This window comes from Labeo rohita, chromosome 25, assembly GCF_022985175.1.
Source record: "Labeo rohita strain BAU-BD-2019 chromosome 25, IGBB_LRoh.1.0, whole genome shotgun sequence".
NCBI classification, from domain to species: Eukaryota; Metazoa; Chordata; class Actinopteri; order Cypriniformes; family Cyprinidae; genus Labeo; species Labeo rohita.
This window is the reverse complement of record NC_066893.1, coordinates 9,554,714-9,626,802: the sequence shown is the minus strand read 5'-3', so window position 1 is coordinate 9,626,802 and position 72,089 is coordinate 9,554,714. Positions and strand designations below refer to the sequence as shown.

Genomic DNA, 72,089 nt, shown 5'->3' with positions numbered 1-72,089 from the left:
AATATTTTGAGAATAAAGTCAAAATTATGAGAATTAATTCGTAGCAGTTACGAGATTAAATTTATAATATTTTGCAAGTATATTCTATCTTAGGATAGAAGCACCGGGAGATATTCCAAAGTCTCAGCTTTCAAATTCTGTCAGTTTTATAGTGAACTACAAACAATATGTCTATTACAATAATGTGTTTTTCACGCTCTTTAATGTGGCGTGACAGATCGCTGTATTGGCCTCAGTTTAAGCGGCATGCGAATCGAACATCTTTCCGATTACAATAATCAGACGTTAGTTTAATCAAATTAGGCTGTACTGCTTTTTTTTATGCCTTCTGATGTTCTTTTTATTTTTATCTTGCTATAAACTTGAAATAAAGAGGAAAAACACATTTACAATTTATATTTCATGATCAAATTGACAGAATTTGAAAGCTGAGCTGTGTTACATTAAAAGCAACAAAGCACACAATTATTGCGATTACTGGCGCGCTGCAAATAATGAATGGAAGACGTTAAATATTATGTCCAATCATTAACCGTATTATACCGTGAATAAAACAGCTTGTGAATAGTCACTTAACGTTATATAGCTACCTCAGAAAATACAACAATATAACTTATGTAAATGAGTTGGAGCCCACTTCAGCCTTTAGGACGTTTTATTGTCGTTTTTAATTAAATACATGTGAGGAATGAAAGGTTGGATGCCACAGATTTTTTTTGCGGAGTGGGTGGTGGAATTTTCACAAAGAACACAGTATAATTTAATGAATTGGTTCACATGAATACAGTGACCTGTCACGCCACTTTAAAGAGCTTGAAAAACACATTGTAAGACACATTGTTTGTATTTCGCTATAAAACTGATTTATATTAAAAGTACCAAAAGCACAAAGCTCACTGCTATTGGGGAGCTGGCACACTACAAATAACAAATGCAATCGAAGACATGAAATCTTATTTCCAAGCATACTGTCCCCGCGAGTATGACACATGGTATGATTTCTGCTAATAATCCCCCATAGGCTATATTTGTAGTATATTAAAAATGGTTAAATAAAAGAGCTACGGCGCCCCCCAAAGGAATGTCGATTAGGTGAGTGAGCTGATGTTAAGATAAAAAGTTGTTCCTGTTCAGTTTGTTAATAAATATCATATTCTTGATATTAAGTCCTTAAAATGGACTCTTCCTCATCTCAGAAAGATTATGCGGCAGCTTGAATGCAACAGTATTCAGATAAATTCTGGCGGCCTTCTCCCTGTGCTCCCAATCCGGGCCATTTGCATGCGCAATATTATAACTTTAATTTCTACGATTTAAATACTTTATTCTTGAAACATTTCGACATTACACAAACTGTTGCACCACACCCCCGACTACGTTCCCCATCTTCCATTGTGCTGATCACATGCATCCAATCAGACACTGTATATAAGCCTTGGACTTCCCCTTGCCATTTGCCGAGTATTGCATTGTGTTGTATTTACATACGTACAAAGCCTTGCCATAGTTACCTGTGTTCTAGTCTAGTTCTCTGAGTTTTGAATTCTCGCCTTGATAATCTCGTTTTGTCTGTTTCGCTGCCTTCCCTTTGGAACTCTAGCCTGTTTTAACAGAATACCCCTTTAGCCTAGCCCCCTGGATTATGTTTGCCATTCATCGACCCTTGCCTGCTCCACAAACTACTCTTGTGTCTTGCTCCTCATATACCTGTTTGCCGATGTCTGACCCTGCCTGTTTTTGACCATGTCTTTGTCTAACGCCAATAAAGCTTTGCATTTGGATCCACCTGCTTCATGTCTCCCACACCACGTTAAAGTGGTATTTCAACTTTATTCTTGAAACATTTCTACTTTATTCTCGAAACATTTCGACATTATTCTCATACCATTTCAACATTATTCTCATAACATTTAGACTTTATTCTTGCAACATTTTGACTTTATTCTCAAAACATTTCGACTTTGTTCTCGAAATATTCAGACTTTATTTTTCGCAATATTTTGACTTTATTCTCAAAACATTTAGACTTTATTCTCGAAACATGTCAACTTAATTCTCGAAACATTTCGACTTTATTCTCGAAACGTCAACTTAATTCTCATAATTTTGACTTTATTCTCGTAATTTTCGACTTATTCTCAAAACATTTCGACTTTATTCTCATAACATTTTGACTTTATTCTTGAAACATTTTGACTTTATTCTCAAAACATTTCAACTTTATTCTCCATAACATTACAACTTAATTCTTGCAATATTTCGACTTTATTCTCGAAACATTTCGACTTTATTCTTGAAACATTTCGACTTTATTCTCGAAACATTTTGACTTTATTGTCGAAACATTTCGACTTTATTCTCAAAGCATTTCGACTTTATTCTCGAAAACATTTCGACAATATTCTCATAACCATGGGCGACATTTGACTCTTAAGTCGGGGGGGCTTTAAGTTAAAGAATAATATAAAGAGGTTGCCAACGTTTACTAAACTGTGGACGAGCTTTTGACTCTTGCTGCTGGATTGACGGCCTTTCATTTTTAACAAGAAATGTGAAATTTCCGTTTCTTTTTCCTGTGTCACAAATTTATCCGTTTTGATTCGTTGATACTAAAGGTGAAACACGTGAGGAAAAAATTAACGGTCAGTTGTGGGACTATTCTGTCTGTGGTAGTTTGACAAGGGTCGGTTCCAGAATTAAATCACTGAGGATGCTCTCACATATATTTTTGTCCCGTCCATTGCTTTGGTTTTCACTGTGTCAGTCACTGCTATTTCGAGAACGAATCCAGCATAAATATGCAGATCTCATCCTGAAACACTGTACCGCGTAAAACGAACGTTTCATACAAATTCTGAATGGATTCTAGCCTAGCAAGTGCTCCCTTCCCTTTATTATCACTTAAAAGTGTCACTCATCTCAGTTCTTCGTGATCCCACAAAGTTCTGTTATAATCAATAAAGCTCTCTAAACTACACAATGAATCTCTTATTTACATCACGTTTGCGCTTAGTTAGTCATGAGATAGCGTGCAAAACTGCACTTGAAAAAAAACAACAATCCGGTGCTTTCAGAGGTGAGTGAATTCTGTGAATTCTGTGTTTTTGATTGGCCATTGCGTTCAAGAAATCAGCAGATATGTCTATGATTGGCTACACTGCTCAACGCTGCAAAACCATATTGCATAGTTTACCCGGTATTCATTGGCTTTTGCTTTCATTTGAAGGTATTTAGCACCGCCTAGTATTTCCGTACAACCGGGCCTGGGCATAGCTAACCGCTCCAATTGGAGTGTGGCTGACAACGGGGATGGCTAACCATCTAGGGGGGCAACTCGACTTTATTCTTGAAACATTTCGACATTATTCTCATAATTTCAACTTTATTCTCAAAATATTTTGACTTGTTCTCGTAATATTTCGACTTTATTGTTTATTCTTTATTCTCGAAATATTATGACCTTAATCTTGTAATCGTAGTTTGTTTTTATTTTTTAATGTGGCAATAAAACACTGTCGTAATTTACATAGGGAGGCATTCAATTATACATATTTTTAAAGGAATAGTTCACCCAAAAATCTAAATTTGCTGAAACTTAACTCACCTAACTATGAACTTCATAGGGTTTTACAGTGAAACAGTCTATTTAATGTCATTTTGTGTGTGTGTTTTTGTCTTTTCACAGCACTGTGTCTTGAGGCTCCTGTACCAAGTATAAATCATGATGATGTTATTCTGCGGTCCAAAGCGGTACAGCATGCATCTGCAGCTTTACCTGCCGCTCTGTTGCTAGCAGTAGTGCTAGCACTAGTTGTGTTTGCTCTGGTACAGGCGAGGGCCAAAAAAAGGTTATGCTGGAGACGGAGCTACGAACGACTAAGTGGGGTGGCTAGAGAACAGCCCAGTCCCCGGCCCATGCCACACGGAGTGCCAGAACCAGAGGACAGCGGAGATGAGGTGGATGTGGTCTACACCAGTCGAGATGGATCTGTGTATCGACGCTATGGCTTCATCCATGAGCCAGACACAGAGGAGGAGGAGGAGCAGGATGATGAGGATGCTAATGAGAACACACACCTCAGCAGAGCCTAAAATATGGTCACTAATGTGTCAAATTCTACTAATTTTTTATACGCACACTTCCGTGGTCACAACTCACTGGATTGGAAGATGGTAAAGATTAACGATAAATCGATACATGCTAGCATATGTGCTGTCTTGATACACTTATTCGTATATTTTGTGTATGTTTCAGAATATTGCTGCCAGTGTCTATGTAGATTACTGTTATGTTATTGTAATATAACTCTTTCTATAATGTAATGTAATGTTTGTTAATGTTATTAATGACAGTTACTATAAAGTGGTACCAAACATTTTTTGGGGGGGTGATTAAAAGGTGACAGATAGTTTATTCATATTTTCTTAATAAAGAATATTCAATCAATTTCAGAAAAGCCCTTTTTTGTCTCGTTATTAACTGTTTTGCTGATCAGTAAGTCTTCAAGACGCAGTCATAAAAATGTCCCAATTCTGTCTTTATGTTTAACAAAAGTTCTAGATCAATGTTTGAAACGTATTAGAAAACCCATAAAAGATTAACGTTATTTAAAAAAATCCCCATTGTTGTATACATATTTTGGACTATGGGGGGGTGCTATTATTTTGATAACGTAAACTGGTTTCACTCTGTGAGCTACTGGTGCTACTGGTGAAATACTGATATGATGCCACATTGTGCAGCTTTTGGTTGTAATTTTCAGTTGAAGGCCAACAAAAGAAGCAATGTAAGTCTTTAATGCTTTTCTAGCAATAAGATGAGGAGAAAAGAATAGGAAGATGCCTATGGACGAATAAAACTTCCTAAAGATCTGTCTTTCTCTCCACTTTAGCCCTGATGCCTTTGAGGCTTTTAGTAAACCACAGCTACTGAAAGAGCCTATAAACGGCAGAGACAAGAACCGTTAGATGCCATCCTGGCAGGATGTAAACATGCAGACTCTTGTCATGACGCCACAGCCATTGAATGAGTTTCTCAGTGTGAATTTCACTCGATATCTGGGGGGCGTTTAGAAAATCAATGATACGACATTTGGTTTAAGTGCATCGTATCAGTATTTTATTTTGTGTGTTGCAGTAAAAATAGGAAAACATTTCTGGGTTTTTCTCCATATAATGGACTGATATGATGCCCTAAGTTTGAACTTCCAAAATGCAGTTTAAATGCGGCTTCAAACGATCTCAAATGCTGTTGTAAACTATCCCAGCCGAGGAAGAAGGGTCTTATCTAGCAAAACAATCAGTTATTTTCATTAAAAAAATACAATTTAAATACTCTTTTTTTTTCAGATTTATTTTTGGTGTTTTTATGCCTTTATTTAGATAGGACAGTGTAGGTAAGACAGGAAGCAAAGTGGGAGAGAGAGAAGGGGGTGGGATCGGGAAAGGTCCACGAGCCAGGATTCAAACTCGGGACACCCACAGCGCAATGGTGCTATATGTCGGCGCGTTGACCACGAGGCTATTTCCGCCAACAATTTAAATACTTTTTAATCTCAAACGCTTGTCTTGTCTTGCTCTCCCTGAACTCTGTGTATTCTAGCTCAAGACAGTTAGGGTATGAAAAAAAATATATATTTTGAAGAATGTGGGGAACCAAACAGTTGCTGGTCCACCAACCAGCTTTCAGCTTTGGGTGAACTATAGCTTTAAGATAATTGCCCACTAATAATTTTTACTAGTAACAATGTTAATTCCACATATTTATTAAATTTTTTTCCCAGATAGAAATGAGATTGACATATCCATAAATAAATGGCAGATATCTTTAAATTAAGAAGATTTAATTAAGAAGTTTTGACTAGTCAAAAAAAAAAACAGATTCAAAATATATAATTGTACTTACAGGCAACACAGTACTATCATGTATCTAAAAATTTATTTTGAATTTGAATCATCAATAGTCTTACTGTGGTTTAAGCAGCTTTCAGAATATGGTTACTTTGAATCTCACTTTGTATCACAGGTTTCATTTTGCAAAATATAAATATATTGATGAGATCCTGGCTTCCTTTGCCACAGCAAACATGTTTTCTATACAGTTACAAGAGCTAAAGAAGAACTATTTTTTAAAAAAGTTAAGGATCAATTGGCTAACTAAATGGAACACTGATCACAATAATGGTGATATGTCAATTGATATTTCCGAAAAGAAAAGAAAAGAAAAAACATTAACTTTTGTACATACAAAAAAATTAAGTTAAACATTGCTAATGAGTGACAGTGGTAATGCTGTCTGTAAACAATATTCACTTGTCAGCACACATTACTAGTGTTGTGGTGAATAATTAATCTGTGCAAGTTAATCCACAGAAATACATTTTGTCTTTGTCTCCAACCTTTGTCTTCATCAAATAAAATTTGCTTACGTAAATTAAGTTTTATTTTATAAAGTGCACTTAAAAACAACATATAAGATAACATACAATGAGCTTTAAGACACCATTAAATATCTGACAAATAAAATTAGTGCAATACATAAGGGATAAGTGTGGACACAGCTTACGTTTAACACCTGTCTTTTAGGAATACTCCACCCAAAATTCTATAATCATTTATTTACGCACATGCTATTATAAAAAAAGATAAACAAAATTAAAATAAATAAAACGATCACTGTGATTCCAAAATGTATGGGATCTCCATATGACCCAGTTGATAAATCAGTCTTCTTAAGCTTCCTGCCAAGTATTACAAGTGTTTTCTTGATGTACACTTCAGCACATTGTGATGAAAATATGATGCAAATATGTTGTGAAATTTGCGCAAGAAGTGACGGTCCTCTGTGCTTCCGTGTCACTTCTGGAGTGACTTATCTTTACTTGACATCTGGTACATACAACATTAACACTGTAAACTTTACAGCAGCAAACACAATCCATTCATCCCTAATAGCTCAATAAAACTGAATTTCTGTGAGAACTGTGATCTTCCTTTTTAACCTGCGAAAGTATTCATTATTAGTTTTAAGTTTGAAATTAGGGGTGTAGATCATTGAAAACTATTTGGGCTCAATACAGGCTCTTAAGTTCTTGCTTCACTGTGTCCTTGGTGGGAAAATAACTGGGTAAATAGGCTTTAAAAACCATTTAAGTTAAAGCAGCGGTTTTCAAACCGGTCCTGGAAGCACCCCTGCCCTGCACATTTTGTATGTCTCCCTTATCAGACACACTCAATTCATGTTGTGCAGTTTCTACTAACGAGCTGATGAGTTCAATCAGGTGTGTTAGATGAGAGAGACATGCAAAATGTGCAGGGCAGGGGTGCTCCTAGGACTAGTTTGAAAACCACTGAGTTATTGAATATTAAACCCATGAGACAACAGAAAGACAAGCCAATACACTTCCTAAAAGTGACCATCGAAAATGTATGTTTTAAGAACGGTTTTGTTGTACCAATAAACTTTATTTATTTTAATTAAATGATATTACCTACTGATAGTGATGTTGGCTAATCGCACCCTCCAGGTAGGTGATACAACATTGCGGTTATGCATTAACAATCAACCACTTTTGCAAGTCAACCCTTCCCTTTCTGCTCTTGCCACGAGAGAGGCTTACCTTACTGGAACAGGTTTCTTCACTTGGCAGTAGTTTCATGAAAGTTAGAATCTTAAAGAACTAACATGAGACTTCTCAGAACTCTGCAAATAATTTCCATCCTTTCTGTGAACATAACTTTGTTCATCCTTCTGATGAATCATCCAAGACGAAGGACAAATTGTCCTCACAAGGAAGAGCTGGTCTTGAATTACTCACTAAAGCAGGATGTTGGAGAACTACAAGCTTGTTCTGCTATTATCCAAGAAGACATGGATGGAGTGGAGAAGGATGTTTTCAGGAAACTCCTGGCGTCTAAAAAAAGAAAAGCTCTGCTATCAGAGTCATTCTATTTCAATGCAACCAAGGATTGTCCATCCTACATCGAAGACAGAGGATTTCTGATGGTTTCTCTCAGTAAAGAGGAGAAAGATTTTCCCATTGCTTACTCCATGGTGATCCATGAGAAGATCGAGATGTTTGAAAGGCTCTTGAGAGCCATTTACACTCCTCACAATGTGTACTGTGTACATGTGGACCAGAAGTCTCCCGAGATCTTTAAAGAAGCAGTAAGAGCCATCACATCCTGCCTGACCAACGTGTTTGTGGCCAGCAAACTGGAGAGTGTGATCTATGCCTCCTGGTCTCGGGTTCAAGCGGACATCAACTGCATGAAGGATCTGCTCAAGACACCTGTTCAGTGGAAGTATCTGCTTAACACCTGTGGCACTGATTTCCCAATTAAAACCAATGCAGAAATGGTCCAGTCTCTAAAATGGCTGAACGGAAAGAACAGTTTGGAGTCTGAGACCGTAGCGGCCAAAAATTGGCGTTGGCAGTATCATTACAATGTTACGGACGTTGTGACTTGGACAGGCATCAAAAAGTCACCTCCACCAATAAAGACCCCCATGTTCTCAGGAAATGCCTACTTTGTGGTTTCAAGAGAGTTTGTGGAGCACATCTTTAAAAGCAAAGAGATTCAAAACTTCATGGAATGGGAGAAAGACACGTACAGTCCAGATGAGCACATGTGGGCTACATTACAGCGGATGCCTTCAATACCAGGATCCAATCCTCCAAACATCAAATATGAGCAATCGGACATGAACGCAATTGCTCGGCTGGTAAAGTGGAGCGACCATGAAGGAGATCTAAAGAATGGGGCTCCCTACTCACCATGCACTGGGACGCACAGACGGGCAGTGTGTGTCTATGGAGCTGGGGACTTAAAATGGATCGTGCAGCAACACCATCTTTTGGCAAACAAGTTTGACCCAGAAGTAGACGATGTAGCAATCAAATGCATGGAAGCCTTTTTAAGGTACAAAGCTATTTATGGTCGATCATTACTAACAGTTCAGAAATCGGACATTGTTTTATGATGTTTTTAATAATAGGTTCTAATAATAGGTATGTGTATATTTTTTAAAATATTATAGGAATTTTGATTTGGATATGACTGTACAGTAAATGTAATAGAAAGTGTAATATAAACATTTATGTATCCTAGTATGGTCATAATATTAATAGGATGGTGAAAACTCTTAAATATTTCTTAAAATTTAAATTAAATGTGTAATTTGTTTTTTGTACACTTCGGAGAAGCTCTCTTTGTTAGGGTTCCTAGTTCCTAAACATTTATGTTGAATATAAATTTAAGGCATAATGATCAACCAATAACTACTTGCATGATCAGTGTGTGATATTGTGCTCTTAACATGAAAAAAAAAAAACATTCATGTAAATACACAATGTATCTATAAAAATAAAAAAAACATAATATAATTTCAGTTTATCAGTGTGTGTGGTTAAAAGTGTGCTCACAAAAACAAAACAAAACAAAAAAAACATTCAAGATTATTTTATTTTATTTACGTTTTAGAAATATTATTCACATCTTGTGTTTCCAGTCAAGTATTTTTATGTAAATCTTTGGAAATTGCATAGAAAATGAAAAATTGTGAGATAAAGTCACATTTGCTTTTTTATTATTCTATGGAAACGGACTTCCAAACCTTTCTTTCTTCAATGGGGAAAATTTAATTTATTCTCCATTTATTTACCGAAAGATTAGAAAATTCTTGTATATATCCCTTGATATACTGATTCTGAGGGGTTTTTTGTTTGTTTGTTTGTTTTGTTTTTTTAATCTTTCCAGTGTTTCTCCTAGGTTTACAGCTTTGTAATAACGAAAACGTTTATTTCAGTGAAAAAAGAAATCCCCAAATTCTCAATTTCAACATTTTAAACAATAGGGCCCTACAATCTTTTTCTTTTTTTCCCAGAAATTCTTGTGTGTTTTAATGTTTCTGATAATCAAATAAAGGCATTCAACTTTTTTTTTAATCAAATGAAAATTAAACCCTTTAATTTTTTTTTTTTTTTTTTTTTTTTTTTTTTTTTTTTGCCAAACCAGCAGGGTTTACTTTTAAAATCAATACATGGACGAAAAAAGTGTCAATATTCAGTTTAAAAAGTTTTAATAATAATAATTGTAGCATTTTTTTTTACAATTAAGTGGTTAATCTTATAGTAATATTTATTTTTATCATTTAATTGTTTCTTTAAATTTGACAGAAATAGGAATATATAAAGACCTACATTTTACTGTACACAAGTAATACAAGACTTATATATTTCTGTTACACGATAAACTGTACTTTTATTTTGACGGGTTTGCTGTTTAGTTTCTGTTTGTATATAGTATGATATGAAGGTAGTTTTCTCAAATGAAAGAGAAGGTCCTGGCTGCAGCCTGCAGAACGGGGTGGAGCTGCATGTGGGGCAGGGCTACAAGTGTCGCCCCGCCCACAAATGATATCATTGGTTAATGACGCCAACGCCCTCAGCAGGATTTTATTTCCACTCGTTTGTCGCTGCGTTGGTGAGTAGTTGAGCTACGAGTTTTGTCTTATTTGATTAGTTGTAATGTTTGATTACAACATTGCGTTCATTATGTCACTAATGAGCGATTGTATAAGGAGATGTGAAGTAGTTAAAATAAGACTGCCCTTGTGTGTGTGTGTGTGTGTGTGTACTTGTTTTTGCTACATAGTGGGGACCAAATGTCCCCACAAGGATAGTAAAACCTGAAATTTTTGACATTGTTAAAAAATTATTAAAAATAGTAAATGATGTTTATCTGAAAGTGTAACGATGCAAACATGTTTTCTGTGAGGGTTAGGTTTAGGGTTAGGGTTGGGTTCGGGGATAGACAATATCGTTTAGTCAGTATAAAATCTATCTATAGAAGTCTATGGAAAGTCCCCACAATTCACAAAAACAAACGTGTGTGTGTGTGCGTGTGTATTATTACATGTTAAATGTATGTGGTGACAACTATGCTCGTATTTACATGCCATTAGCCAATGAAAGCATTTGTGGGCCATTCTGCAGGCTGCAGCCGGGTATACTTGAAATGAAACGGTAAAATTCACATAATTTGACTCTCACAGCAAGATTAAGTTTACGTGTTCATGTCGTCATATAGTGAGACGCAGACAGCAGTGGACTCCGTGCCGGATCCGTTTTTAAACCGGCAAATCCGCATAACAGTCACATCCATTTCAGTGCTGTAACACGGACTGATCCCGAGCCCGGTTTCAGTGGGCGGGAACAACAGTGGCAGAGCGGATCCGGGCCGCATCCGTGAAAACGAGCGCGCCGATTTCTTTTTTTTTTTTTTTCCCTTGAGTACCCCAAAAACTTCATCAAGGTAAGTCACACGGTGTGATCAAACTGTTCTATTCATAAATTAATTTATTTTATTCCTGTAAATTTAGCATCATTACTCCAGTCTTCAGTGAGACATGATCCCTCTGAAATCATTCTAACCATAGATATGTATAGCATATACATGACTATATTATGTTAATTTACTGCTGGATTGTTATTGGTGCTCAGTTATCAATAATGGTTTAAAAAAAAAACTGTTTTTGCTGCCTGATATATACTGGAAACATTGTTTTAGGATTCTTTGATGAATAGAAAGTTTAAAAGAACATGCTTTATTTGAAATTTTTTGCAAAATTTTAAATGTTTTCACTTTTATCAATTTAATGCCTATTGCTAAATAAAAACAGTAATTGCTATTAAATAACACACACCAAACATTTGAATGGTTGTATATCATGGTTCCTGCATATATTAGGAGTACAACTGTTATTTAACAGTGATAATATTCAAAAATGCATCTTGAACAGCAAACCAGCATATTAGAATGATTTCTGAAGGATCACGTGACACTGAAGACTGGAGTAATGATGCTGACAATTTAGCATTGATCAAAGCAAGTATATTAAAAAAACATTATTTTAAATTTGAATACTTCACAATATTACATTTTTTTTCTCTATTTTTGATCAAATTTGCTAGCTTGAAGAGCATAAAATACTTATTTCAAAAACATTAAAAATAGTAATGTGTCCAAACTTTTGACCAGCCCAGTTCCCTTGAATAAGCAGGCAGAATGCTTTCAGGTGCATCCTGAATGATAAAAACAGAGAAGGGCACTGAGGAAGCAGATATGTATTACATTATATTATTTGGTATGGTTTTTTATTTATAAAATCTTTGCTAAAAGATGCTTTTATTTCTGTTAATGATATGTTCCATGTTAATTTAGTTAATGAATTGAGAAATTGTGTAGCAATACTATATAACAATCTGTTTCAATTTCAGGTTCCACCCAGTAGCCGAGGCTGTCAAATAGTAAGGCGAGTCCCTATTTTTGTTGTAATTTTTTATTTTTTTTTTATTTTTTCCAGCATTCAGAGTTTGAGTTATTCACTAATTAATCACTAATAAATAATGTGCACTAATTAATCTGGCTCTTAAAGGATTACTCGGCTTCCAGAATGAAAATTTCCTGATAATGTACTCACCCCCATTTCATCCAAGGTGTTCATGGCTTTCTTTTTTCAGTTGAAAAGAAATTAAGTTTTTTGAAGAAAATATTCCAGGATTTTTCTCCACACAGTAGATTTCAATGGGGATAAACGGTTTGAAGGTTAAAATTGCAGTTTCAGTGCAGCTTCAAAGGGCTCTTTCACTATCTAGTGAAACAATCGGTTAATTTCTATAAAAAAACAACAACAAAAAAACAAACTTAAATGGTTGTCTTGTCTAGCTATACGCATGTTATACTGTACACTCCGGTTCAATATAGTTAGGGATATGTCGAAAAACTCTCATCTAATTTTCCCCTCAAACTTCAAAATCATCCTACATCGCTGCAGAAATACCAACCCAGTGTTTACGAAGTGAACGTGCAAAGAAGGTCAAACGCCCTTTACAAAAAAAGGTAAAACAATGATGTTGGACGATTTTGAAGCTGGAGGAGAAAATGAGACCCTAACTGTTTTGAACCACAGAGTATGCATAGAGTACACATTGAAACTGCATTTTTAACCTTCAATCCATGAATCCCCATTGAAGTCCACTATATGGAGAAAATTCCTGGAATATTTTCCTCAAAAACTTAATTTCTTTTTGACTGAAGAAAGAAAGATATGAATATCTTTGATGACATGGGGGTGAGTAAATTATCAGGAAATTTTTATTCTGGAAGTGGAGCAATCCTTTAATGCATCGTGTTTCCTTCTGGAGCATCAGTGAGTGTTTGAACCTTTTGTAATTGTTGCATATGAGTCCCTCAGTTGACCTCAGGGTGAAAAGTGGGATCTCAAAATCATACAGTCATTGTTGGAAAGGGTTAAGATACACAAAAATGCTTTAAAAAAAAAAAAAAAAAAAAAAAACAACAAGGAATTTGTGGGACCTGAAGGATTTTTCCAAAGAACAGCAGGCAACAATCAAACACAGCTGTGGATCATTCAGGTAACAACACAGTATTAAGAATCAAGGGGATGTAAACTTTTTTGAACAGTGTCATTTTCGCTTGTGGACTATATGTAAACTTCTTTTATGTGAGATGGCAATAACATTTTTTTTCCACATTTAATCTTTTTTTACAGACAACGAAAAGGAGGGAACTGTGTTTAAGCTGTGGAGTCAGACGTTGGGCTCGCATTTACCTCAAGAACGACACTGCACAAGACTATTACAACTAGAACCAACTCAAGCACATGATGGTGACACACATTTACAGTATAAGAACCTTCCCTGTGGTGTAAAATTTCCCTGTGGTAATTATTCAGATTCATCTCATTCCCATTGTGTAGCACTGTTTTAAGCTTAGTGAATATTACATATTACAATAGTACAGTAAGCACTAGAAGTAGAGACATGTACTACTTCGGGTAATGTTTTAAATAAACTTTCATTTTGCTTTTTGTGCAAAAATGATCAAAATGAAAGAAAAGATGGACAGTGGCACGTCTTTTGTCAGTTGTTTTAATATGAATACACTGCAAAAAATTATTTTCTTAGTATTTTGTCTTGTTTTCCAGTATAAATATTTAAACATTCTTGAATCAAGATGAATTTACTTGACAAGTAAAATCACTTAAGATATTAAGTCTTGTTTTTAAAAAAAAAAAAATAAATAAATAAATAAAAAATCTAATTTTGTAAAACAAGTAAAAATATCTGCCAATGGGGTAAGAAAAATAATCTTAATTCAAAGGCTAAATGATTTTTCTTGCCCCATTGGCAGATATTTTTCTTGTTGTAAGCAAAAAACGAACAAAATTTTGATAACATTTTTTAGAAAACAAAACACAATATCTTAAGTTGTTTTACTTGTAAAGTAAATCCATCTTGATTCAAGAATTTGTAGATATATACTAGAAGACAACGCAGAAATACTAAGTAAGAAAATCATTTTTTGTAGTGTATTGTTTTAATAAAGTGTTCAGTATAGTAAATGTCTATACATCTATACAAAAAAAGTGGCTAATTATGTATTATGTAAGACGCTTGTAGTCATTGCTTTAATGGAATTTCTGCTTAAATACAGTCTACTTAAATTATCTACTTATATGATTTGTATTATCCAGAAACTGTACAAATACAATGGCATATGGACATTACTCTGATACAGTCATCTTCAATTATATTTTTAGTTGTAACAGAGAAACATGTATTTTGAAAAGCACTATACAAATAAACTAATTGTATTTGAATTCTAGATGTGTATACAACTTGTGTGTGTGTGTGTGTGTGTGTGTGTGTGTGTGTATGTAGGTCTATTTATATATACAAAATGAGCTGGCTCAAATCCAGCATGGTACTGGTCCAAATCCGGCATGTTACTGGCCCATATCCGGCATGGTACTGAACCAGATCCGACATGGTACCTCCCCCAAATTGGCATGTTACTGGCCCAGATCCGGCATGGTACTGAACCAGATCTGACATGGTACCGTCCCAAATCCGGCATGTTACTGGCCCAGATCTGGTATGGTACTCAACCAGATCCGACATGGTATTGGCCCAGATCCGGCTTGGTACTGGCCCAGATCTGGCTTGGTACTGGATCAGATCTGGCCCACATTTGGGCCAAATCACCATAAAGTAATTCGCATCTGGCCCGGTTCTGGTCCAGATGCGGAAAACGGATCCATGCCACTATCGGCCCGTTGTGCTAAAGGACACCGGCCCAAGTCTGTTGCATGGATCTGGCCCAAAACTCTGGCCCAAACTCTGGGCCTGATGATTTTTGCTGTCTGGGAGAGACCGAAAAACAGCAAGCGTCACAAAACCGTGTCTCTGTCATTCATACATACAGAGTCAAACGGAACATGCAGGACTCATATTTAAACCGTCTTTGCCTTTCAGTATTCACATTGACTAGTGCACATCGCAATCCGAATTAAGTGACAGACCAACGTTTGATTTATTTATCCAAAAATCGACGAATACCGTGGCATTCCGCGCTATAGAGTAAATTCCGGTTTTATGAATGGACTCGCAATCCCGAGAACTTATACTCACTTCTGCTGTAAGTGAAGCTGGATCACAAATAATTCGTGTGAACATACACGGATATATGTAGATCGGGAGGCGCATTCCCTTCACAAGCAAACATAATCCACTGCATCGTCAGCGGCTCAGATATGACGACCACTATGTTCATTATTACATCCAACAAAACAACACCTCAATCGCTCAATCTGAGATATTCTTGTCTAACTTACATCCCTGCTCCGGCATCGAAACAATGGCGGTTACTGGACTGTGACAGCTGGTCTGAGGTAAGATGCTCATGTCAGTCAACTATCGTGGGAGTGGACTCTGTCTGTGTGACGGCACACCGACAGGCATCTGAGAACGGCTCGATTTGAAAAAGGGAATATTATTCTTACACTGCATGGATTTTAATCATTATAGGGTAGATGTGTACATACACTGCCAACATAAATTAATGTTCAAACAACATGAAAAAGTGAACTTTGCATCCAATGAACCCTTTAAGTGTCACATGATTCTTCAGAAATCATTCTAATATGTTGATTTGTGGCTCAAGAAATCTTACTCTTTATATATTTATTCATACATATATACTCATACATATATTCTCATTAATGTTGGAGACAGTTGTGCTGCTTATTTATTTTTTTTGAATGGAAATTTTTTTTTTATGATTTTCTGACAATTAGAAAGTCAAAGAAACAGCATTTATTTGAAACTGAAATCCTTATCTTTACATTATAAATGATTTTAGTGTCACTTTGATAAATGTAATGCATGCTTGCACATTACAATAAGGTTCCATTTGTTAACATTAGTTAACTTCATTAGTAAACAAACCAACAATAAAAAACGTTTAAAGCATGTTTTAATCTTAATGTTGATTCCAACATTCAAAAGTTGTATCTATTAATGTTAATTAATGGACCTGAACTAACAAACTAACAATGAACAGTTGCATTAGCATTAACTAATGTTAACAAATATTAATAAAAAACTGTAACAATGTATTGCCCATTGTTAGTTAATGTGTTAAATATAGTTAACAAATGTAACCTTACTGTGTTACCAAACGGATTAATTTATTTCAATCAATCAATCAATCAAATCAATAAATGTTACTGAGCCCAAACTTTTGAATGTTAATTCGTGTCACATTTTCTAAAAAAAAAAGTAGCACTTACTGTTCATGTCTGTCTTGGATAAAGTACTACAAATATCACAACACTAATTAGACTAAAAAAAGACACGTTGCATGAAAAAGAGGCCACCTGCATGAAGGAGTGCCTAGCAGACACATTTAAAGATTCCAGATGGTGGCGCTGTCAGCCCTGTCACAGCTCCTGTTTGACCTGCCATGATCAGACTGTGACTGATCCAGTTTACGGGAAGTGCCCGGTGATCAGCTGCCCAGAAGGCCAATATGTTGATGGCGAGAAAGAACACCTGTCATTTAACGTAAGAAGAATAAAGAAGGATAAATTCACCCTCTGTTGCAAACTTGCATTTTTGTTTGCTAAACTGCTGTCTTCCGCTGGACATCTTGTAGTAAAACACTTTAAAAACTAATTATGCCCTGTAATTTAGCAGGGAATTTCAAAATGTTTTACACATTTACGAAAATTTGGTGGGCTGAAAGGTTAACCTTTTACTAAAAATATTGACTGGAAGTTTTTAACATTTTATTTTACCATACCAAATTTTAAACGAGTATGATTTAATTTTATATATAATGCTACATTCTGGAAATCATCTGTCATTCGCTTTTGACATTTTTATTGTTTTATAGCAGTTGAACACAATAACCATGTCTTTTTTTCTTACTCTGAAAGGGTAAAGTCACATTTGCCATTACTGAGATAGCTCCTGCCTGGAATTTTACGGTCACAAGGCTCAGAATTGCATCATATGTGCTACTGTTAACTTATCAGTTAGTTTTTCTTTCTCTCCCACCTGATAAAACTGTCAAAGTTCCTTTGTAATGAGTTCCTGCTTCAAAAGAACTCGCTAAATAAATAATTGCCTACTTAATCTTCGCACCTCTGTTTGCTTTCTCTGCAACTCTATCTATCTAAACTTGAAATTTATCAATATGGACCTGAGCGGTGGCTATGATTAAATCTTACATTAGGTCTCAGCTTGTGCACGTAAGTTTTCCTGAACTTGCTTGCAGCATAGTAAATCTTGAGAATTGTATAATGACAGCATGTTGTTCATTTCGATTATTTTCCTGACCGACAACTGGAGCTTATTAATGAATCTTTACTTCCTCTAATGGAAACTTTATATAATAAACTTTATATAATTTTATGATTTTTCACACCACACTTATAATAATAATTATAATAATAATAAAAGTAATAATATTACAATAAACAGTGGTTGAGGCTGACCCAAATTGAGGTTAATTAACAACACACTCTTGTTCTAAATGGAACAGCCATTATTAGCCTCTACAGTCTAAGTATAAATTGACTAATGCCAATGTGTTAGTCGGAGGTCTTAAAGGGGTCATTGGATGCTAAGTTCACTTTTACATGCTGTTTCAATATTAATGTGTGTTGGTAGTGTATGTACAAATCTACCCTATAATGCTAAAAATCCATGCAGTGGTTTTTAATTAATCTGTAAAAATAATACTCCCTTTTTCAAATTGAGCCATTCTCAGATGCCTGTTGTTGTGGTGTCACACCCACAGAGGCCACTCCCATGATAGCTGATTGACATGAGCGTCTTACCTCAGATCAGCTGTAACAGTCCGCCCTCTTTGTTTCAATGCTGGAGCAGGGATGTAAGTTAGATAAGAATATCTCTGATTGAGCAATTGAGGTGTTGTATTGTTGGATGTAGTAATGAACGTAGTGGTCGTCATTTACTCCCGACATCTGAGCTGCTGAAGATGCAAGGGAATGCGCCTCCCGATCTACATATATTCGTCTATTTTCGCGCAAATCATTCGTGATCCAGCTTCACTTACAGCAGAAGTGAGTATAGGGTTTTTTTTATGAATCTTTGCGATCGACTTTCCTAATAATGTGCTAGTTAGCAGGTTTAGTGGCTAAACGCAGCTAAATGCGGCTAAAGTAAACAGGCTCATCACTCCACAGAAAGAAGAGAGGGGCGGGGCGAGCAGAGCTCATTTGCATTTAAAGCAGCCTCAACCAGAATGAGATGATTTTAACAGAGCTGATTTTGGCAAGGTAAAAAGGGTGTTGTTTTACACTACCATTGAGAATTTTTAACCAAAGTTTGGGGGACTTTTCATTAAGACCCTAAAGAGTCATATCAACTTGTGGAAAATGGGCATCCGATGACCCCTTTAAACATCATTTTAGTCCGTTACTAACCTGAATGTAGATTTGCAATGTTATGGACATAACATAACTAGAGTCAGTAATCTCAGAGTAAGTCAGAATAACTTCAAATGTAACAATTTATTATCAGTCAGGTAAATATGTATTATGCCAATTACATAGCCAATTTAGAGATATCAATTTTTTTGTTTTCTTTGTATCTTTCTATCTGCATTTTGTTTTCTTCTTATCTTTGTTTTATTAAATCCAACTGATTGTGCAGATGCCTCACGTGCACTGTAACTTGTTGTGCAGTAAAGTGCACGATGCAGGAGAATTCAACTAACACCATGTCTACACTGGGCACGACACGCAGCTAAAGTCTGTCTACAATGGACTTTAATTCGAAAATCAGATAAAAATCAGATGAAAATCATTTGAACTTTGTGTCATTATATCATAAATAGAACAAGGAATCAGTTTACTGTTGGGGATTTGCTGTGTCGAGCTGCGTCACATCCAGTATATACAGTGTCACTAATTATAATGGGTTCTATAGTATTTTGTCGTGCCGTGCCACTTGCATTCAGTGTAGACACAGTGTAACAGTCTTTAATAATAAATCCAAAGGGAGTATACAGGAGAAACCACAACACAACAACTAAAACATCACAAACATTACCAAAACCCTTAACACAGGGAAACCCAGGGCTTAAATAACCAGGTGTAATGAGGGAGAAACAGGTGGGAACTAATCAATTAACTAGAAAAACTAAAAACTAGGTCAGCTGAAAGAAAAAATGGAACAGAAAACCATATACATGTCAGAACTCCCTGAAGGCATATCCTTACACAGTAGAAAAGTCCAACACATGAGGGAAAGAGAAAGGGCAGGGGCTTTGGAGGTGGATGGAGCAACTGGGGTGGAGCTGAAAATGGGAGGAGTCCGGGTTATGCAAGGAGCAGGAGAAGCCAGGTGGTAACACAGAGCACAGCCAGGGCAGAGGGCCATGGTGGAGTCGAAGGAGGGAGAAGCCATGGTGTAGAAGGCCTAGACAACACCATGGGATGTGTGACGGAAACAGAGCTACTGGAGGAGGAGACCCAGGTGGAGCAGAGCAGACATGGAGTCAGGGTGACACTCCAGGCCTGGAAGGCCATGGTGGAGCTGATGGCTCATGCAACAGAGGCAGAGATGGGGATCCGGAAAACTGTGGCAGAGAAAGAGCGACTGAGGAGAACGGAGGAGACAAAAGAAGGAGTGGAGAAAGGTCGACTGACCAAGGTGGAGCCGGAGGGACGAGGGAACCTGGTGGAGCTAGTGGGAAGACAGGCCACAATGGAGACGAGGGAGCAAGGAGAGGGGCCAATGAGTCTGAGGGCCGAAGTGGAGACAGGGGATATTCACGCCAAGGCAGAGCTGGAGACTGGAAGACCCGAGACGAGACTAAGTGAGACCCAGATGGCGCTGACTGAGGCTGAGCTGAGGAGCTGGCAGGAACCTGGGCAGACAAGGCTGAGGAACTGGCTGGCTCTAGGAGAGGAGATGGGAGAACGAGGCTGGGAGGAAACACACTGGAGAACATGTGCTGGGCTGAACCAGTGGAGACTTAGGATACGTAGGAGAGTTAGAAGACATAGGAAACGTAGGAGACTAAGGAGAGCTGGATGGAACCAGCAGAGATTCAGGGCAGGGCAGAACCAGTGGAGAGTCAGGAGATGTAGGAGAGCTGGACGAAACCAACAGAGATGTGTAGTTAAGAAATATTTAAACATTAAATCAGAGGTCAGTTGCAGGTCACCATCAGTGGATGGGACGGTGATGTTCTCCGTTAGGAGACGCGCCTTTGACCAGATAGTGAGTTTGGCACGGTGTGATCCTCCAGGGAATGGTCTTCCTGCTCCAGGCAGAGAAGCTGGACAGCTGGCAGGTCCATGGCAGGGGAAAGAAAAAGGGAAAAACAGAAAAGCGCACAACGCAGAACTTATGTCAGTGCATTTCTTTTGAATACTTCTACTGTTAAGAAAATAATAACGTTGTGATTTTTAATTATTATTTATTTTAATTATTAGTTATGCAAGTTGTACTTAAAGTACAAACATGTTTGTGTTCTAGACAGTCCTGAAAGAATTTACAGTGGCCATGAAGAGGCTGACAGGTTAGAGCTGGGTTTCTGTATGCCCTGTGATCATGTGGCCACCTGTCTCCCTGTCTGAGCTGTGCACCAGGCTACCTTCATCTGCTCTCTCCTCTCTCTCATTGTCACAAATCTGGTCAGTGTTCTGCGGACCGCTCACCACCAGATGTCGCTCTCGCTCCATTATTACACACAGACTGTTGCACTACACCCCGGACCACATCTCCCATTACCCACCACGCTGATTGCACCAGACACCTGTGGCCAATCAGCAGCCCTATTTAAGCCCCGGACTTTCACTCGATAAGCACCGAGTATTGTGGAGTGTTTATGTGGAGAACTGTATCAGTCGTGTTTAGCGCTCTCCTAGTGCTAGCACTGTTTCCTAGTTTCCTAAGTTTCCTAGTTTCTGTATTTCTTGTGTTCCTTAGTTTCCTGAGTTCCTGGTTTCCTGAGTTCCTGGTTTCCTGAGTTTCGTATTCTCACCTGGCCATCTCGTTTCGTCTGTCTCGCCGCCTGCCTTTCTGGACTCTAGCTTGTTGTAAGGATTACTCTTCGGGCTCACGTCATGGATTATGTTCGCCGTTGATCGACCAACGACAGCTCTGACTTTACTTGACTCCGGAATGACAGCTCTGACTTGACTTGACTCAGGAACGACAGCTCTGACTTGGCTTGACTCAGGAACGACAGCTCTGACTTGGCTTGACTCAGGAACGACAGCTCTGACTTGGCTTGATTCAGGAACGACAGCTCTGACTTGGCTTGACTCAGGAAACACAGCTCTAACTTGACTTGACTTGTGGTGACCAACTGTGACTTGACTTGGCTCGCGATGATCAACTGTGACTTGACTGAACCTGTGAAGATCAGCTGTGGCTGGACTCGACTCATGAAGACCAGCTGTTACGTGACTTGTCTTAGCAGGAACAGCAGTTGTAATGTGATTTGAGTCAAAAACCGCATCTGAAAGGGCAGCCTTGATGGGTGCAAACTCAGGAGCAGAAGACGTTATGTGAACAGGTTGTGGCTTGGCTGAGATGGCTTGAGCATGCTGTGGCTTGGCTGATGTGACGAGAGCGGGCTGTGGCTTGGCTGACGTGACGTTAGCGGGTGCTAGCTCAGCAGGCGTGGCGGCCATCTTGACGACAGGTTCTGGCATGGCGGCCATCTTGGCAACAGGCTCTGGCGTGGTGGCCATCTTGTGCAGTTGCTCTGGGCTTTCGGGTGAGACCTTGCTTGACCTTGAAGGAACGATGGTCGTGACTTTGCTTGACTCAGGAAACATGGCTTTAGCTTGACTTGACACTGGAACAGCAGCTGTAGCTTGACTTGACACTGGAACAGCAGCAGTAGCTTGACTTGACACTGGAACAGCAGCTGTAGCTTGACTTGACTCTGGACTTTCACTCGATAAGCACAGAGTATTGTGGAGTGTTTATGTGGAGAACTGTATCAGTTGCGTTTAGCGCTCTCCTAGTGCTAGCACTGTTTCCTAGTTTCCTAAGTTTCCTAGTTTCTGTATTTCCTGTGTTCCCTAGTTTCCTGAGTTCCTAGTTTCCTGAGTTCCTAGTGTCCTGAGTTCCTAGTATCCTGAGTTCCTGGTTTCCTGAGTTCCTGGTTTCCTGAGTTTCGTATTCTCGCCTGGCCATCTCGTTTCGTCTGTCTCGCCGCCTGCCTTTCTGGACTCTAGCTTGTTGTAAGGATTACTCTTCTGGCTCTCGTTATGGATTATGTTCCATGTACTTGTCTCGTCCCTTGAACAAAGCTTGCATATGGATCCCCTCGCCTCTCGTCTCCCTCTCCACATGACAGAATACTCGGTCTACACAGGATCCAGCAGCTTTCATCACGGACAATACACAGGTATGGACACAACAAGAATTCTATTCAAATTAAAACAAGGACAACTATCTCTAGAGCAATACATCTGTGAATTTTTGGCTATGGCGAACCATTCCAATCTCCCGGACTGTATAGTAATTGAAATCTTCTGTGATGGCATAAATCAGCCATTAAGGGGGAGGCTGAGACGCGAGGGTCCGCGCTCTTTGATAGCTGCTTTTATGGACTTTGCACTATTGTGTGTGGGCTCCTCGTTTACTGTGGGTGTCACGGATGAGGAGCGCAACATCGCGGTGATGCCAGCTGCGCAACCCGCTCGTCAAATGGCGGCCGTGCCGGTGCGTGCTCACAAAATGGCGGCGACAGCGGCGCCCATGCACAAGATGGCGGGCGCGCCGGTGCGCGCTCACAAAATGGCGGCGACGGAGGAGCCCGTTCACAAAATGGCGGCGAAAACAGAGCTTCGTCAAGTCACAGCTGCTATACCAGAGCCATATAAAGTTCCAGCTGCGTTTCCTGAGTCAAGTTTCCAAGTCAAGTCAAGTTGCAGCTGCGTTTCCTGGGTCAAGTCAAGTTTCCGAGTCAAGCCAAGTTGCAGCTGTGTTTCCTGAGTCAAGTCAAGTTTCCAAGTCAAGTCAAGTTGCAGCTGCGTTTCCTGAGTCAAGTCAAGTTTCTGAGTCAAGTCAAGTTTCCGAGTCCTGTCAAGTTGCAGCTGCGTTTCCTGAGTCAAGCCAAGTTTCCGAGTCCTGTCAAGTTGCAGCTGCGTTTCCTGAGTCAAGTCAAGTTTCCGAGTCGAGTCAAGCTACAGCTGCTGTTCCAGTGTCAAGTCAAGCTACAGCTGCTGTTCCAGTGTCAAGTCAAGCTACAGCTGCTGTTCCAGTGTCAAGTCAAGCTACGGCTGCTGTTCCAGTGTCAAGTCAAGCTACAGCTGCTGTTCCAGTGTCAAGTCAAGCTAAAGCCATGTTTCCTGAGTCAAGCAAAGTCACGACCGTTCACAAAATGGCGACGAAAACAGAGCTTCGTCACGTCACAGCTGCTATACCAGAGCCATATAAAGTTGCAGCTGCGTTTCCTGAGTCAAGTTTCCAAGTCAAGTCAAGTTGCAGCTGCGTTTCCTGGGTCAAGTCAAGTTTCCGAGTCAAGCCAAGTTGCAGCTGCGTTTCCTGAGTCAAGTCAAGTTTCTGAGTCAAGTCAAGTTTCCGGGTCCTGTCAAGTTGCAGCTGCGTTTCCTGAGTCAAGCCAAGTTTCCGAGTCCTGTCAAGTTGCAGCTGCGTTTCCTGAGTCAAGTCAAGTTTCCGAGTCGAGTCAAGCTACAGGTGCTGTTCCAGTGTCAAGTCAAGCTACAGCTGCTGTTCCAGTGTCAAGTCAAGCTACAGCTGCTGTTCCAGTGTCAAGTCAAGCTAAAGCCATGTTTCCTGAGTCAAGCAAAGTCACGACCATCGTTCCTTCAAGGTCAAGCAAGGTCTCAGCCGAGAGCCCAGAGCAACTGCACAAGATGGCCGCCACGCCAGAGCCTGTCACCAAGATGGCCACCACGCCAGAACCTGTCGCCAAGATGGCCGCCACGCCTGCCGAGCTAGCACCCGCTAACGTCACGTCAGCCAAGCTACAGCCCGCTCACGTCACATCAGCCAAGCCACAGCATGCTCAAGCCATCTCAGCCAAGCCACAACCTGTTCACATAATGTCTTCTGCTCCTGAGTTTGCACCCATCAAGGCTGCCCTTTCAGATGCGGTTTTTGACTCAAATCACATTACAACTGCTGTTCCTGCTAAGACAAGTCACGTCACAGCTGGTCTTCATGAGTCGAGTCCAGCCACAGCTGATCTTCACAGGTTCAGTCAAGTCACAGTTGATCATCGCGAGCCAAATCAAGTCACAGTTGGTCACCACAAGTCAAGTCAAGTTAGAGCTGTGTTTCCTGAGTCAAGCCAAGTCAGAGCTGTTGTTCCTGTTCCTGTTGTTGACTTGACACTGGAACAGCAGCAGTAGCTTGACTTGACACTGGAACAGCAGCTGTAGCTTGACTTGACTCTGGACTTTCACTCGATAAGCACAGAGTATTGTGGAGTGTTTATGTGGAGAACTGTATCAGTTGCGTTTAGCGCTCTCCTAGTGCTAGCACTGTTTCCTAGTTTCCTAAGTTTCCTAGTTTCTGTATTTCCTGTGTTCCCTAGTTTCCTGAGTTCCTAGTTTCCTGAGTTCCTAGTGTCCTGAGTTCCTAGTATCCTGAGTTCCTGGTTTCCTGAGTTCCTGGTTTCCTGAGTTTCGTATTCTCGCCTGGCCATCTCGTTTTGTCTGTCTCGCCGCCTGCCTTTCTGGACTCTAGCTTGTTGTAAGGATTACTCTTCTGGCTCTCGTTATGGATTATGTTCCATGTACTTGTCTCGTCCCTTGAACAAAGCTTGCATATGGATCCCCTCGCCTCTCGTCTCCCTCTCCACATGACAGAATACTCGGCCTACACAGGATCCAGCAGCTTTCATCACGGACAATACACAGGTATGGACACAACAAGAATTCTATTCAAATTAAAACAAGGACAACTATCTCTAGAGCAATACATCTGTGAATTTTTGGCTATGGCGAACCATTCCAATCTCCCGGACTGTATAGTAATTGAAATCTTCTGTGATGGCATAAATCAGCCATTAAGGGGAGGCTGAGACGCGAGGGTCCGCGCTCTTTGATAGCTGCTTTTATGGACTTTGCACTATTGTGTGTGGGCTCCTCGTTTACTGTGGGTGTCACGGATGAGGAGCGCAACATCGCGGTGATGCCAGCTGCGCAACCCGCTCGTCAAATGGCGGCCGTGCCGGTGCGTGCTCACAAAATGGCGGCGACAGCGGCGCCCATGCACAAGATGGCGGGCGCGCCGGTGCGCGCTCACAAAATGGCGGCGACGGAGGAGCCCGTTCACAAAATGGCGGCGAAAACAGAGCTTCGTCAAGTCACAGCTGCTATACCAGAGCCATATAAAGTTCCAGCTGCGTTTCCTGAGTCAAGTTTCCAAGTCAAGTCAAGTTGCAGCTGCGTTTCCTGGGTCAAGTCAAGTTTCCGAGTCAAGCCAAGTTGCAGCTGTGTTTCCTGAGTCAAGTCAAGTTTCCAAGTCAAGTCAAGTTGCAGCTGCGTTTCCTGAGTCAAGTCAAGTTTCCGAGTCCTGTCAAGTTGCAGCTGTGTTTCCTGAGTCAAGTCAAGTTTCTGAGTCAAGCCAAGTTTCCGAGTCCTGTCAAGTTGCAGCTGCGTTTCCTGAGTCAAGTCAAGTTTCCGAGTCCTGTCAAGCTGCAGCTGCTGTTCCAGTGTCAAGTTTCAAGCTACAGCTGCTGTTCCAGTGTCAAGTCAAGCTACAGCTGCTGTTCCAGTGTCAAGTCAAGTCAAGTCAGAGCTGTCGTTCCTGAGTCAAGCCAAGTCAGAGCTGTCGTTCCTGAGTCAAGCCAAGTCAGAGCTGTCGTTCCTGAGTCAAGTCAAGTCAGAGCTGTCGTTCCGGAGTCAAGTAAAGTCAGAGCTGTCGTTGGTCGATCAACGGCAAACATAATCCATGACGTGAGCCCGAAGAGTAATCCTTACAACAAGCTAGAGTCCAGAAAGGCAGGCGGCGAGACAGACGAAACGAGATGGCCAGGCGAGAATACGAAACTCAGGAAACCAGGAACTCAGGAAACTAGGGAACACAGGAAATACAGAAACTAGGAAACTTAGGAAACTAGGAAACAGTGCTAGTCTTAGGAGAGCGCTAAACGCGACTGATACAGTTCTCCACATAAACACTCCACAATACTCGGTGCTTATCGAGTGAAAGTCCGGGGCTTAAATAGGGCTGCTGATTGGCCACAGGTGTCTGGCGCAATCAGCGTGGTGGGTACTGGGAGATGTAGTCCGGGGTGTAGTGCAACAGTCTGTGTGTAATAATGGAGCGAGAGCGACATCTGGTGGTGAGCGGTCCGCAGAACACCGACCAGATTCGTGACACTCATAAATGTATGAGGACAGCAAACGTTATACCATCTTATCTGAACTGACAGAAGGTCTACTGTGGCACAAGTCACCGAAAATTTTGGTTATGGGAGGAATGTGTCAGAACAAAACGTACATTGCACCCTACGGCATGTGAGGCAATATAGCTCCAAAAAAGTCAGAATAACTATAATAACTCCTGCCCCATTTGAAAGCACATAAAATGGGCATGTGAGCAGAACTGCACCTTAGTGGGGAGAGAGGTTGTCTGATCCAATGATTCCATTTGTCATCTTTATCAAGTGGACAGCTGTGCATATATGCTCTGTTTACATGGGTAACTAATGGCACCAGGATGCACCGTGGAAACACGACAGCTGGTGGAGGGAGTTTGATGCTCTTTATCGAGTTCAGCTGGGAAACCTTGGGTTTGGTCATTCAAAGTTCAAGGTGTTGCCCTGGCCTCCAAATTCCCCAGATGTCAGTCCGATCAGCATGAATAGGATGTGCTGGACAAATGCATACATGTAAATGTAAAATGCAGGGCCTCAATGTCTGAATTGCACTCTGATGACAAAAAGGTTTGTGTTTACGATAAACAACCTCCTAACAAATTACCCAAATTTCATAATACAGGATTCCTTAATCAGAGCAGTGCCAGTGTGTGGCTTCCGACATACTGAGCTGTAGTGCTCAAATGGGAAATTCAGGTTTGATTCTGGCCTGTTTCAGACTCATTTCCCAGTAATTTCTCTTCACATGCATTTCTTTCACTTTGTGTGCTTTCTTCAGGTACTACAGCTCAAGGGAATGCTGCGAGAAGTTCCTGTGAGCAGTACTCAGGCCCAGGGCCAGACGCCTGCAGGGTGTGCACACCTCCTTTGATGGACCTGCAGGGCACCAGGCAGTGTGTGGATCAATGTCCGCTGCACTTTTATGAGAGCAGGCACAGCTGCAGACATTGCCACACCAGCTGCAAGTCCTGCTCAGGTGCTTCTCTAATCATTTTCACACATTTTGAGCTTCCATCATACCAGCATGTCTTCATTCTTATCATTTTGGCCTGTGGCCCATGTTTGATCACAAAGTGTTACTGCAAACAAATAGATATGGTTCTGTTTGCTGATTGGTCTATATAACATTTCAGTGTGCCAAAATGCATGCTATAAATCAAGGGTGTCAAACTCAGTTCCTGGAGAGCCACAATCCTGCAGAGTTTAGCAGGAGTAGTTTGCTCAGAGTCTGTAGATTAATGGATCACTATATAAGCCAGAATTTTAATAGGCTAATAGGTTAAAAGATAACTACAGATCTGGTAACCAGATAAGAGGCAACCAGATAATAAGGTAATCAGCTTAAAGCAACCAGAATTTTTAAAAAATAGTGTAGGACGTGATACGCAGTGCTTTTTTGTTACTTTAAAAACATCTTTACTTATTTTTTTGAGATAATAAAAACGAGGCTTAAATATCAGAGGATTCTGAAAATGATCTCCATCCTATTAGTGTCCCTCTTCTTATATCCTTATAAGGAAAAGCTGGACTTGAATCACTTACTAAAGCAAGACATTGAAGAACTACAAGCTTGTTCTGCTATTTTCCATGGAGAGATGGATGGAGTGGACAAGGACGTTTTCAGGAAGTTTCTGGCCTCTAAAAAAAGAACATCTCTGCTATCAGAGTTATTCTACCTCAACGCAACTATGGATTGTCCATCCTACATCCAAGACAGAGGGTTTCTGAGAGTTTCTCTCAGTAAAGAGGAGAAAGATTTTCCCATTGCTTACTCCATGGTGATCCATGAGAAGATTGAGATGTTTGAAAGGCTCCTGAGAGCCATTTACGCTCCTCACAATGTGTACTGTGTTCATGTGGACCAGAAGTCTCCTGAGATCTTTAAAGAAGCAGTAGGGGCCATCACGTCCTGCCTGACCAACGTGTTTGTGGCCAGCAAGCTGGAGAGTGTGATCTATGCCTCCTGGTCTCGGGTTCAAGTGGACATTAACTGCATGCAGGATCTGCTAAAGTCACCTGTTCAGTGGAGGTATCTGCTCAGCACCTGTGGCACTGATTTCCCAATCAAAACCAATGCAGAAATGGTCCAGTCTCTAAAATGCCTAAATGTAAAGAAGAGTTTGGAGTCTGAGATTGTAGAAGCCAAAAACTGGCGTTGGCAGTATCATCACAATGTTATGAATGCTGTGACTCGGACAGACATCAAAAAGTCACCTCCACCAATAAAGACTCCCATGTTCTCAGGAAATGCTTACTTTGTGGTTTCAAGAGAGTTTGTGGAGCACATCTTTAAAAGCAAAGAGATTCAAAACTTCATGGAATGGGAGAAAGACACGTACAGTCCAGACTAACACATGTGGGCTACATTACAGCGGATGCCTTCAGTACCAGGATCCAATCCTCCAAACATCAAATATGAGAAATCAGACATGAACGCTATTGCTCGGTTGGTGAAGTGGAGCTACCATGAAGGAGATCTAAAGAATGGGGCTCCCTTTCAAAAAAAGGGACAAAGCAAAACAAACCAAAAAAAAAACAAAAAAAAAAACCTTATCCTACTTAGTTTTTTGTCTTGTTTTTAGTCAGAATATCTAAAAATGTATACAATATTATAAAAAATACAAAAATACTAAGTAAGATAAGCTTTTTTTAATCTTTTCTTTTCTTTTTTTTTTTTTTTAAACTTTTGTAACAATGTAGGCTATTGCCCATTGTTAGTGTGTGGACACACTCCACACTCTAAAAAGTGTTGGGTTAAAAAATAACCCAACCTTAACCCAGCCGCTGGGTAACTATGGGACAAAACACGCATTGGGTTGTTTTGACCCAAGTGCTGGGTTTAACCATTTGACCCAGAATGCTGGGTTGTTTATTTCACCCAACCAGTGGGTCAGGTTAACTGTGTTGCTGGGTTAAACATAACCTAAACCTAAACATTGGGTTATTTGTTGTCTTATTGCCTTGCTACCTTTATATTTACCAATAATAATAAATAATCACAAAAGAATGTAAAATTATTATTGCTTTTCTGTAATACAGTTAGAAAAACACAAAAAAAATGCAACTGTAAATATTAATTTAATGAGTTTTATTTCTTTTTAAAACAATTTTCAAGTGGGTGCAGCTGTCACACATTTTATCCAACCATTACAGACACATAAAACAACAATTTTAGTAGATCAGTTACTTTAAAACACAAAACTGTGTAAACTAGGCACTGTAGATTCCCATTCTTTGTCAACACTGTAGCAGCAGAACACTCAAAAATTAATTACTGCCACATGAAAATTGTTCCAAACATTGTGCTATTAAAACTAAGCCAAACAAAGTGTTCACCAGACAATACATATGACAATTTAAAACATGTTACAAGTGGCCAGAAAAAACTGTTGGCCTTAAAAAATTCGCACATGAAGACTTATGTCCATCAATATAATATACTGCAAGCCGGAGAAATTCCCTGGCAACGAGTACGCTTCAGTGGCATGGCCCGTAACAATTGTGAAGGTCTGGGATGTCGTTGTCTCGTCCCCAAGACACAAATCCACCATGCTGGTCCCCACCTGTTAATTATACGAGTCACTTAGTCACTTACACTTAGTCTTGAAGACACTTAGGCCTGAAAAAATGCTCATTTTAGAAGAAAATTTCAAACTGCACATTTTTAGTCTTTTACATCTGAACACTTCATACAGTGGTGGCCAAAATGATTGGAACACTAGTATTTTCACCAGCTAAAAATGGTTTTAAGTCAGTGATTTCTATTTTTTGCTGTAGTGTGTCACTGGGAAACATCAGTTTGCATTTCCAAAAATTCATTACATGTATATATATATATAGAGAGAGAGAGAGAGAGAGAGAGAGAAAGTAAAACAAAACGTACAGGTTGTATGTCAATGAATGACTTCCAGAATTCTGTGGTTGTGGTTCTGTGGACCCTTCCTCCAGAATGGGCAGGACTTTGAAAGCACTCTCCCCTTTAGCATCTAAAAAATAAGAATAATACAGTGCAAACTGTGAAACTTATCTCAAAATCAAAACAACACATTGAAATTTCTTCATTCCTTTAAATAATGAAATTATAATAACAATAATAATAAAAAAAAAAAAATTATAATGGTATTAATGCAAATGAATCCTCACCCCTATTCAACTACTGCAGGTTAAGTTTAGGTATGGGGTGGGATTCAGGGATGTAGAATATGCTCATGCAGAATAAGGCATCAGTATGTGCTTTATAAGTACTAATTAACAGCCAATACACAAACTAATAAGCAACTAGTTAAGTCTATTGTATTTACCAGTTGATGTGTCAAATCAGTAGCATAGCCAGAAAAGAGACTCTAGGTGTGCATCAGATAAAAAGTGTGTGTGCCACATTTATCGTCAGATTGACGTGCAAAAACATCCGACTGGTATTACTAACATTACAGATTACATATTAAAATGAAAAGAGATGCGGTTGTAGCCTATTTTTCTTGCGTGGCATGCGTCCCTACAACTCCCCCCTCACTGACAGAATTTCATGTGAAATGTTCACGTCAGTAGCGTAGCCCGAAAAGAGACTCTGGGTGTGCATCAGAAAAACAGGGTGTGCCACATTTATCATCAGATTGATGTGCAAAAACATCCGACTGGTATTACTAACATTACAGATTACATATTAAAATAACCAGAGATGTGGTTGTGGCCTATTTTTCTTGCATGGCATGCGTCGCTACAACTCCCCCCTGACTGACAGAATTTCATGTGAAATGTTCACGTCAGTAGCGTAGCCCGAAAAGAGACTCTGGGTGTGCATCAGAAAAACAGGGTGTGCCACATTTATCATCAGATTGATGTGCAAAAACATCCGACTGGTATTACTAACATTACAGATTACATATTAAAATAACCAGAGATGTGGTTGTGGCCTATTTTTCTTGCATGGCATGCGTCCCTACAACTCCCCCCTGACTGACAGAATTTCATGTGAAATGTTCACGTCAGTAGCGTAGCCCGAAAAGAGACTCTGGGTGTGCATCAGAAAAACAGGGTGTGCCACATTTATCATCAGATTGATGTGCAAAAACATCTGACTGGTATTACTAACATTACAGATTACATATTAAAATGACCAGAGATGCGGTTGTAGCCTATTTTTCTTGCACGGCATGCGTCCCTACATCTCCCCCCTCACTGACAGAATTTCATGTGAAATGGTCAAATACAGTTGAATTTTGTTTCTATAGATTGACATATTATAAGAAATACCTTACCTGAAGTCATGTCACCCAGCTCTTAATGCACCTTTCCATCTTGCTGGGCATAGGCAACAATTTGGTCTGCAACTGTAGCCCAGTCTTCAAAAAGTCTGCCTCTGGATGTAGCTTCCTGAAGTCTTGTGAAATCTGATAAAATTTGGAAAAACCAAATGTGGTTAAATAAGTTAAAGCTTTTAAATGTTAAATTGATTGTTTGATTTTATTGCCATACTAGTAACTATGGTTATTTTAATGAAAAGATCAAATTCTAAAACAAATCATGGGAGAATCATGGGAAACAAGATGGCGCCGGTGTATTTGGCATGCCGTCTGCTGCTCTTTTGGTTGCTTGTTTGGCTGTTTGGTCTACCTCTGTCCCTGAATTGTTGCTCGCTTCTAACTTACGACCGTCAAGCACTTTTGGATATCCGCAACTTGGTTGCAGATACTATTACGAACTTCAACACAGATGTGGACTGCTCTTTTGATAACTCACATGAGTCGCTTCGAATGGATATTCCGGATTGTGTTCGCCGCTGGCCCCTCAACATCTCGCGGAGAAAGCGGAGGAGGAAACGAGGCAACCGTGGAGGTTATATTGTAAAACTGAAAGTTTTGAAGCTCAGCTCCTTTACTTAGACTGGAATGGTCCTGTCTGTTTAGGGGTAATCTACCGCCCTCCTCACTCCATTAAGGATTTTATACAGCAATTTACTGAATTTATCGGCAATATTGCCACAACTTGCGATCGTTTTGTGTTGGTAGGCAATTTTAATATTCATGTCTGTTGTCCGTCTAACCCTCTCTCACGTCATTTCCTCAATCTTATTGATGCTTTTAATTTAACTCAGTGGATCAACAGCTCTACTCATATCCAGGGTCATACGTTGGATCTTGTACTCACTTATGGACTTGATGTGACGGATATTGTGCTCTCAGACTTTCTGCTCTCTGATCATAAGCCTATATTATTTTCACTGTCTTTTCCTGATCTTTCTCATCTTTTTAATGCATCTGTTACTCTGTCTCGGTTCTATTCTCCACAGTTTAGCTCAAATTTCAACTTGTGCTTTACTGAATTTTGCTCAGAGTTGCACTTGGATTATCGGACCATTATCGGACTTGGATGCTGATCAACATCTTAGCCTCTTGAATTCTGCCTGGCTTAAGGTAGCTAATGCTACTGCTCCCCTGAAACCTCATAAGCAGAAACCTAAATCTGAACTATGGCAAAACTCGGAGACCCATCTCTTAAGACCAATCTGTAGAAAGGCAGAATGAAAATGGAAAAAGGACAGGTTGCATATTTCCTTTCTATTATTTAAAGATTCTCTTACTTCTTACCAGTCTGCTGCTAAGTCTGCAAAAGCTGCATATTTCTCCAATTTTATTGAAACTAATCACTCTAAACCTAAGGTTTTGTTTTCAATTATTCAGTCTGTTGTAAATCCTTTTGTTAACACTTTGCCTGTTGCTTCTGATGTTGTCTGTGAAGGCTTCTTGAGATACTTTAGTGACAAAATTACTACCCTAAGACTTGGCATTTGCCCAACTTTAACAGTAAATGACTCACCTATTATGCCTGCTGTCTCTACTTTTTGGGAGGTTTTTGAACCTATCAGTTTCCAGGTTTTGAAGGAGGTGATTGACAAACTTAAACCCTCTTCTTGCTCGAATGATATTATCCATCCAAGATTCCTAAGATTAATTCTGGATTCGACTGGGCCAGGCTTGGTGTCTTTCATTAATAAGTGTCTCCTAACGGGCTGTGTTCCGGCCAATCTTAAAGTGGCTACTGTCACTCCCTTGCTCAAGAAGCCTTCACTGGATCCTTCTGTCCTAAATAATTTTCGGCCAATCTCTGTCTTACCTTTCGTTTCCAAGGTTTTGGAGAAAATTGTGCTGGATCAACTTCAATGTTTTGTGACTAATAAGGGTATTCATGAGGTTTTTCAATTTGGTTTTAAGTCTGCAGAGTCCACCCTTTTGAGAGTGTTAAATGATATTTATGTCTCCACTGACTCCGGAGATTCTGTGATTCTTCTTCTCCTGGATCTATCGGCTGCCTTTGATACTGTTGACCACTCTATACTATTATCTAGATTAGAGTCCTGGGTGGGTCTAAAAGCTAATGTTCTGAAATGGTTTCAGTCATATTTGTCTGATAGAAAGTTTTTAGTAAAGATGGGTAATTTCACTTCTTCCCCGGCACCTCTGACCTGTGGCCTTCCACAAGGCTCTATTTTAGCTCCATCTCTGTTCTCTCTCTATATGTTACCTCTGGGCTCTATTTTACGGAAACATGGTGTATCTTTTCATTTCTATGCAGATGATACTCAAATCACTACTGCTATCACTAATCTTTTGCAGTGTCTAGAGGAGGTTAAATCATGGCTAGCTCAAAACTTTCTCTTCCTAAATGAAGACAAGACCGAGGTAATTGTTTTTGCACAGGAAAAATGGCGGAGTAGTTTTTCCAGAGTTAAATTTTTTTTCCTCAAAAATAGTTGTTTTTGCTCTATTTTGAGTGTACAGAGTAAAATTTATCCGTAGAGTGGGAGCAAAATTACAGAGTAACTGTGACTCCTCCCCAATTTACTCTCATCCCTTCGTTGATCCGCCATTACTGTTAATCACGGCCATCGACTGCTGCTGCTTTGGGTTTAGAAGACGGCACGCTTCTGCTGGATGGTAAAGTAAGTAAAGTTTCAAAGTCTTACTGTTTATTTTAATTATATTCGCCTTTGCTCTGAGCTCGGATCGTTTTGCCATGCGTTTTGAATGTTTAAGAGATCGCTTGCCTTCTCCTGTCAGCTTGAAAACTAGTTAATGTTAGGCAAAGTTTGAAATCAAATAGCTAACATATATATTTTGAACATTTATTTTGAACGTTAATTGAAATTAACTAACGTTAGCTGCCTATCAATGTTTCTCCACTAAACTATCGATAGACTCGAGTTCACCACATGTACTTGACTCGGAAAAGAGTTAAATTAACGTTAGCCTTAACTGGATTGTTGAAGGCCATTTTGATGTGGATTAGTCCTATTTAGACAGTAAGTTAACTGTTTCTCATGAGAACGAAAGGTATTTTTAACATTTACGAGGGCTAGTCTGTGATTTTATTGCAGAATGTCAGTGTTTCAATTCAAAATACAATTCGATTGAATCCTTTTTGACCACTGCGGAACACGTACAATAACTTTTGCACTTCATTGTAGTTTGCAAGCATTTTAATATGTAAACTTTAATTACGGAAATAATGGGAAGAATTTATAAGAACAATATTTCATAAACGCTCCACTTCAGTGACGGAGAAAGAGGGGAAAAACGTTGGAAATGGGACATAAAACAGTGCAATGTTAATACTAGCCTACAATTAGGCCATATACATTAAAGATATAAACCAAGCAATTATTACAAATTAAAAACATATTAGTGAACAAAGATAACTCATGTTGTGTAGTGCACTAATGAATGTTTTTTCATCATCTGACTGAGTGTTATTGCCTTGTGTTTAACTTTGTAACTTTGTCTTTTTGGTTTCTTCAGGATGTAAACCAACAACATTGTCAGAATGAAGTTCAAAGAAATATATTTTTTTCTTCAAAACCTTTTACATTTCAAATGTTTTGGGAACGTGGTAAGAGAAACTTTAACATTTTTAATATCTTTAATACTTTTCATTAATAATGGTGAAATGGTGAAAATCGTGGTAGCACATTTGACAAATGAACATGGGTAGGCTGTTTATACTGTACTTTGTTAATTGATGTTTATGATGTTATAGGTTTTGGTTGTAATTGGTTTATGTTTGTGTGTGTGTAGAAAAAGCCCTTCCTGTAGTTTAAAGGAAGAATCTGCGAAGAGAATCATCTCCCTATTCCTATGCTTGGTTGACCCCAGGAGCAAGTTTCGTTATGTAAGTAGCTGTTGCAAATATTTTCAATTTATTTTCCAACACTTCTACCCTGATATTTTCGCAAGGGCCTAGTACAGGAGTTGCAGATTTACAGTTAGAAATTGTCTTCATTTAGGACTCTGAATAAAAAAAAATAATGTATAAGTTTATGACTTCATTTCAATACTTGTAGAGGTTTCAGCTCAGTTCATCCACACATCTGTAGTCATCAAGACTTGGTTGTGATGAAAAACTAAAAACCTAAAATAAATTTTTATTTTGTTTCTGTATCTCCAGGTTGGAACAGCAAATTGTCTTCCATTTTGATGCTGGTTCACCTTTTGCCACCCTCTCAAGTCACCGCCACGTAAGACCGGGAAAGATCTCAGCTAGGCAAACGTGATCGTCTTGTGAAATTCATCAAGGTGAAGCTACTAATGAAGCATATCAAATGACACTAGTTGATAATATTGTAATACTGTATGATTTGAACGTGCTTATTTCTCAGAAAGGCTCTTAAAGGGATAGTTCACCCCAAAATGAAAATTCTGTCATTTATTACTCACCCTCATGTTGTTTCAAACCTGTAAAACCTTTGTTTTCATCTTCGAACACAAATGAAGATAATTTTGAAAAAATTTGAGAGATCTTTGAGCTTCATAGACAGCAAGAGTCCTACCACGATCAAGGCCAGCAACTTAGCAAGGACATTGTTAAAATAATCCATGTGACATCAGTGTTTCTACAATAATTTACAATGCTACGAGAATACTTTTTGTGCGCAAAGAAAAATAATATAATTATTCAACAATTCTTCTCTTTCAAGTCACCATCCTCCGCCATAATCGAGAGTACCCTGATGCATACGTGTGATGCTGCTGACACAGGAACACACATGTGCTGCGTTTGTTTACAAAGCATGCGCATGCATCATGATACTGTCTTTAATGGTGGAGGACAGTGACTTGGGGGAGAAGAACTGTTGAATAAAGTAGTTATTTTGGTTTTATTGTGCACAAAAAGTATTCTTGTAGCTTTATAAAATTATGGTAGAATCAGTGTCACATGGACTATTTTAACAATGTTCTTACTACATTTCTGGGCCTTGAATGTGGCAGTACCCTTGCTGTATATGCAGGGTCAGAAAGCTCTTAGATTTCTTGAAAAATATCTTAATTTGTGTTGCGAAGATGAACAAAGGTCTTACAGGTTTGGAACAACATGAGAGTAATTAATTAATAACAGAATTTTCATTTTTGGGAGAAATCTTTTTAATCACCTGTCCTCTAAATTATTGTTTTTGTGCTGCTATTTTCTACTTCACATATTTAGTAACAATCTGTTGGAATTATGTAAAACATAAACTTTGGTGGAAGACAGACATCTTTATTCATTTGTTTCTTTATTCATGCTGTATATTGACTAACTTTTAAGTCACATTGGCAATAATGTGTTTTCATTCTTTTACAGACTGTTACCAGTATCCAAGGGCAGTTGGATGGCTTTTGAGAGAGTCTCCAGCTGTATCTACTTGTTGTTGGGCTGATGAGAAGTAGGGTCCAGTCTTGTTTTATTGTAATTGTCCAATATGCTCTACTCTGTAAGACCTGTCCATTGTGTATAGCTTTCTGCAAAACACTGTCTATGATATAGATGCAGAAACCACCAAATGATCATGATCACAAGTGTAATATTGTAAATGTAAGTGTATTATTTAAATAGGAGATTGAAAAAATAAAATTGTGAGACATGAGTATACAGTTTGTTGTAGACTCTTTTTTTTTTTTCAGATTGAAAAGCAAGTTTTTCATTTCTATTTTTAGGGGTTTTTGAGGATAGAATATGAATGATGTAATTTAAAAGATTAACTCTGGATAGAGTTATTTAGTCTTTAAAGTTCACTCATAATTGATAAAAAACAACTCTGGAAGAGATGTAAATTTTGGCAGAGTAAATTTGACTTTCTTCTGAACAGAGTTAAAAAGTAGCAGAGTAAATTTCTTGTACCTCTGAACTGAGTAAAATAGTACAAGAGTTAATTTCAAAAAACACTAAATAGAGTCAAATGTAACAGGAGAGAGTAAAATATTAACACCAAATTGAGCAAAATTAACTCTGGAAAAACAACTCTATCAAAAGAGTAACTTTTACTCTTTTCAGAGAGGGACCAAATGTTATCTGGCACAGAGTAAAATTTTCTTCAATTTGAGTAAATTTTACTCGGGCAAATTTACTGTGTGGTCCTAATGAGAACTCTCAGAGTTTTAGCCCTGACCTGGACAGTTTATCTGTCTTTAGTTCATCGCAGGTGCGCAACCTTGGTGTCCTCATTGACCAGCACTTAAAATTTGATAAACATATCGCCGCCGTTATTGGATCCAGCTTCTATCAGCTTCGACTACTTGCTAAAGTGAAACACTTTCTCACCCCCAAAACTTTAGAAATGGCTGTTCATGCATTCGTTACATCTCGTCTAGATTACTGCAATTCTTTATATTGCGGTATTTCCAAATCTCAAATTGCTCGCCTACAGCTTGTACAAAATGCTGCAGCAAGACTTCTTCGTAAATGTCGTAAACATGAACACATCACTCCGATTTTGAAAGATCTACACTGGCTGCCAGTCTCTCAGAGAATTCATTTTAAAATCCTTCTTTTTGTCTATAAATCTCTACATAACCTAGCACCAGCGTACCTCTCTGAACTTCTTCATCTTTACTCTCCTTCTAGAACACTAAGATCTTGTGACCAGGCTCTATTAGTAGTCCCACATGTGAGGCTCAAGCGTAGAGGGGCACGGGCATTTGCGGTATCAGGGCCTCAACTTTGGAATATCTTGCTTTTAGAGATTAGAATGGCACCTTCTCTGTCTTCTTTTAAGTCCTTGCTCAAAACTTATTTTTTCTCTTTAGTGTATTAATTCTGTTATACAGTTGTGTTAAACGGGTTGTTTTATTTTTGTGTGTATTATTTTTGGGGTATGTTTTATGATTATGCTTTTCTGTGAAGCACTTTGGTCAGCCTGAAGGCTGTGTAAATGTGCTATACAAATAAATTGAACTTGAACTTGAACTTGAATTGAATGTTATTGAATGATATAACTTACCTTCAAAGGTTTTAACCAAGGTATCAAGCTGCCTTTCCTTCAACTTGCTCAACAAGCTGTCCATCTGTACCAGCAAGAATCTCACATATCTAGAATGAAATTTCAGATTTAGAAAATTGATTTTACAATGACTTATTTTATACAGAAAGCAGGTTAATGCGTTTAGATGCAGTGCAATCATTTAAACACAGATCAGTTCTATTATGCTGATATCGCGAGAAAGCTTCTCAAGCATTTTAATATCGCGAGATCTCGTAAACGTTAAAAAAAAAAAAAAAAAAAAACCTTTTGCGCAGTAGTGCCAAATTAAAACAGTTTGATTGAATTGTAAAACTTTGGCGATCTTCAGAGTTAGAACACAAATACTGTATGCACTGAAGCGTTTGTCAAACACGTGATGACACGATTCTATATTATATGGTACTTGAAGGCAACCCAAGCTAGCATCTCACCACTGAACTGCATTTATCAGTCTCCAATCTGAAGGGCAGAACCTACACCGTTAAAAAAAATCAGACGGCATACCCATTTAATTTTTATACTGGTCTCCTAGTTTGTAATGTAACACAAGCATTCACTAAAATAGAGGAAGAGTAAAAGGACCTCATAAACAGTAGTGTTGTGGTGCCTGGAGCAGTGGGTATACGCCCCAAATGCAAATACACGCTGAAAAGAATAACTTACTGACGTCTGGACGTGATTCTCTGCAGTAGGGATGGGCGATACCTCGTATTTTATTTTCGATCCGATACCGATATTTTCAAGCCAAGTATCGTCGATATCAATACAGATACCGATACCTCTAAACTAAACTGATCTTTTAAATTATTTAAAGAATAAAATCAGTAATTATACTTACTTAACATTATATTTGAAAGTCATGTGTTTTAAACATTTCATAAGTGTTTTTTTTTTTTTTTTTTTGATAACACTGTCAGAAATAAAATGTTGTATTTTAGATTTTCTGGGTAGTAACCTCAAAGGTACACCTTTCTTTACCCCTAAAAGCCAGGGAGCATACTAGTACCATACAAGTACACACACATTAAGGGTAGATAAGGTACAAAGGTTACATAAGTACTAAAATGTATAATAATAATAATAATAATAATAATTAGTAGTAGTATTATTAGTATTAGTATTATTAATTTTTATTACCATGGTTTTTGCTACAAATATTATGGTTGAAATAATGTTCCTGTAGTGTTAACCATGGTAAAAGGATGCAAGCCAAAAGAGAGAGTGTTAACCATGGTAAATTTGTTGTTACTGCAGTTTTACTACAAATACTGTGGTTACTGTTGCAAACTGTGTTCTTTTTTTGTTTTTTTTTTTTTTTTTTTTTTTTTGTGTAAAAAGCTGCCAGTCTGTTGTACCCCTAAAGGCCTAACTTTAGCACAAATTGTTTCTTACAGACAGCAATTACAGGATATAACAACCAATTTTTACTTTTAACTTTTAACAACCAGTTTAAATAAATTTACTTACACAAACTAGCCTAATTAAAATAAATATTTCACGTACACTATACTGTTCAAAAGTTTGAGGTCAGTAAGATTTTGTAATGTGTCTTTAACCATGCTAACAAAGGCTGCACTTATTTGAACAAAAAAACAGTAAAAACAGCAAGATTGGGAAAATGAACAATTAAAATAACTATTTTCTATTGTAATATATTTTGAAAAATGTAATTTAAAAAGCATCTGTTTTTAAAAAGCATTTTTTAACATCATTACTCGTCTTGAGTGTCACATGATCCTTCAGAAACCATTCTAATATATTTTGCTACTCAAGAAACATTTTATTAAATAATGCTTTATTATTTCAATGCCATGAAATAAAAGAGGAAGAAACATCATTTCTGATTATTATCAATGTTGAATAAAGCGTCAGCAGCGAACGCTATCTGTGATCGATTGGTTCTGTCTTACAGCATTTGCGTGTGTTCCGATGAGCAGGAGAAATAGTTCTATCCTACACAATATTTCGTTAATAGTCTATGAACAGGGAGCATCTGGGTGGAGGAGTGGACGGAGCGGGCGCGGGCGCATTATTAGAAAAGGCAATTTGCAAAGATTAATTAAAAAAACCCTTATACTCGTTCTGTAGGTGAAGCTGGATCACGAATGATTCGTGCAAACACAGATGCATTTAAGTAGATTGGCGGGCGCAGTACCTTCAAAAAACTAAAATAATCCACTGCGTCTTCAACGGCTCAGATTTCAGGAGTAAATGACGACTGCTATGTTTATTATTAAATCCAACAACAGAACACCTCAATTCACTTAGGAGACATTCGTGTACACCTACTCAAGCGCTGAAACAATAGCGGTCGGACTGTTGACAGCTCATTCAGGGCAGGACTAAGGTAAAACGCCAATGTCAATCAACGATTGAGGGAGGGGCCTGTGCAGAACTTTGTCATTCTGCCAAGAGTGTCAGAACAGCCTGATATGAGAAAGTGATTATTATTAATGGGGATTTTTTTAAAAAAGCACTGGGTGGATTTTTATCATTATAGGATGGATGTGTACACACACTGCCAACACACATTTATGTTTAAACAACATGTAAAAGTGAATTTTGCATCCGATGGAGACAGAACAATTGGAATTTGCATTGATCAAGCAGTTTTTTGGGCAGAGCTCTACTCTACAGTAAGCAAAATATCTTCAAACTCTAAGGATCTGTATTAGCTTTTAGTCTACTTCTTGTAAGATTGAGACCACTGTACCAGTCGCATGGAGACAATTCAAATGATACCAAATATACTGAATATCACTTGCATTAGGACATTATATTATGCTGCTGACCATTCTGAATGAGCTGAGTGAAGGGAGATAGGTAAGGAGAAGGACGTGGATGAAAAGGATAGCCAGGGTTGGGCCAGGAGCAGGAGGAGCCAGGTGGTAAGCTAGAGCACAGCCAGGACCAAGGCCCATGGTGGAGTCGAGGAAAGGAGGAAGAAAGGAAGCCATGGTGTAGAAGGCCTAGACAACACCATGGGACGAGTGACGGAAACGGAGCTACTGGAGGAGGAGACCCAGGTGGAGCCCAGCGGACATGGAGCCCAAGGATGAAGGGATGAGGCAAGGCCAGAGGAGTGGAATCCGGCAGCGGAGGGAGGTCGATGACTGACCAAGGCGAAGGCGAGGGAGCAAGGAGCCAAGGCAGAGCCGGTGAGTTGAAGGGCCGGGGTGGAATCCAGGACTCGGAGGCTGGAGGTGGACACAGGGGATCTTGATGCCAAGGTGGAGCTGGAGACCTGAGGCGAGACTGGAGAATGTGCTAGGCTGAACCAGTGGAGACTCAGGTGGTGTAAGAGACTTAGGAGACATAGAAGACCTAGAAGTCTCAGAAGAGGCGTCTCCCAGAGACTGAGCTGTGCACCAGGCTACCTTAATCTGCTCTCTCATCAATATGTGAGGACAGCAAAGGTTATCCCATCTGATCCAAACTGACAGAAGGTCTACTGTGGCACAAGTGACAGTGATTTTTTAAATGACAGTTATGGGAGGAATGTATCAAAACAAAAAGTACATTGCACTCTGCTGCATGCGAGGCAATATAGCTGCAACAAAGTCAGAATATCTATAACTCCTACCCCTGTTGAAAGCACATAAAATGGGCATGTGAGCAGAACTGCACCTTAGTGTGGAAGAAGGTTGTCTGATCCAGTGATTCCCATTTTCATTTATATCAAATGGACGGATGTGCATATGTGCGCTGTTTACTTGGGGAACTAATGGCACCAGGATGCGCCGTGGAAACACAACAGCTGGTGGAGGGAGTGTGATGCTCTTTACAGTGGTGGGCAGTAACTAAGTAGTTGTACTTCGTTACTGTACTTAAGTACATTTTTCAAGTATCTGTACTTTACTGGAGTAGTTTTATTTTGAGTAACTTTGACTTTTACTTAACTACATTCCAGATCGTAAGATCGTACTTTTTACTTCACTACATTTCATAAAATATATTGTTACTCCTTTGCTACGTGCTCTGAGACGCAGAAGCGGTGTCTGATTCATGAACAAATAGATTCTTGTCAAAGAACTCTTAAAGAGTCGACAACTCACTGATTCAAATGATCTGTTTAGAGCGAGTCTCCAGTCAACTGAATTCACAAGTAATAATCGGAAGATCTTGTGCGCGCGCAACTGATGCTGCGAAAAGTAAGTTACTAATGTCGAATTTTAGGATTAATTATTGTAACTGAAAATCATATTTAGGTCAAAGCTGTCAGTTGTTTGTGAATTACATCTGCTGTAAAGGGTGATCTGTTTCTGGAATGCTTGAATTCAGACACATCAACATGTGTCTGTGTTTTAGATCAAAAACGAAAAATTTAAATAACAGATTAAATAAAATAACTCATGCACGTTCATATTCCCCGCTGCTGTAACGTTAGCAGTTTTACTAAAATGCTACGCATGTAACCCTACGTGACGTCTGTTTTTATATTGTTTATCAACAGTATACATTTTTATTTTTGGATCAACTAGAATAGACAGATATGATGTTTATTCATAACCATACTGAAAATAAGTAAATAAGTAAATGATGCTGACTGTCTAGCTAACAAGCAAGCTGGTGCTAAGTTGAGGTAATTTTTAGATATAAAGTCCAAATATATTTATTCAACAACCCAGATAGATTACATCCGAGGGAAAAAGAAAGGATGTGATGTTCAGAATATGGTGACTACAGTAATTATTGAAGTGGGAAGTGATGCCCTCTGGGGGCATTTGGCCAGGGGTGTTTTTACACAGACAATGTTTGAAAGAAAAAAAACATTATGAAAATATAATTATATTTTCCTTGAAATGTTCTTGCTAACTTCAGGCCTTATTCTCATGTCATATATAACTGTGACGTTATGAAAACAACAAGCTTTAAAACACTTTTTTCTTATTGGTGAAAATTGGTCAAATCTGTTGCCCCCCAGGTACATCGCAGTATAAGCTTCACAGCGAACAATACTTTACCACTCTCGTCAACATAGTCTATATCAACAACAAAAATATATCTAGACTCCATATAGTGGTTATTTTGAGAAAATCCCAGGTATTTTGAGCAGTAGGATTATAAAAAATATGTGCTAATATAGAATTCAACTAAAAAAGCCTATATAAAATTGCTAAATAAATCTATCAGTACTTTTTTACTTAAGTACATATAAAATCAGGTACTTTTGTACTTTCATTCGAGTAAAATTGAAATAGAAGCACTTTTACTGGAGTAATATTTTATTATACGTATCTGTACTTTTACTCAAGTACTTGACTTGTGTACTTTGTCCACCACTGGCTCTTTACAATGTGCTGGGAAACCTTGGGTTTGGTCATTCATGTGACACCTACCTAACCACTGTACATCCATTCATGGAAATAATATTCTATGTTAGGAGTGGCCTTTTTCAGGATACTGTGCCCTGCCACACTGCGTAGAATCAAGAATGGATTGAGGAACATCATTAAGAGTTCAAGGTGTTGCCCTGGCCTCCAAATTCCCCAGAAGTCAATCCGATCAGCATAAATGGGATGTGCTGGACATGCTTTTGTGTTCACAATAAACAACCTTCTAACAAATCACTTAAATAATTAATACATTACAGGATTCCTTAATCAGAGCAGTGCCAGCGCATGGCTTTTGACATATTGAGCTATAGTGCTCAAATGGGAAATTCAGGTTTGATTCTGGCCCGTTTGATTCTGGCCCCATTTCCCAGTAATTTCCTATTTTCTCTTCACTGCCTGTATATAAAACATGCATTTCTTTCTCTCAGTGTGCTTTCCTCAGGTACTACAGCTCAGGGCGAGCAGTTCTCGGGCCCAGGGCCAGACGCCTGCAGGGTGTCCACACCTCCTCTGCTGGATCTGCAGGGCACCATGTGTGTGCATCAATGTCTGCAGTGCTTTTATAAGAGCAGGCACAGCTGCGGAGAGTGCCACACCAGCTGCAAGTCTTGCACATGTGCTTTTCTTATGTTTTTCACACCCCAAGCTGGACTATGTAAAATGCTCTTTTCTACCACTCAGTAGTTACTCTTCAAGCCTTCTTCCCTTTGCTGTTTCAACTGCCTGAGCAAGAGAGGCTTAATCTACTGTGTCCAGTCTAGGCCCTCAGAATTTGTGTTGACTGGTCAGGTCAGATAAATCTAGTCATGTGCTGGTGTGCTTGACAGCTACAGTGAAGGCGTTTCCACCACAAAGCAACTGTTAAATTGTCTGACTCTCTGCTTGTGTTCTCTTTCCCTTCGACCTTCTGTTCCCCCCCCCCCCTTGTGTCTTTTCCTCTCCCCCTCCCATTTACTGTACTCTCCATCTTCATAGCTTACGTTTTTGTCATTATACTTTTTGTTTTTATCCGTTTGATCTTAATTCAGTTTGAATAACAGGATGCATTTGGTAAGAAGTTATTCTACACCCAGATCTTTCCTCTGATATCCAGTCTATTTTAAACATCCAGTCTATATAACGCAAGTAGATTTTTCATATTTCATCGGTTTAGCTGTACACCACCCCTTTATATGTCTATATATACTCTTGTATTAGCAGTAGCGTGTTTACACACCACACATAGAACGCAATTGCGTGGGGCCCCGCAAGGTTGGGGGGGGGGGGTCATTTCTCCTAAGGGGGAAAACTCCCCGCCCTCCCCGCCCCCCCAGAATGTGAAGAAAGGAAGGAAGTAACATGACTTCTCCCACCACTGTGATACGCTGACGAAAATGTGCAGTCACTTCTGTATGCGTACTGTTTTTTCACTTTTACTTTTGCTTTCTAATTTAATATTTTTTAGCAGGGAAGGGAAGAGGAGAGAAATAGGGAGCAAGGGCTACAAGCGCCAAACCCTGTTAGAGCCTATTCCACTAGGAGCTTAACTTCTTTTAGGGATCTATATAAGGGTGCGTCTTTGTAAAATATTTTTTGATACAACAGCTGGGCTTCCCTGCACACATTTATGGATTTAAATTCAACCCCAGGAAATGTGTAGTTTGATGTAGCGAGTATACTTCTTAGGTGGTCTGAGGGTGAGTACATTGTCAGTCTGTATTATTTCTGAACTACTGCAGCATATCAGGCTGTTCTGCATTAACGTTCCTCCCGTCTCTGGTACACTACAGTAACTCTAAAAGCCCAATAAAACGACTTCAACATTAGAATCACAGCGTTTCTGTTAGCACTGTGATCTAACTTTTTAACCTGCCCAAAGTATTCATTATTATTTTTGTGTTTTAAAGCAGGGCTATAGACCACTGAAAACAAATTGAGTGGAATGGTGCAGTTCCACAAGGAACATTTTAGCTTTGATATACTTCCACAATTGTTTGGCTTTTGATAAGAGGCAGAAAAATTTAGTAAGCACCAGAACCATTTCCTACTTCCTACAGCTTGTGCAATACTAAACCATTGCTTTCAACTGCTTGACTAATCAGCTTCGTTAAAGCAACAAATATTTTTAAAACGTAGTTTAGATGTGATACGCAATGCTTTTTTTGTTACTTTAAATCATCTTTTCTGATTTTTTGCAGATACGTCATAGTGTTTTTCCATCTTTGGTGTCCAAAAACGGAATATTTTTTTTAACGATATTACTTGCTTACATGATTATCGGGTAATCACATCTTCTAGGTAAGTGGTATCAACACCACAGCTGTCCAATTATGAATTGCTTTTTCAGAGGTCTGCTCTTCCCCTTTGTATAAGATTTACCATCTTGCCAAATGAGAGGCTGATTAATAACTCACTTTCACAGCTTTACTCTCTTGGCAGTTTTTTTCTGGAAAGCTATAACCTTAAAGACCTAAAAATGAGGCTTAAAAATCAGAGGATTCTAAAAATGATCTCAATCCTATCAGTGACCCTGTTGTTGCTAAATTGTCTAGGACGAAGGACAAACTGTCCTCATAAGGAAGAGCTGGACTTGAATCACTTACTAAAGCAAGACGTTGGAGAACTACAAGCTTGTTCTGCTATTATCCATGGAGACATGGATGGAGTTGACAAGGAGGTTTTCAGAAAGATTCTGGCCTCTAAAAAAAGAAAATCTCTGCTTTCCGAGTCATTCTACCTCAACGCAACCGAGGATTGTCCATCCTACATTAAAGACAGAGGATTTCTGACGTTTTTTCTCAGTAAAGAGGAGAAAGATTTTCCCATTGCTTACTCCATGGTGATCCATGAGAAGATCGAGATGTTTGAAAGGCTCTTGAGAGCCATTTACGCTCCTCACAACGTGTACTGTGTTCATGTGGACCAGAAGTCTCCCGAGATCTTTAAAGAAGCAGTAAGAGCCATCACGTCCTGCCTGACCAACGTGTTTGTGGCCAGCAAACTGGAGAGTGTGATCTACGCCTCCTGGTCTCGAGTTCAAGCGGACATCAACTGCATGAAGGATCTGCTGAAGTCACCTGTTCAGTGGAGGTATCTGCTCAACACCTGTGGCACTGATTTTCCAATTAAAACCAATGCAGAAATGGTCCAGTCTCTAAAATGCCTAAACGGAAAGAACAGTTTGGAGTCTGAGATTGTAGAAGCCAAAAACTGGCGTTGGCAGTATCATCACAATGTTACAAACGTTGTGACTCAGACAGACATCAAAAAGTCACCTCCACCAATAAAGACCCCCATGTTCTCAGGAAATGCCTACTTTGTGGTTTCAAGAGAGTTTGTGGAGCACATCTTCAGAAGCAAAGAGATTCAAAACTTCATGGAATGGGAGAAAGACACGTACAGTCCAGATGAGCACATGTGGGCTACGTTACAGCGAATGCCTTCAGTACCAGGATCCAATCCTCCAAACATCAAGTATGCGCAATCGGACATGAACGCAATTGCTCGTCTGGTGAAGTGGAGCTACCATGAAGGAGATCTAAAGAATGGGGCTCCCTACCCACCATGCACTGGAATATACAGACGGGCAGTGTGTGTCTATGGAGCTGGGGACTTGAAATGGATTGTGAGGCAACACCATCTTTTGGCAAACAAGTTTGACCCAGAAGTAGATGATGTAGCAATCAAATGCATGGAAGCATTTTTAAGGTACAAAACTATTTATGGTCGATCATTAGTAAAAGTTCTACAACCAGACATTATTTTATGATGTTTTTAATAATAGGTTCAAAATCTATCTGTATATTTTTGAAAATATTACAGGAATCTTGTAATGGATATGACTGTACAGTAAGTGTAATAGAAAGTATAATATAAACATTTATGTATCCTAAGATGGTCATAATATTAGTAGGATGGTGGAAACTAACAAATTTTTGTACATATATATATTTTTAGACATGATCAGAAATGATCAACCAATAATTACTTGCGTGATCAGTGTGTGATATTGTGCTATGACATAAAAAATGAACATTTATGTAAATACATAATGTATCTATAAAAATAAAAATAGAATATGATTTTAGTATGTCAAGTGTGTGGTTAAAGTGTGCTCAAGATTATTTTATTTTATCTACATTTTAAAAATTTTATTCAAGTCTTGTGTTTCCAATCAAGTATCTTTGTATCAAACATGTTTTGATATATTTGCATAGAAAATGCTTCCATACACACTGTAAAAAAAAAAAACAAAAAACAAAAAAAAACACAATTTGTTGAGTCAGCTTAAAATATTTTGTTACCCTGCTGCCTTAAAATTTTAAATTCAGTCAACTCAAAAAAAAGTTTATTCAACTTAAAAATGTTAAGTTGTACTAAGTGACAACTTAGATATTTGTGTTTGTTAAACTTAAAAGCTGGGTAAGTAACCCAGCTGCCTTAAAATTTTAAGTTAGATCAACTGAAATATTTAAGTTGTCACTTAGTACAACTTAACATTTCAAGTTAAATAAACTTTTTTTGAGTTGACTGAACTTAAAATTTTAAGGCAGCCGGGTAACAACTTATTTTAAGTTGACTCAACAAATTGTTTTTTACAGTGTATGAATGCCTGCCTAAAGTTCAGAATATATCTCGCAAAAAACAAAAAAACTGAAATTGAGAGATAAAGTAGCAATTACCTTTTTTATTCCATTATAACGGGCTTCCATACTTTTCTTTGATTTTCAAGAGGAATAATATTATTTATTATCCATTTATTTACTGAAAGATTAAACATTTATGTATTCATCTGTCAATAATCTGAATCTGTGGGCTTCATTCATGCTAATTAATGTTCATATTTTTAAGTATTAAAGACTGCTAGCCTTAACTTCTTACACACCTACTTACTCTTAATTACTACTACAACAATATTATGTTAAATAACAATATACATTTGGCAATTTATGACCTGTGAACATGTACTGGTTCAAAGTTTGGGGTCAGGAAGTTTTTTTTTTTTTTTTTTTTTTTGAAAGAACTCTTTTATGCTCACCAAGGCTGCATTTATTTGATGAAAAAGTAATATGAAATATTATTACAATTTAAATCAACCATTTTTATTTTGTTATATTTTAAAATGAAATTTATTTATGTGATGTCAAAGCTGAATTTTCAGCATAATAACTCCAGTCTGTCACATGATCCTTCAGAAATCATTCTAATATGCTGATTTGCTCCTCAAGAAATATTTCTTATTATTACCAATGTTGGATACAGTTGTGCTGCTTATTTATTTATTTTATTAATTATTTCTTTTTCTTTTTTTATTATCATTTTTGATGATTCTCTGATAACTAGAAAGTTCAAAGAAACAGCATTTATTTGAAACAGAAATCTTTATCTTTACATTACAAATGATTTTAGTGTCACTTAAATTTAATGCATCCTTGTACTTTACAATAGTGTAAGGTCCCATCCACTGGCCCAAACACGGAGTCCAGTTGTCTAGTTGAAGGTTAATGCATGTTCGGTCTTTTCACAGCGCTTCTGCAAAGTTCGCTTAATTTATCAGGATTTCGTTTCATTTTTAATCTAGCTCCATGTTTAATCTGACTCCAATTTCATATGATCGTTAGAATTTAGGTGTTTAATTTAGGCTGATTGCAAATATCAATTAAGTATTAATTTAAATATCTGATTATTTCGGACTCACTATACTTTCAGTTATTCGTTCATTGGGGACCCGTTGCCTCTTTCGAGTCTTGCGCCCGCGGAGTACGCAGATCTCGCGATCATGAAAACGCCAGTCTGATTGTTGAGTCAGAGGTATGTAGGTGACTAATACCCTTTTTGACAGCCGCCCACAGAAATCAGGAGGTCTCAGATGAAGTGCCTACTGCTCCATTCAATCCTGAGCCTGCAGTTTGCTCTATCCTGGTCGTAATTCGCGGTAGCACCAGCCTACTCACAATCTACTAGAAATAAGGATTTCAGACGAGTCTAAAATGAACCAAATAATAACATTTTATTTGTCAGGTAAAAATGTATCATGCCAATTACATAGTTTAACAATGAGAATCCAATTCAGAATTAAATTCAGTTCCAATTAAAATAAATACATAACATCAATTACTCCAAGATAAATCTAAGAGTGAGAGATGCATACCTGACCGCATAGAGATACACAGCAGCATGTGAGAGATTTGGAGGCAAAGCTCCAGAGACTCTCACACACAGTGTGGGGTTCTTCTGAATACAGAATCCCCCCCCGTAATGTTTTGTCGCTTCGCTTATATACCCAGACCAAAACAAACAAATCTTCCAATCACTTGTAAAAACATAAAGGCCTTTTGGTTTGTCAGGAGATCTCGTGACCCAGGGTCACACCTGGCTGGAGATTCTCACCCGACCCTAAGGGGAAAAACACAAAAGTAAGGGAGGAAGGGGGTTGTAAATAAGCAATAGGGGTGGTGTTGTTTGCCCTCTTTGAAGATCTCTTCTCCAGATTAGTTTTATTGTTTTGTTGCATGGCATCTGTTTTTGTCAGGGTTCCTGGACTTTGAATTCATGAGGAAATAATTTCACATCTTACAATAGTTTTCCGTTTGTTAACAGTAGTTAACTACATTAGTAAACATTAACTAACAATAAAAAAAATACAGTACATTTAAAGCATTTATTAAAGGTGAAGTCCACTTCTAAAACAAATATTCACATATAATGTACTCACCCCCTTGCCATCCAAGATGTTCATGTCTTTCTTTCTTCAGTCAAAAAATTAAAAAAAATGTGTTTTTTGAGGAAAACATTTCAGGATTTTTCTCCATATAATGGACTGTTACGGTGCCCCGATTTTGAACTTCCCAAAATGCAGTTTAAATGCAGCTTCAAATGATCCCAAATGTGGTTGTAAACGATCCCAGCCGAGAAAGAAGGGTCTTGTCTAGCGTAGCGATCGTTATTTTAATAAAAATAATACAATTTATATACTTTTTAATGTCAAATGCTCATCTTGTCTTACTCTGCCTGTACTGTTTTATTCCTGGTTCATGACAGTTAGGGTATTTCGAATACAGGTAGGGTATACACAGAGTTCAGGGAGAGCAAGACAAGATAAGCGTTTGAGATTAAAAAGTATTTATACTGTATTTTACAACCACATTTGGGATCGTTTGAAGCTTCATTTAAACTGCCTTTTGGAAGTTCAAAAACGGGGCACCATATCAGTCCATTATTTGGAGAAAAATGCTGAAATGTTTTCCTCAAAAAAACATAATTTCCTTACGACTGAAGAAAGACAGACATGAACATCTTGGATGACATGGGGGTGAGTACATTATATGTGAATCTTTGTTTTGAAAGTGGACTTCTTTAATCTTAGTGTTAAGTTGGACATTTACTAATACATTATTGAAATCAAAAGTTGCATTTATATAATTTATTTAGTGGACCTGAGTTAAAAAACTAACAATGACCATTAAGTAATGTTAGAAATGAAACAAACAAACAAAAGCTTATTGTAAAGTGTTACCAAAAGTATTCAATCAATCAATCAAATCTTATTGACCCCAAACTTTTAAATGATAGTTCATGCCACATTCTGTAAAAAACATTTACTTATTGTTCATGTCTGTCTTTGGTTAAACTACTGTAAAAATCACAACACTAAACTAACAATAGAGGATAAAAAACAAGACATGTTGCATGAAAAAGATGGAACCTGTATGAAGGAGTGCCCAGCAGACACGTTTAAAGACTCCAGAGGGTGGCGCTGTCACAGCTCCTGTCTGACCTGCCATGGCCCTGGAGTGAGAGACTGTGAGGGATGCAGTGGCTGGAACCACCCAGTTTACAGGAAGTGCCTGGTGATCAGCTGCCCAGAAGGCCAATGTGTTGATGGTGAGAAAGAACTCCTGCCATTTAACAAAAAGAACAATAAAAAAAGGATAAATTCTACCTCTGTTGCAAACTTTCTGTTTTGTCATAGATTTTGTTTGTTATAGTTGGTGTAATATTGTCCTCTGCTGGACATCTGTTAGTAAAACACTTTAAACACTGATGATTTATGCCCTGTAATTTATAAGGGATTTTCAAAATGTTTCATACTGAAAATTTGAGATATAATTTAAGATGTTTTTAGTCGGCTGAAAGGTTATTTTACTAAATATACTGAATGAAAGTTTTTAACATTTTATTTGAATATACCAAATTTTAAATTATTATGGTTTAACTTTATATTTAGAGCTACATGTTGGAAATCATCTGCCATCCACTTTTGTCATTTTTATTGTTTTATAGCAGTTGAACAGAATAACCATGTCTTTTTTTCACATTTGCCATTACTGTGATAGATCCTGCCTGGCATTTTACAGTCGCAAGGCTCAGAATTGCATCACATGTGCTACCGGTAACATATTGGTTAGCTTCTCTTTCCCTCCCACCTGATAAGATTTTAAATCAACTTTTTAATGAGTCCCTGCTTCAAAAGAATTTACTAAATAAATAAGATATTTGCCTGCTTAATCTTCGCACCTCTGTTTGGAAGTTTATCTTGCTATATTTTTTTTCCTGGATACATGTTAGAGCAAAAGACAGCGTGTGCAGACTGCTGTCCTCTATGCGAGCGCATCTGCTTTAGGTGGGGCTTTAAGCCTACTGTATACTTTAGTTTTCATGTGTAGTCTACATAGGGTATAAGTTCAGTGCGTGATGTGAACATTACCAGCATAATGCACACAACCAGATTTTTCTAACAGAGCATACTCTTTATGCTCAGTTTGTGTGAAGTATGCCTTTATTTTCTGGCATTAATAAGTTTGTCCACAAGTTGTATAAATGTGAACATATTGGGCCTCATTTATGAAAAGGTGTGACACAAGGATTTTCTGCCCGACGCAGTTATCATTTTCATGTCCAGCGCCACATTGTTTAAATAGCAAATGCATTTGTTCGTGCTAGTCTAAAAAAACAAGGTGTGTTGCTATTCTGAGGAAACTGAAAATAATTGTGCCATTGATCAACTAAAATGTGGTCTAAAGTCAATGGCGCAGTATTTATTTAATATATAAAGGGGGCGTAATACACACAGTTTTGCCCAAAATCATCTATCTACAGAGTAGTATTGCATCCTTCATATCTCCAAAAAGTCTTTAGTTTTATCAAATTTATAAAAGGATACAGGTTTATGATTCTTTCCGAAAACAGCCGAGCTCCTTGAAGTGTGCCATGGGCGGAGCTAAAAATTCACGAGCACTTGCACACCGACTGCTAACAAAACACAAATCTGATGCAGTTTCACTTACCGCCTGCAGTTCTGAATCATGACCGGGATCCTATCAATGGGAACGCTCTATCAGTATCAAACAATGTGCAAATCCAGCATCGAACTGGGCCTTGTTTATAAAACATTCATCGCCAAAATGACGGTCCACTGTTCACATAAGGCTGGGTTCTTTTGAAAGCTAAACAAGGTTATCTTTCCCTCACAACCAAAACCACACTTTTTTGGTCTTGTGCAGTGTTGCTGAACAAAGCACGATGATGGGCGTGATCTTGCTCTCACTCTGGTCGGTGTGTGTAACGCCCACCCCCGGGTCCTACTCGCACCTGCTCCAAGTGGTACTTGAACCCGGGTCTCCGGCATGGGAGGTGGGCGCACTAACAAGGAGGCTAAAGATTGCAGCCACTAGCGTCAGTCGCTAGTTCGCCTCTTGCGATCAGGGAAGTGAGGTTTACCTGCACAGCACCTACCACTGGCCTCCATTACATGTGCACGTGTGACCACACAAGGAATTTCACACTTCATGACGTCATGTAGAGCCAAGATCGAAAAAAAACTTTTCAAAACTTGTTTGAACCTGAAAGGAGTGTATTTGGCACACTTACAACCTTTACCAGGTTGTGCAGTAACAGAAACAGAAACTGGTGGAAACTAATCAGTTACCTAAAACAGAGAGAAACAATGGAACAATGGAAGATCGTAGGACAGGTGGAGGCCAGGAAACCATGAGAGAAAATGGGTGGAACGACCAGGGTGGAGCTGATGGTGGGAGGAGCCTGGGTTGGGCCAAGAGTAGGAGGAGCCAGGTGGTAAGCCAGAGCACAGCCAGGACTGAGGCCCATGGTGGAGTCGAAGGAGGGAGAAGCCATGGTGTAGAAGGCCTAGACAACACCATGGGACAAGGGAGTTTCTGGAGGAGAAGACCCAGATGGAGCCGAGCAGTCATGGAGCCAGGGTGAAGGCCACGTTGGAGCTGATGGCTCATGCAACAGAGGCAGAGATGGGTATCCAGAAAAACAATGAAAGAAAGCCGATGGAGGTGGAGACAGGTCTTCACGCCAAGGCAGAGCTGGAGACTGGAAGACCTGAGGCGAGACAAAGTGCCCAGATGGCGCTGACTGAGGGTGAGCTGAGGGGCTGGCAGGAACCAGCGGAGGCAGGGCTGAGAAGCTTTGTGCTGGGCTAAACCACTGGAGACTCAGGAGCGTAGGAGAGTTAGAAGACATAGGAGACGTAGGAGACTCAGGAGAGCTGGGTGGAACCCTGTCGTAAGCTGATTTGTGCGCTTGGATCTGCAAATTGCTAATTGGAGCTGATTATTTATATATTTTCTATATTTGGCTCCATAGAACTGGACCTGTACATACTCTGAGGATCCTGGGCCCACTCATTGTCTGCATGCTGAAAAGGGTCTGGTTCTGGATCCGGACACCAAGATGTGTGGAGTTACCAGGGGAAACAACCAAGCAAATTGCCAAGCATGTTATTGGCTTTGCCAGTCCTGCAAAGGACCCTGACTGCCAGACCTCCAGAATACGAATGACCTTAATTTTTTTTAGTGCATTTCATTTGTATACTTCTACTATTAAGAAAATTATGACATTGTGATTTTTAATGATTATTTAAAGTGTTATGCGAGTATACTTAAAGTACAAACATGTTTGTGTTCTAGACGGTTCGTGTGTGCGCAAATGTCCTGCAGGAACTTACAGTGCCTGTGAAGAGGCTGACAGGGTAGAGCTGGGTTTCTGTATGCCCTGTGAGGATGTGAATGTCAATGTGTGTGCGACCTGTACTGGGGCGTCTTCCAGAGACTGTCTGAGCTGTGCACCAGGCTACCTTCATCTGCTCTCTCATGAATGCATGAGGACAGTGAAGTTTATCCCATCTGATCTGAACTGACAGGTCTACTGTGGCACAAGTCACAGAAAATTTTTATTGACGGTCATGGGAGGAATGTGTCAAAACAAAAAGTACATTGCACCCTAATGCATGTGAGGGAATATAGCTGCAAAAAAAAGTCTGAATATCTATAACTCCTACCCTCCTACCCTACCCTACCTGGCCAGACGCCTATAGGTTGTGCACACCTCCTCTGCTGGACCTGCAGGACACCAGACGGTGTGTGGATCAATGTCCACAGCACTTTTCTGAGAGCGGGCACAGCTGCAGACAGTGCCACACCAGCTGCAAGTCCTGTACAGGAGCTTCCATCATACCAACATGTCTTCTTTCTTATAAATTTGGCCTGTGGTCCTTGTTTGATCACAAAGTGCTATTACAAACAAATCTGGTTCTGTTTGCTGACTGGTCTATATAACATTTCAGTGTGCTAAAATGCATGCTATTGCCCTATATAGCTCTTTATGAAGATAACAGATTTTACTTCTAAAATAGTGTCATGTTCATTGTCTGAGACATTTTGCAACTTTTCTTGTGTAGGACAACCATATCTGTGATTAAAATGTATGCATACGCAGTTTAGCAATACATTGTGACACTGTCACATAAAAATGCATGTTTAACCTGCTTATTGGGAGATGTTACAACACAACCTAACAGAGTATAAACAAGTAAAAAGACTATAAAGTCTTCTAAAAAATACTGTTGAACTCTATAACAGATTTTACTAGGGCTGGGCAATGAAACAATATCATATCGAAAAACAGCATACAGGACCCTGGAAACAGCATCACATCTTCATCTGACTCAGGGGAGCCATATTTAGCTCAGTCCTGCGACGCTGTCTTATTCAGCTTTATAGGGCCCCAGATCTGTTGCTCATAGCTCTGTTTTGAACAACCTGAGTGTGGCTCTTGGACCTAGTATCTCTTCTGGAAGGCTCCGACCAACTGTGGGTTTGGCCTCTGAGAGGGACCCACTACTAGATTCTTCCTGTGGAGGGTGCTCTAGCATTCAAGATGGTCTCAAGACCAGAATCTAGTAGTGGGTCCCTCTCAGGTCCCTCTTAAGTGCCATCTCTTTGCCTTGTGGTTTGAATAGTGCTGTTTAGAATCAGTCCACTGCTCGGTTTGTCCAATGCTAGAGTTACTCCAAAAGCGGCTTTTGGTATGGCAGACCTCTGTGACTACTTTATTTATGCATCACATTTTTAATAGGGGCTATCGCACCGCATAGTTCTAGGAACTCAGTTCTAGGAACTAGCCAGCATGGTGGTTTCTAAAGAGCCAATGTTCCCCTCGGACAAATTTACCTGGCTGCATTCACACCGGCAGCAGGATCTCTGAAGCAGCTGACAACTCCGTCTTTATTCAAGGCATTTCCAAGCGTCAACAGTGGGTAAATGGAAGATGCTGTAATTGGAGCTATATTTGTTGTGTGTCATGGGTTTTTTGATAGCAGAGATACGCGATTAAAAAGCGTTCAAATCTGACTAAATTTCCCATGACAGTTTGCAGTCTTACATATCATTGAGGCTGAGAAAAGAACACAACACTGCAGATCACAGTTAACTAAATGCCATTATTGCAGTTTTCCATGTTCGTGGAGTAAATATTTTTACATGGCTTTTCAAAATGCTGGGTAGCCAGTGTTTCTTATGCATTTGGCCAATCAGCTTAGCAGGTAGTTCACAGAACTGTTTTAGACCCTACTCTGAAGTAGGAACTAATGTAGTTACCCCAAACGGAATTCCTAGAACTAAATAAGCTCCTAACTCCTGCAGCGTGAACAAGCCAAAAAGCTTGTTAAAGCTTGAAAACTTCCGCCAATAGTTCTATGAAAACCCTAATGAGGTTATTAGACTTTAGATGAGATTTATGGCTATTATGGGTATTCTCTTGCTGTTGAGTCTACACTGGTTGTACACTTGTTATTGCTGTGCAATATGGGACTGAAAGCATGAACTCAACAATGTCCACCGGTTTCGGACATCACTACAAATGGCTGTCCCGTTAAATATTATAGGGGTATAGGGGTGATTTAAGACACATAACACCAATGATTATGTTTTGAAATCACTACCGGTGAATAACCTTGTTATCCTGATTTTTTTTAAAGTGCCCCTATTATGCCATTTTAAAGGTTGCTAATATTGTTTTAATAGACTCCCAAAACAGGTTTACATGTATGCAAGGTCAAAAAACACTTCAGTTTTTTCCAAAAATAGATTTAATTTTACCCAATTCTAAATGATTCCTAAACGACTCGTGCGAAGCAGTTCGAAGAATCACTCTCCCTAAACCGCTCCTTTCCGTGAGTCCTCACTGCTGTGATTGGTCAGATGGCGCAGTCCTTTATGATTGGTCTACAGCGTACAGCGTGTCGGAAAACGAAACGCCCATTGCCATAACTGACTGACAGCCCTGGATACTTGTCAATACATAGAAAAGATGACATCGATTTTACCATAACAATTCCAGCCAGAGTCTGACGATGAAACGGTTGAAGTGGCTGATCGACAAGTTAGCACGGTCTACCGTGGAAAGTGCTTGCAATTTGCTTATGTAAGCGAACCGGGCAAACCCCTATGTTGTAAACTTCAACATTGTATGATGCATTAAGCGTCTTTCACACCGAACGCGGAAAGTGCTGCGCTGGCCGCTGGGTTCAGTGCAGCCCTTCAGAGCACAGCGGCAAAAGTTTATTTGAACAACACATTTGGACTTTGTCCGCGGCGTGCACGCTCCGCTGCGCGTCCGCTTTGGTCGAGACTGAAACAAGCCGTCCTCGCGCGGCGGAAGCCATTGAAACGAATGGGTTTCATAGCACAGCACTTTCCATATTCGGTGTGAAAGCCGCTTCGTGCGCCATCCTTTATCATTACTCCAACTAATGAGACAGACAGACAGTCAAGCTGCATCAATCACAAATTGTCAGACTACAGTGGGTCCACAGCTGAACAACAGAACTACACAAGCGTGATTTAGCCGGTTAGCATGACACGTGCAGGGTTGTTACACAACATAACATACACAACTACTTATTTTGAACGATCGCTAGAAAATACAATCTTTGTAGATTCATCATCTTTTGGAAGTGAATATAAAAGTTTTACTCACAGCGTATGATACAGCGTCTTCCGTATAATGTACATGTAAATTTCCATGTGACGTAAACCCCATGGAAATGTATGGGCGGGCAAGTTGTTCGCGACGTAGAACGTGGGCGGACATTATGCAAATCTGTTACTTCGTGACGTGTGGCCGTAACAGAAAAAGATTTGAAATCCTGACGACTCGTTTAGGCAAATAAGTCAACTCTTTTTTTTTGATAGACAATAACTTTATGTATCGTGTACTGTCGGCTTCACAACTTTGCAGATAGTTTATGTTCACATACAGCTACATGACACACTGCATGAAAGATCATATTTGAAAACGCATAATAGGGGCACTTTAAAGTCACTGAAACAAAATGTAGTTGACTACACATTGTTAATGTTAAACATTGTTAATTGTTAAACTGTTTGAGTTATAGAACAATAAACCCATATCAGATTACAGATCTGGTAACCACAAAAGACAGTCATCTTGACCAAAATTTTTAAAACATAGCGTAGGACATGATACGCAATACTTTTTTGTTACTTAAATCATTTCCATCATTCATCTAATCATCATTCCAGGTGATGTGATATCCCAAGTGATTTCCCAATCAAAACCAATGCAGAAATGGCAACGCAATTGCTCGTCTTGTGAAGTGGAGCTATCATGAAGGAGATCTAAAGAATGGGGCTCCCTACCCACCATGCACTGGGACGTGCAGACGGGCAGTGTGTGTATAGATGAGATTTATGGCTATTATGGGTTTTCTCTTGCTGTTGAGTCTACACTGGTTGTACACTTGTTATTGCTGTGCGATATGGGACTGAAAGCATGAACTCAACAATGTCCACTGGTTTCGGACATCACTACAAACGGCTGTCCTGTCAAATATTATAGGGGTATAGGGGTGACATTTTTAAAGACATCAAAACAAAATTCAGTTGACTACACATTGTCAATGTAGCGTTTAAAACTGTTTTGCATTAACGTTCCTCCTGCCTCTGGTACATGGCAATAACACCGATGACTTTACAGCTGCAAATACAATCCATTAACCTTTAACATCTCAACAGAACTGCTTCAACATTAGAATCACTGTGTTTCTGTTAGCACTAAAGATTACCAAAGTATTAATTATTGGTTTTGTGTTTTAAATCAGGGGTGTAGATCACTGAAAACAACCTGGATTCACTTCAGGCTCTAAAAGTCTTGCTTTGCTGTGTCTTTGGTGGAAAAATGACATTAAACATAACAGAACAAGTACAGTTCTACAAAGAACATTTTAGTTGTGTTATACTTCCACAATTGTTTTGCCTTTTGATAAGAGGCACCAAAATGTAAACATGACAACTGTTTAATAAACACCAGAACCATTTTCCGTTAGCACCTCCCATAGCTTGTGCAATGGCAAACCTTTGCTTTAAACTGCTTGATTATCCCCATCAAAAGCTCAGAACTGCTGAGTCAGTAGATTACAATGTCACTTCATACACTGGGATTTTATTAGGTTATAAAAACTGTTTGAGTTAAAGAACATTAAACCCATATCAGATTACAGATCTGGTAACCACAGACAACCAAAAGACAATCATCTTCGTTAAAATGACCAACATTTGTAAAACATAGTGTAGGACATGATTTCAATACTTTTTTGTTACTTTAAATCATCTCCATCATTAATCAAATCATCATTCCAGGTAAGTGATATCAACACTGCCATTGTGGAGGTAAGCCCTTCCCCTTTGTATAAGATTTACTATCTTGCCACATGAGAGGCTGATTAATAACTGACTTTCACAGGTTTACTCTCTTGGCAGTTGTTTCTGGAAAGTTATAATCTTAAAGACCTGAAAATGAGGCTTAAAAATCAGAGGATTCTGAAAATCATCTCAATCATATCAGTGTCCCTATTCTTTCTGAATTACCTAGGACGAAGGACAAACTGTCCTCATAAGGAAGAGCTGGATTTGAATCAATTACTAAAGCAAGACACTGGAGAACTACAAGCTTGTTCTGCTATTATCCACGGAGACATTGATAGAGTGGACAAGCAGATTTTCAGGAAGCTCCTGGCCTCTAAAAAAAGAAAATCTCTGCTATCAGAGTCATTCTACCTCAACACAACCATGGATTGTCCATCCTACATCCGAGACAGAGGATTTCTGATGGTTTCTCTCAGTAAAGAGGAGAAAGATTTTCCCATTGCTTACTCCATGGTGATCCATGAGAAGATCGAGATGTTTGAAAGGCTCCTGAGAGCCATTTACACTCCTCACAATGTGTACTGTGTTCATGTGGACCAGAAGTCTCCCGAGATCTATAAAGAAGCAGTAAGAGCCATCACATCCTGCCTGACCAACGTGTTTGTGGCCAGCAAACTGGAGAGTGTGATCTACGCCTCCTGGTCTCGAGTTCAAGCGGACATCAACTGCATGCAGGATCTGCTCAAGTCTCCTGTTCAGTGGAAGTACCTGCTCAACACCTGTGGCACTGATTTCCCAATCAAAACCAATGCAGAAATGGTCCAGTCTCTAAAACACCTGAACGGAAAGAACAGTTTGGAGTCTGAAGCTGTAAAGTCCAAAAAGGGGCGCTGGCAGTATCATTACAATGTTACAAACACTGTGAAGAAGACCAATATTAAAAAGTCACCTCCACCAATAAAGACCCCCATGTTCTCAGGAAATGCTTACTTTGTGGTTTCAAGAGAGTTTGTGGAGCACATCTTTAAAAGCAAAGAGATCCAAAACTTCATGGAATGGGAGAAAGACACGTACAGTCCAGATGAGCACATGTGGGCTACATTACAGCGGATGCCGTTGGTACCAGGATCCAATCCTCCAAACATCAAGTATGAGCAATCGGACATGAACTCAATTGCTCGTCTGGTGAAGTGGAGCTACCATGAAGGAGATCTAAAGAATGGGGCTCCCTACCCACCATGCACTGGGACGCACAGACGGGCAGTGTGTGTCTATGGAGCTGGGGACTTGAAATGGATTGTGGGGCAACACCATCTTTTGGCAAACAAGTTTGACCCAGAAGTAGACGATGTAGCAATCAAATGCATGGAAGCCTTTTTAAGGTACAAAGCTATTTATGGTCGATCATCACTAACAGTCTGAAAATCAGACATTGTTTTATGATGTTTTTAATAACAGGTGCAATACCTATTTGTACATTTTAATAATATAAATATTGTATTTTTGAATCTTTTTTTATTAATAATGTAAATGTAATACAAAATCTATTAAACATTCTAAGTTGGTCATAATAATAATAGCACAATTCTCTATAAATGGTTAAAACTATAAATGGTTTTAAAATCCAACTGTTAACATGTGTTTCATTATGACTGTGCTGCCAAATTATTGCCAGAATATTGTATCCAGGCAAGTTCAGTAGCAATTTATTAAAACTGCAATACTGCAACACATGATTGTGTTTGATGTATGCTTTCAACACTTTCACTGACTTCATACTTTTTAAATATTTTACATGTATTAAAATAATATTGTCTCCGATTACATTTATTTAGAAAATATTATGCTATACTACAATTTTACTGATTAAAACTTTTATTACAAGACATTTTCACTCCATTCAAGTCCTAACCATAAAGCATTTATGCATATAACATTAACCCTTTAACTGTCACTCCCATTTTTGAACACAGACATAAAAAAGCACTATCCAGACTTAAAAATTTTTATAATTCATGAATGAAAACATTTTGTAATATGATTTTGATGTACATTTTCCGTGGTGAATATCTATTTAGGAGTCTTAGACCTTTCCAACAATGTATAGTTTAACAGTTAAGGGTTAACTGTCACCGTCCCCCCTGTGGGATGCCTAAATTTACTTCACCATATTACAAATAAATCCTAATCTAATCATGACAAACTATACATCGTTGGAAAGGTCTAAGGTCTAAGGAAAGGTTTTTCGATATACCCTAACCTGTCTTGAGTCGGAATACACAGAGTTCATGGAGAGAAAGGCAAAACGAGCGTTTGAGATTTAAAAGTATATAAATAGTATTTTTTTAATGAAAATAACCAATCGTTCCGCTAGATAAGACCCTTCTTCCTCAGCTGGGATTGTTTACAACCGCATTTGGGATCGTTTGAAGCCACATTTAAACTGCCTTTTGGAAGTTCAAAATTGGGGCACCATATCAGTCCATTATATGAAGAAAAATGCGGAACTGTTTTCCTCAAAAAACAATTTCTTTACGACTGAAGAAAGAAAGACATGAACATCTTGGATGAGAAGGGGGTGAGTACATTATATGTGAATCTTTGTTTTGGAAGTGGACTTTTCCTTTAAATTCATTAAATTTACTTCTTATTCATAACAAACAAAAAAGTTGAAAACTTTATAAAAGCAAAGGTCAGCGGCACAATAAACAAATCAAACATGTTTTAATACGTTATGCAGGATCAGAGCAAGAATTACCATCACTTTGCGGAAAAGGCAGTAATAAAATCCTTCTAACCGTAAGTGCAGTAAATCAAGTAATCATTATCAAAAGTTTGTGGTTGGTGAGATTTTTATGGAAAAAAAAATTTTGATCAAATACATAGCTAAAAATAATCCTGTGAAATATTACAATTTAAAATAAAGTTTTCTACTTTAAAATAATTAAAAGTGGAATTTATTCCTGTGATGGCAAAGCTGAGAAGACATATTGTGACAAGTAAAAAAGTAACAAAAAGGAAAAGACAAAAAAAAACCAACAATTAAATATGCAAAAGAATGAAGTCACAGCAAAAAAAAACAAACAAAAAAAAAACAAGTAGGTTACTTCTTTGGGAGAGAGGGCATGTGTCATTTAGATTACCTTAGCCATCACTTCAAGTTAATCTTATGGCTTGCAGCTCCTAAGTTAAAATACTGCATGTGAAATAATAAAATAATTTGTAAAAATATGTTTATTTTTATACTGTTATTATTTTGTGGATAAAATCCCCCAAACTTCACGCTGTATGTGGGATATGAGTTCCCATTTATTTTCAGTATTCAGTACAGCTAATGTCAAACCACTTCATGTCATCTACCCACTCATTAAACTTTTACCGGTGAGTCACTGCAAAAAATATGGTCATTGTGTGAGTCATTGCAACACTTAGAGTGATTAAAGTATGGTGCCATGTTCTTTTTAAAACCATTTTTATAGGTTTAACATTATATATTCTGCTTGGGAAATACATTAATATGACTAGAAACAGTGAAAACTGGAAATGTAAAGCATTGTTGATTGTTCTTGTCTATCTTTTGTTAATAAAACTTATTTTATTACACTTGTGTCTTCCTTGTGTTGATAATACAGTAAGAGGTTCTAAAAGTTAGAGATCCCACCAATCTTTCTTATGTGACATACTCATAACCACATTAACTGACACGTGATCCAAAAAATATAACTTCATCTGTGACGTGAGTACCCATCACTACACTATTTTGCCTCCCTAGGTTGGCGAAAGCAAATTCACTACACTGAATCTGCATTAAATGTGAGGAATGTAACTGATCTTTATTCAGTTTAGCCTGTTCCCACTGAAACACAATCACACTACACCTTGCGTTTATGAGAAAGTGACAGACATGGCTAATTTGTGATATTTAAACAGAGTAAGGGCTACATAAGAATCTGCAGTTTAAAGACATTTTTACTGAAGAAAAAGAAACCCCAGCTCTTGATTCTACAAACAAAACTTACTTTTATGTTATGTAGTTTCTCAGAAAACAAGATTCATGCAACGGCCATAGTTCAAAGGTGTTTATTGATCTTATTTATCTCGAATGATCTTGATTATCTGATTCTACACGATCGACCCAGGTTCGAATCTGCCTTCTGGCGAACTTTTTTACTCCCTTTTCAAATCTCATATCATATCGGAAAGCCATTTATTTTCAATGAAAATGAAGGAAAAAAAATCGAAAAGATAAATCAAAATATTGGTTAGGGTATAGATGTAGGGAGGGCTCATGGTCCCAATAAGGCATGAGCCCTCCCTACACAGATTAGCACAGATTTGATGCCGCATCTCCGTGGGTTCTTCTCTTAGGAAGAACACCTGCGCCATTTCCAGGAGGTACCACCGCCTAGTGGAGGGGGCTCTGTCCTGCATAAGGTGCTTACCACTGCGGGTGGAAAGTTTCTGGAGACCTCTTGGTCGCATCCAGGGACCAAAGAAGGAGGTTCCAGAGATCTGGGCGCTGGTGCCAGATTGTGTCCTTCCCCTGAGAAAGGAGGTTCTTTCTCATAAGGATGTGCCAGGAAGGGATTGATGATAGGAGCACGAGCTCTGAGAACCAAGTTCTGTTGGGCTGAACAGGGCTACCAGAAGAATCTAATCTGTACCCTTCCTGACATTGCACAGTGTCTGTGCAACAAGGCTTACTGGGGGATAAGCTTGTTTGCGAAAGCCGCTCGGTCAGCTGTGTGCCAATGCATTTGTACTGAGGGGGGGCCTCGGTCAGGCCGTACCACCAATGGGTGGATTCTGTTGAGACGAACAGATCTACCTGTGCCTGGCCGAACCGACTCCAAATCAGCTGGACCATCTGAGAGTGGAGCCTCCACTCACCTCGGAGCGAACTTGTCGACCGGAATGTGAGTGGCACACAGAAGCTTGAGGCTGTGCTGGCTCCAGAACAGGAGATGGTGGGCCAGTTGTGTTATGCGAAAGGAGCGTACACCATCTGGATAGTCGATGTACGGCACAGTCGCTGTGTTGTCTGTGCAGACTAACACATGCTTGCCCTGAACTAAGACCGAAACCTCTTCAGGGCCCGAAGCATTGTCAACAATTCCAAGCAATTGAACGCCAAAGCAGTGTTGCACACAGTGCCCCAGATTGACTTGGAAGCAACTGTTGTGACAACAGTGCGTCTAGACACTTGTTCCAAGGTCACCCTTTCCCGTAGAAACAAATGCGTCCCCAAGGGCTGAAGGTTTGCAACAAAAGTGTGATGTACACACGATGTGTGCCTGGGCGCCATGCCCATTTCGGGACTCGGTATGAAGTCAGTGCTACAGCGGGTTCATATGCATTGGGTCCAGCAGCGTGACCGCAGCTGAGGATGTCATATGTCCCAAGAGCCTTGGTGCATATAAGGGGAGCCGCTGTACTGAATCTGAGTGCTCTCACGCACTTCAGCACTGACTATGCACAGTCTTAAGAAAGACTTGAAGTCACAGTGACCGAGTCCACACAGAGAAAAGAGAAACCCTGTACTGAGGAGAGTTTACTCCTTTCTTAGATGACCTGAAGTCCCAATCAAGCCAGGTGGTTGAGAACCACATCCCTGAGAGTGCAAACCGAACCTCGTGAGTGTGCTAGGAACAGCCAGTCACCGAGATAACTGAGGGGGGCAAGGGCAGCCTAAGTGACCTTAGTGAAGGTGCGGGGCGACAGGGATAGGCCGCAGGGAGAACCTTGTACTGATGAGCCTGACCTCGAAGACCTAGTCTTGGAAGGATCAAGACATGACAGTACACGTTCTTCAGGTCTAATGCCCAAATCAATCTTGAACCCTGACACATGAAGAAATGTGTGTTTAAGGGTTAATATTTTGAACGGGAGCTTGTGAAGGGCCCGATTCAAAAAACCTCAGATCTAAGATAGGTGTCCACCACCCTACCCCTCCAAATGGACCGATCTGGGAAATGGGGGTTCAAGAAGTGGACTTCTAACTTCCCGCATTTCTGCCAGGTTAAGCCACAGGTGGCGCTCCTGGACCAACAAAGTGGACATCGTCCTTCCCAAAGCCTGCGCCACTACTTTCTTAGCTCAGAGAGCAAAATCAGTTGTTATACGCAGTTCCTGTAGCTCTAGGTTCGAACCACCCTCATACAGATCTCATAACGCCATGGCCTGAACATTCACAGGATGGCCATGGCGTGCAGGGTGGACGCAGCTTGTCCTGAAGCTGTGTAAGCCTTTGCCCAGAGAGAACTTACAGGCCCTGGACGGGAGCCTTGGGGGGATCCCGTCAAACGGCGGCGTTTTGCGGGAAGTGCACCGCAATCACCCTCTCTGCTTGGGGAACCTCCGTAAACCCCCTCGCTGGACCCCCATCAAGGGTGGTGAAGGAGAAGGAGTTGGTATATTGCGTTCTGGCCGAAAACCGAGCCTTCCGTGATTTCATCAACTTCTCGTGCACTTCCAGGGAACAGGCACTGGAAACGAGTGTAAAGGTCATTACTCAGATGTCTGTTATTCAGCCCCTCCTTGGCTGCCCGTTTAAGCATGGCCACCATTTTAGCGTCCGCCTCAAACTGAGAAACAACCCCCCGCAGAGGCTTGCTCAGCTGAAGCATCAGCTTCAAATGGCTCACACCCTCCTAGCGATGCTGCCACTGACCATACTGCCCATTTAGGAGCTCCGAATAAGAAAATCAGCTGTACTGAGACAGACTAACAAACTCATCCGGAAGCTCGACCGAGGGATGAGAGGAGCGAGAGGTTTGCAGGGTTTTCACCCGGCAGAACCTTCTTTGCTTCCTATTGCTCCCCATCGACGCACATCGCAGCGGCCTCGTACCCGGAAGTAGAAGGACCGGAACGGGAAGCAGTCGAGATGAGCCGCAGCTTCACGTAAAAGCACACAGCTCATGAGCAAAGCGCGCCCATGATCATGTTTTGCTTGTGAAAACATGATCATGGTCATCAACAACGAGAAAAAAAAAACATGATCATCAACAACAAGCGCTGCATCAAGTAAAATTACTCAAACTGGCCAAGCTGAAGTTACTTTTTAAAATAAATTCTATAAGTTATTTTTTTTTTTTAGTGTAAAAACATACAAAATGTAAAATCAAATGTATAAATAAAAAGGTTAGGAAACATTTGTTTCAAGCGCTTTTTATTGAGGGTCTTTTATTGAAGCCCTGCCTGTAATGGTACAAGCACACAGTGCCTAAAAGAAGTTAATCTGGCCAACGGGCAGAGCGGGCAAAACTGCCCCCCCATGTGCTACGTGGCAGACAACTGCACATGCAAGACTGTTCAAGACTTCACTAACTTGCACTGACTGGAGCATCTTGCACAGTTCAAATGTAGACTATGCTACTGAGTCAATAACTAGCAATATTTTTTTCTGCGTGGATAATGTGGTGGCAAAAAAAGACCCTAACAATAAGCCGTACATAACAACGGAAATAAAGCAGTGTATTAAGTGTGACCAGCTACAATTAAAAACTGTACAACAAGAGCTCAACCAGCTTCTTCGGGTTGCCCGAAGGCGATAAAAAGACATTATTGAGGAAAGCTTTGCCACATCAAATTCTAAAAGACTGTGGGATTCAGTGAAAGCTATAACCAACCAGTAAGAGTCCTATTACTTGTATGGATGAACATCTCAAAGCGAACAAACTAAAGTCTACAGGCCCAGATGGCATTTCAGCCTTTGTGCTAAAGACTTTTACAATGGAACTGACTCCAGCTTAGTGGCCTGTTTTTCAACAATCTATAGGTACACATTCTGTCCCCAGTCTGTGGAAAAAAAGTGTGTCATCACACCTGTTCCAAAGAAATCATGTGCACCTACGTCAAGTAGATCATGCCAAAATCAGATTAAAATCGTATAGTTTAAGCTGAGCTTAAAAGGTTGTCACATACCGGACGGTCTTTGTCAAAGCAAACGGAAAGAAAACACAATCTTTAATGCTGTAATGCTCTAAAGCATACAAGCTTTATTCAATCCACAGAAAGGCAAACAATGTGCTGAAAGATACACAATACACAATCTTCCAGCTTAGGATGTGTCACACAACAGAAGGAGGCAGACAGGTAAATAGTATAAACAGAGTTGATTAAGCAGAGGTACGGCGCTGAGAGGGAATAAATGTGCAGGTTGTATGCAGACTTAGCTAGATATTGGAAATGTCTCTCTTGCAAAGGAGTGTATCGGAGGCAGACAAAGGGTAGGCAGATCGATGATAATAGAAGACAAATTCCCGGTCTTGGGATCGTATCTGGTAGGGAGTCTGTAGAGTTCGTTAGAAAGAGACCAGACAAAAGACTGTAGGAGAGGTAACTCTTTATAGTGATTGCTGATGAAGTGGTGCATGTGCCGTGAATCAGAATTCCAGGGAGAGGGAGCGAGAGGGTGGAGCGTGCTGATCTGGTGACGATGGGTTGTAGCTGGTGGTGCGACAAGATTTGGAAGTGTCCTGAGTCTCTAACTTTCTGCTCTCTCACCACCAACGTGAAAAGCAAACCTACGCATGTGTTAGAGTGAATTTATTTTTCAAATAACTTGTGTCAATATTTTATTAATGGGTGCAGCTTTTTTTTCCTGCTATGCATCCTGCAAAGCGACGGGACTGCTCATCAGTTGTGGTTTGACCTTTAATTGTTATCTTGGTTGATTTCTTGGTCATTGTTCAATTTACATGTTTAAATATGGGTTTTAATGAGGACATGTTTGTGTTTCAGGTGGGTTGTAAATCTATAATAAATATGAGAAGCTTATGAGCAGGGTTTCCTTATGCCCTGTGATCATGTGCATGCCACCTGCACTGGGGTGTCTACTTTCATCACTTATCTCTGTCATTGTCCCACTGGACAACACCATCGTACACACGAATAGGGCTGGACGTCATGGCCAAAATTTTTATCACGATATACAGTTGAGGTCAAACGTTTATATACACCTTGCAGAATGTGCAAAATGTTAATTATTTTATTAAAATGAGAAGGATCATACAAAATACTGACCTGAGATATTTCACATCAGAGACGTTTGTAGTCCACAAGAGAAAATAATCGAGTTTATAAAAATGACCCTGTTCAAAAGTTTACATACGCTTGATTCTTAATACTGTGTTGTTACCTGAATGTTTAACAGCTGTGTTTTTTTTTTGTTTTGTTTTGTTTAATTTAGTGACAGTTGTTCATTTTTCACACTGAGGGACTCATATGCAACTATTACAGAAGGTTCAAATGCTCACTGATGCTCCAAAAGGAAAAACGATGCATTAATCTTTAAACAAATACAATGAAAATACAATCACAAAACAAAATCAAAATAAACAAACAAAAAGAAACAAAAGGGCAACGTCTAAGAGTGAGCGTTCAAAGAAGCTCTTGAAGAAGATGAATGGAAGATTTTTAAACACTCGTCATGTTGACAGCACCAATAGGAGGCAGCCTTCAATGATGACAACAGCCAGTCGTGGAACAGCCACCTCTGCAACAAAACGCATACATAAACAGAACAAAAGAGAAACATATACAACTGAGGTTGTAAAAGTGTGCACTTCGATGGGTTAAATGCAGAGCACAAATTCCAAGTATGGGTCACCACATGTCACATGTCACGTCCTTTCCTATCCTTTCCTTTTTCTTTCCTTAATGCGTTGGTTTTTCTTTCTGAAGCATTAGTGAGCATTTGAACCTTCTGTAATAGTTGCATATGAGTCCCTGAGTCCTCAGTGTAAGAAGTTGGATCTCAAATTCATACAATCATTGTTGGAAAGTCTGTGCTGGAACATTTCCTATGCATCAACCCGGTGAGTGAACAGCAAAATGAAAGCGACTTCACGAGATTAATGATATACACAACAGAGAGAATTAAATTAAGCCCTTTTATTTCCAACATGCGCTTATTCGTGGCTGTATTATTTAATTCAGGCAAAGATAAGTCTTTATTGGGACTTGACGGATTATTTTAGCAGACTCCGGACTTCACGAGACTAACGATGTGCATATAGACAACACAGAGAGAATTAAATTCAGCGCTTTCATTTCCAACATGTGCTCATATATGGGCTGTATATTATTTAATTCAGACAAATTTACGTGTTTATTAGGACGGATTATCTTACGTGACTCTGTGAGATTGCCTATTTCTTAGATCCAAAGCTGCATAAACTAGCTACGTATCAGGCATTTATGTAACACATCTAATATGTGTATTAATGGCTGTTATGTTAAATAAAGTTTACTAATTACAGCTAAGCAAGTGCTTTACCTATGCATGCCGCCGTTGTTGTTGTCTCGTCTCCCCTTAGTCGCGCTGAAATGGCGATCCTGCCGGTAATTCTCGAAACACCCACAAGATGGCAGCGTTTATCGGTGAATCCGATATTACAAAACCGATAACCGTTTATGGTAAAATATTTAAATATCGGGAAAATATCGGTATATTGATATATCGGTCAATCTCTAATATAACTTATATTTTTAAAAGCCTCAGAAAAACTGCCAAGAATGCCCACAACAGATGTCTGTACAAACTTCTAAACAATGAATTTGCCAAGTCTATGAAACCTCCTCCTATAAAACTACATAATATTTCAGAAATACCAATGGTGCAAATAAAGGTTGCCGGTGGGGCAATGGCCGGCCACGGGCTCCCCAGACCGTCAATGGGGGATGAACCAGGTCGCTGCTCCTACTGGAGGTTTCCTTCCTGGGCAAGAAGTGCTCTCTGGACAAGGAGGAGGATGGGTTAGAGGACTCCCGTGCCCTCCTTGGCATAAACTGCCTAAGGGCAGCTGACTTGGACTTGGAAGTTCAACATTTTTCCACCACAGAGTTGACTGCCTCCCCAACCAGCCCAGACTGAGATATGGGGGCATAAAGAAGATAAACATTCTCCTTCTCACAGATCTCTGTGAAATTAACCCAGAGGTGGCACTCTACAGCCACAGAGCCCACTGAGCTTTCAGGGCCAAGTCTGTGGCTCTGCGGAATTCCTTAACCACTTCTGGAGTTTAAATGCGGCTTCAAATGATGCGGTTGTAAACAATCCCAGCCGAGGAAGAAGGGTCTTATCTAGTGAACCGATCGGTTATTTTTATTAAAATAATACAATTTAAATACTTTTTAATCTCAAACGGTCGTCTTTCCTTGCTCTCCCTGAACTCTGTGTATTCTGGCTCAAGACAATTAGGGTATGTTGAAAAACTCCAATCGTATTTTCTCCCTCAACTTCAAAAATCAATTCAAAATCATCCTACATCGCTGCAGAAGTACCAACCCAGTCTTTGCAAAGTGAAAACGCGAAGAAGATCAAACATCCTTTTGAAGTTGAGGGAGAACATGAGATGGGAATTTTTCGACATACCCTAACTGTCATGAACCGGAACAAAAACAGTCCAGGCAGAGTAAGACAAGACGAGCGTTTGGCGTTAAAGAGTACATAATTTGTATTATTTTTGAAAATAACTGATCGTTTTGTTAGATAAGACCCTTTTTTCTCGGCTGGGATCGTTTACAATCGCATTTGGGATTGTTTGAAGCCGCATTTAAACTGTTTTGGAAGTTCAAAATCGGGGCACCATATCAGTCCATTATCAGTCCAAATGCTGAAATGTTTTCCTCAAAGCACATAATTTCTTTATGACTGAAGAAAGAAAGACATGAACATCTTGGATGACAAGGAGGTGAGTACATTATATGTGAATCTTTGTTTTGGAAGTGGACTTCTCCTTTAAGGACATCCGTCTGGTAGGCTTGGAGAATGGCCATAGTATGAAGGGTGGAAGTGGTCCTACA

At 39.3% G+C, this 72,089-nt stretch overlaps 3 protein-coding genes, 2 long non-coding RNA genes and 1 pseudogene across 6 annotated transcripts; 5 read left to right on the top strand and 1 right to left on the bottom strand.

The window, feature by feature from the left end:
* Positions 1–7,684: 7,684 nt before the first annotated feature.
* On the top strand, positions 7,685–8,983 carry LOC127156214 (beta-1,3-galactosyl-O-glycosyl-glycoprotein beta-1,6-N-acetylglucosaminyltransferase 3-like). The gene has a single exon (XM_051098956.1). It carries the CDS (start codon positions 7,685–7,687, stop codon positions 8,981–8,983), a length of 1,299 nt encoding a protein of 432 aa, XP_050954913.1.
* Positions 8,984–24,157: 15,174 nt separating this feature from the next.
* On the top strand, positions 24,158–29,300 carry LOC127156213 (beta-1,3-galactosyl-O-glycosyl-glycoprotein beta-1,6-N-acetylglucosaminyltransferase 3-like; annotated as a pseudogene).
* Positions 29,301–29,840: 540 nt separating this feature from the next.
* Positions 29,841–39,128, bottom strand: LOC127157099 (uncharacterized). The gene is made up of 4 exons (XR_007825825.1): positions 38,969–39,128; positions 31,977–32,108; positions 30,602–30,704; positions 29,841–30,281 (listed from the first exon to the last, which is right to left on the bottom strand). It is a non-coding gene; the product is annotated as an uncharacterized LOC127157099 (long non-coding RNA).
* On the top strand, positions 34,454–37,618 carry LOC127157098 (uncharacterized). Its single transcript, XR_007825824.1, has 5 exons — positions 34,454–34,657; positions 35,514–35,604; positions 35,790–35,883; positions 36,160–36,287; positions 37,333–37,618. It is a non-coding gene; the product is annotated as an uncharacterized LOC127157098 (long non-coding RNA).
* Positions 39,129–45,669: 6,541 nt separating the features above from the next.
* On the top strand, positions 45,670–48,391 carry LOC127157094 (beta-1,3-galactosyl-O-glycosyl-glycoprotein beta-1,6-N-acetylglucosaminyltransferase 3-like). 2 transcript variants are annotated; one of them, XM_051100335.1, is made up of 3 exons: positions 45,670–46,001; positions 46,503–46,602; positions 46,857–48,391. In XM_051100335.1, the coding sequence occupies exon 3, from the start codon at positions 46,961–46,963 to the stop codon at positions 48,071–48,073; it is 1,113 nt and encodes a 370-aa protein (XP_050956292.1). In that variant the 5' UTR covers positions 45,670–46,001; positions 46,503–46,602; positions 46,857–46,960; the 3' UTR covers positions 48,074–48,391. The 2 variants fall into 2 exon arrangements, with proteins under 2 accessions (XP_050956292.1, XP_050956291.1); XM_051100334.1 differs by having other exon boundaries at positions 46,727–48,391.
* Positions 48,392–59,817: 11,426 nt separating this feature from the next.
* Positions 59,818–61,965, top strand: LOC127157095 (beta-1,3-galactosyl-O-glycosyl-glycoprotein beta-1,6-N-acetylglucosaminyltransferase 3-like). The gene has a single exon (XM_051100336.1). The coding sequence runs from the start codon at positions 60,429–60,431 to the stop codon at positions 61,698–61,700; it is 1,272 nt and encodes a 423-aa protein (XP_050956293.1). The 5' UTR covers positions 59,818–60,428; the 3' UTR covers positions 61,701–61,965.
* Positions 61,966–72,089: the final 10,124 nt, after the last annotated feature.

Coding starts and splice junctions, on each gene's coding strand:
- LOC127156214 (XM_051098956.1), top strand. CDS start 7,685: ATGAGACTTCTCAGAACTCTGCAAATAATTTCCATCCTTTCTGTGAAC.
- LOC127157094 (XM_051100334.1), top strand. CDS start 46,781: ATGAGGCTTAAAAATCAGAGGATTCTAAAAATGATCTCAATCCTATCA.
- LOC127157095 (XM_051100336.1), top strand. CDS start 60,429: ATGAGGCTTAAAAATCAGAGGATTCTGAAAATCATCTCAATCATATCA.